General features: G+C 48.9%; 2 protein-coding genes across 6 annotated transcripts; one reads left to right on the top strand and one right to left on the bottom strand.

The window, feature by feature from the left end:
* Positions 1-540: 540 nt before the first annotated feature.
* Positions 541-11,363, bottom strand: sec23b (SEC23 homolog B, coat complex II component). The gene is made up of 19 exons (XM_076038203.1): positions 11,185-11,363; positions 9,458-9,685; positions 9,047-9,104; positions 8,822-8,908; positions 8,212-8,448; positions 7,985-8,067; positions 7,737-7,881; positions 6,606-6,764; positions 6,361-6,476; positions 6,147-6,270; positions 5,985-6,065; positions 5,809-5,898; positions 4,818-4,924; positions 4,264-4,417; positions 4,008-4,085; positions 3,757-3,918; positions 3,550-3,636; positions 2,634-2,855; positions 541-1,619 (listed from the first exon to the last, which is right to left on the bottom strand). The coding sequence occupies exons 2-19, from the start codon at positions 9,676-9,678 to the stop codon at positions 1,530-1,532; spliced, it is 2,301 nt and encodes a 766-aa protein (XP_075894318.1). The 5' UTR covers positions 9,679-9,685; positions 11,185-11,363; the 3' UTR covers positions 541-1,529.
* An 897-nt stretch (positions 11,364-12,260) lies between these two features.
* On the top strand, positions 12,261-34,998 carry ccdc85al (coiled-coil domain containing 85A, like). Of its 5 annotated transcripts, none has more exons than XM_076038219.1 (4): positions 12,261-13,076; positions 14,831-15,939; positions 31,390-31,447; positions 33,812-34,998. In XM_076038219.1, exons 1-3 carry the CDS (start codon positions 12,807-12,809, stop codon positions 31,415-31,417), a joined length of 1,407 nt encoding a protein of 468 aa, XP_075894334.1. In that variant the 5' UTR covers positions 12,261-12,806; the 3' UTR covers positions 31,418-31,447; positions 33,812-34,998. The 5 variants fall into 5 exon arrangements, with proteins under 5 accessions (XP_075894334.1, XP_075894345.1, XP_075894329.1 ...); XM_076038214.1 differs by having other exon boundaries at positions 12,262-13,076; positions 14,831-15,935; XM_076038230.1 differs by lacking the exon at positions 31,390-31,447.
* The last annotated feature ends 35,620 nt before the right edge of the window (positions 34,999-70,618 follow it).

Below are 70,618 nucleotides of genomic sequence, written 5' to 3' on the forward strand. Positions count from 1 at the left end.
GTCTGGCTGCTCTCAAATCAGCTTACAGTAGCACAGACAGTAGATGGTGTGTGAGCCCAGAGGGGGGGGGGGTTACGATTGCGTGCAGCAGCGCTGCGAGGGCTTTGTGTTTACAAAAGCAGCCGCCAGGATGAGAAACAAACAAAAGACAATTATGACAAGGGATGCACGGAGGAGGAGGAGGAGGAGGAGAAGAGTGTCACCTGCCTGGTGTGGGAGATGGCCTTCATGGTGCCTGGAAGACGAGGAGGAGGTGGAGGTGGGTGGTTGTGAAGATGATGTGGCCGAGGGAGGGAGGCTGTTCCCTTTTCAAGCTGCTCGTAAAACAGACGCCGGCGCCGTGCAAACTGAGCAACTGGCTGCCAAACTCTGCGACTTCTGCATGGAAAATCCAAAGCCGGAGGCGGAAGAATTCAACGAGAACACAACAAAACAGAAGACAACATAAAAAAATACACTGAAGGCCACATGGTGCTGGTGGAACTGCAGTGTGCACGGGAGTGTAGGCCTCTGATGAGGAAATAAGTCACTGACACAGACTCCGTTCTATCAGATATTTCTTTATATTTAACATTCATAATCCAGACAAGATGTAAGTCGAACATTTATAGAATCTTAAAAGGTTTATTTACAGTTGACGGTGAGGGCGGTCGAGAAGAAGCGGAGAGAAAAGAAAACAAACACGGCGGGCGAGATGAGACGCCCGCAGGGTGAGAGGCGCGAGTCCAACGCCGAGCCGCCAGGCCCCGTCGCCCAGCAGCCGAGGGGTCGCCCTCAGTTCAGCCGCAGCGACCGTCCTCCCTTCCTCACAGCGTTTAATCTTCATCACTGGAAGGGAATTTTCTTGGAAAACATTTGATGTGTAATCCACATAGGATTGTTTTTTTTTTTCTTCTTCTTCTTCTTCCTGTCACATTCTTTCTTCCTTTCCACGTTCAAATGAAGCGTGATTAACGGGCCTCCAGCCTCTCCGAGGGTTTTCATCATCAGGCCTCCTAAGGAAGAGCCGTTATCATTTCACTCACAGCCCGACGCCAGACGTGTCATTATTGCAGGCAGGAAAAAAAACAAACAAGTATTATTAGTATGAGAAGGTAAAAATATTGGGGAAAAAAATAAATTAGTCCTAATTATTATGTCCTGCATTGGAAACAGTGTCCCATATAAAAGGTTGATTATTATATTGCTCACGTCGGGACAGTCTGGTTGCAGAGTTCTTAAAGAAAAACCAATAACAGGGAAATGAAAAGAATCGCAGTCGTGACTCGTTTTCTGATCAGGAATGTGCTGGTGGTGCTGCTGCAAACCCCCAAAGTCCCCCCGCCCCACCCCTCTTCTTCTTCTTCTTCTTCTTCTTTTTGCAGCATGGAAATGTCATGTGTGAAGCCATTGAGCGGCCTGGTGGAGCCAAGCGCGCGCATGCAAGTGGACTTTGTGGGCACGACTCCTTCACGGGAAAACCAGATGGAAATGCTAATGGGACCTCCCGCTTGACGGCGGGGAACGCCGGGAACGCGCGTGGCCGGCGTCTACGCGGAGCTGGACACGGCCAGTTTCTTCAGGTGGTCCATGAAGACCTGCAGGCTGACGTCGTCGGTGAGGATGGGGGCCCCCGTCTCCTGGAACCACGACACAAACAGCAGCGGCTCAAAAACACGTCGGGGAGGCTGCAACATGCTGCTGCGCCAACTTAAAATGACTCAAATTACACTGCAAATTTGAATTGTGTACATGTGTATACATATATATTTATATATATTTTGATGTATTGACTTGTCATGGGGAAAACGGCATGGATGGCATCTCTCTTGATGCAGCTGGTCGCAGGTAGGGCCGTAAAATTCTGGTTACCTGCTCTGCACCTTCTTGCAAGAACATGCAACAGGCTAACAGGCTAGCAAGTCACTGCACGTTCCCGACACCAGGGGGCGCCAAAGGCGTTGTGAGAGGGCGAGCGAAGGCTGAAAAAGACTGAGCAGCCAAGCCAGAGAGTGGACCGGAGAAAGAGGGCAACTCAAATAATGTTGTGCTTTAACGAGCCAGCTGGGGGCGCTGCGTTAATGGGCAGGTTTTAGTCATCCCATTACAAGTCAATAAATCATTTAAAATAATAATAATAATAATAATTAAAAAAAAAAAAAGATGTAACGTTGCTTTTAAATCAGGCAACGTACAAGTTTTATGTAAATGTTTTGGCAGCAAAACTGAACAAAAGCAGCAAAATGCTGCAGTTATTGCAAAGCGTCTGAAAACAGTTTGGCCAAAGCCACGGCAAACTTCTTCAGACAAGACAGTATTACACAACACCAGACATTTCAATTTGCAGCGTTTGTCTGGCTGACTGCAGGTTTGGGTTTGGGTCTGGTTAATCCTTTCAATCATTCTCACTTAGAATCGGCGGCGAGCTTATCCAGGAAATGTGTTTGCAGACAGTTTGACTTTCAGTGCCTGGAAACAGCAGAACTCGTTTTCCTGTCTGCATCCACAGGCTTTAAAGATTTGATTTGGGCCCAGAAGGGAAATGAGAAATTTCTCCCTTGCCTCTAAACTTTAGGGCCGATTTTCTTTTGACTCAAACCAACCAAACTCCACAGGGGAGACATTTTGCTCGAGGATGTACAGCGGCACCGTACCTGTCCCCAGGCGTAGAGGTTGTTGTGCGTCTGCGACGGGTTGACCTTGGAGAGCAGGAAGCGGGCCTGCGAGCCGCCGTGCTCCGTGTCAACGTAGCGTGGCATGGGGAAGCGCGTCTGCAGGATCTCCTGGGCGTCGTCCAGAGGAGCCTGCAGCAGCTGCTTGAAGTTCTCGTACTCGGCCATTTCCTGGTAGCCCGCCTTCCGCCACTGAGCGATGGTCTGCAGAGGACAGGGACGGTGAGCGCCACCGACTGACTGGCAGGGATGCTGACTGTTAAATGGCTAAATCTTTATGGCAACATATGAGAGCAGGAGTGGGCAAACTATGGCCCGGGGGCCACATACGGCCCGTTAAGCTTTTTAATCCGGCCCGTCGAACTCAAAGAAATTATATGAATAAGTCATAAAATAGTTGTATTTCATCCATTTTTTCAGTGTTTTAAGAGTCATTTCAATATCAATATTTCTTCATTGTCAAAGCAAAGTTACAACAAAGTCATTGTTGTAACTTTGCTTTTGTTCATTTTCCATGTTTTCTACATATCCCATGATATATTCATTTCTCCTATGAGTTGGGTCACCAGAACACTCTATCCATCTGCTGCTGCTCTGGCCCCTCTGTCAAATTTTAGAACCCACTGTGGCCCCAACAGCCAACTAGTTTGCCCACCCCTGTATTAGAGCCTTTTGTTAGATTTTTCTGATCAGGACTTGGGAGTAATAATCAATATTCAATGGTCTCAGTTGATGGGACCAACACCTGGCAGAGGGGGTCTGGTGACTGGCCAGAGATGCACATTATTATCTTAATAATTATGGACTGAGCCCTCGCTTGTTCGGTTGTTAGCTCTGTATTTGGCAAAATATGGGACTTTAATAAAAGATTTGAAAGGGGGAAATGATGATGAGTCACCTCTCCGTGGTAGATCACCAGCTGGAAGAAGGTGTCCATCAGCAGAATGCGATCTGGCAGGATGCTGCTGCTGTCCAGCAGAACAGGCTGAAAACGTTCAAGTAAGAGAAAAACGTCAGAGGCAGGCGGGCAACACCAGGAGAGGCGCGAGGCTCTCGGCGCAGACGTCAGTGACGCTGACGGACAGATGGAGGGTGTGAGGCTGACCTCTGGTGGTCCGTGGAAGGAGTACGAGTAGAGGATGGGCTGGACCATGATGAGGGACTGGGTGAGGTCCTGCCGGACGAAGTGGTGCCTGTAATAGGACGACTCGTCGGGGCTGTTGTTGAACACCTGCAGGAAGGGCGACCTCCGCAGGTGGAACATGAACTGCAGGAGAGGAGAGGGGGAGGTCATCACCACGGCAGGGGAAAAACAAAAAGAAAAAAGCTTCCTCGTGCACGGTGACGTGCGCTCACCTGCGGGTAGAGAGACAGAGACTCCGACAGTCTGAAGGACGTGGGATCGTCTTTGTTGAACTGGCCGAACTTCTGGCACTGAAAGGACAAAACACAACACAGTCATGGAAAATATTTCTTCCGTTTTTTCCTCCCTCAGTTGCAACGTCACACAGGTGTGGGCCGTCGCTCTCACATTTCAAACTATTCCAAATATGCATTGTTCTACCCGCCACTGACATCGTGTGTGTGGGTGTGTTTGTTTAGTGTCACTCACCAGGCGGATTAGCTGCCGGTCCAGCCAGCGCATCACGTCCGGGCCCTCCTCCGACTCCGCCCTGAAGACCCCCAGTCGGGCCATGAGCACGGCGGCCGCCTCCTGGTCGAAGGACGACTCGATGTGCTGGATCTGGGTCTGTGCGTCAGCCCAGCTGAGGAGGAGGAGGAGGAGGAAGAGGAAGAGGAAGAGGAAGAGGAAGAGGCGATTTTCAGGTGAGCGCAGGCGTGGTGGCAATGACGCACGCAAGTCCTCAAAGGCGTTGGCACGACCTGGAGGAATGCAAATATGCTCTTCCACCCCCCCACCCCCCCTCCTCCCACTCTTCCACCCAATATTGATTCAAGTTTTTTCTTATTTTCTTGGAAAAAAGAAGCACGGTTCATTAAATGTGAGTGTGTCAGAGGAGGAGGTGGAGTGTTGACTCTTCTTGTTCTGCCCCAGTAAACAACCCCAGGGTTTAAACACCATCACTTTCCAGGATGAGCCAGCAAATGAAAGCGGATGCAGCAGCAGCCCTGCAGGCTGGAAGGGAAGACGTGAAGGATTCTTACTTCCTGGCGATGGTGGACACGCGTATCCTCCTCTGAGTGTTGGAGTGCTGGTACTGGGTCACAAACTGGATCACGCCCCGGCCGCCCTGGGGGATCGGGGCGTTGTGCTGCAGCGAAAAAACAAACAGAACAACACAACAGACTGTAAGAGGGCGGCTTCTCTTGCATCAGCTGTGTCATTGTGCGGGAGAACAAGCGTCGTTGTCTCCTGGCCGGGACGAAGAGCCTCGTCTTCCCACCCAACAAACAAAGAGTTCTTCACAACCAGCGACCCGCTTGTTCCATCTGATTACTGAACCTCCACCAGGCCACTGTGGGGCCTTGTCAAATCCCTTTTTATCCCCATCTGCAAGTCTGGAAGTTCTTTACTTAGTTTGTTTACACTTCACACTAGTTTTACCAGTAAAATTGAGTCTATGGTGGTTTTTGGTTTTTCCACCCGGGCTCACGAGGCCTCCGAGTGGTCTTTGCATGTGTCTCCATGTTTTCATGCAAAATCTTGTTGACGCATTTGAAATACAGAGCATCAGCTGACACACAGAAGTGGGTCAGACTCAACTTTTTATTTTGCACCGATTTCTTTATATGGATTTTTTTGCAGACTTTGCTGTTCTGTAAGTAGAACAAACGTGATTGTGAAATGCAGCTGGTCTCACATAGTGGCCAACAATGAAAAATGGAAACAACCAATGTCAGTGAAAGACCGTGGTTGCTTTGACTCATAACAAAAATAGGCTTTTTTTTAAGGTATTTATGGTATGAGTGAGCTGATGTATGAATGGATTTGTAAATGCGCCTATGATGCCTCTGCACTGACACTTTTAACCATGAACAAAGTTCCTTAGACAAATAAAATAAGTTTATTGAATTGACTGACAACTATGATAACTCAAACAGTCCACATTTTCATTGGCCAGTTGTGATACGGGGCCCTGCTGCACTGATAGTTCCATCACAGGCTTGAGGTTTGATGCTCCGTCAGTATATTTACCTGATTGACCACTTCGAAGTACAGGCCCAGGGTGGTGGAGGGGCTGAGGCTGCACACTTTCCACTGGCTGGTGCCACCGACGCCCATCTCCTGCACGACAACAAGAGACAATTGCACACTCTGTTAGGCTGCGGATCAAAGGCAGCAGGGCGGAGGGACGGCGGGCGAGGACTCACGTTCTCCGACACGCAGGGACCCTTGGAGTTGAGGGAGACGCAGGGCCCGACGGTGCCGCACACCTTCAGCTCTCTGGATGTCTGCAGAGAGCAGAGGACGCAAGTGTGAAATCGAGAAACATGCCGCCGAGCGCGTCGTCATCGCCGCCGCCGCGTGCTCACCTTCACTTCCAGGACGCCTCCGAAGGCCATGCGGAAGTCACCGTTGTAGTCTTTGCTGAAAACCCTCTGGAAGGTCTGCTTGAACAGGGAGGTGTTGAAGGAGTCGCCCATCACGATGTGACCCCTGTGGCCGCAACCAGTCAAAGTCCCTCGTCAGTTTGAGCAGCGCGAGAGCTTGCGGACGGCGAGCTGAGCGCCGAGCGCTGCAACGTACCCGGTCAGGTTGGACAAGCACTTCATCTCCAGCAGCCCCGTCTGGTCCAGGGCGCAGGCGTAGATGTCGATGTTGTGGCCGTTGGTGGCCGAGCGGTTGGCGAGGGCTTCGTAATACTGCGTGGCACAGACAAGTTGGGAATTATTGCATTGCACTTGCTTTAAAGTGACACTACGCAGTTTATTCTATCCTGTCAGAATCACTTTGAGCCGTTAACGTCGCTGAAAGCTCAGAGAGTTTCTTGCCTTGGTCGCCTTCTTCAGGTGACGGGCGTTGTCCTTCTGGATGTCGTGCCAGGAGCGGATGGGGGTCTTGAGCTCGTCGCCCACCACCATGCCGGGGCCCTGAGTGGGGGGGCCTCCGATGAAGAGCATGACACGGGCCCCTGTGTTGGGGAAAGTGCCCTGGAGAACAGGAAGAAAGAAGAACTGAGTGCCAGTGAGCAGAACCGAGTGATTGTTCAGCACCAGATGAGGAAGTTGCAATGCATTTAAATCCGGACGACAGTTGACGGAACTGAACCTGAACTTTATCATCTGAAAGTGATTGTTAATATGTTACTACTAATACACTCATTAGGATTTGATTGTTACAAACTTTGTTAGCGTGTTCAACACAATCACTGGTCAGTCACGACAAACTCAGCGGTTTGCAGACAATTTGACTTTAGTTACATTATTTCTCCTATTTTGAGATTCCTCCAGAGTTTAACCGACATTCCTGAAACACGCAGAAAATCAGTTGAACAGGTTGATTTCACAACAGTGTTGTTGTTTTTATAGTATAGTAACAGAGTCCGGTGAGTGGCTGTGTGTGTGCGTGTGTGTGTTGTCAGGGGGTCCGAACTGGCTGCCAACACCAACAACAAAGTCCACAGTCCAACGTGCCGAGGAAACACCGAGGCTGTAAAACTTTTGGAAGTCGACAGCGAGATCTCAGAGGTGGCGGCAGAATCTTTCCGTTTTCAGCCGTCTGATAGTAAATTCAACCGACTGGAAATAAAGTGAGGAGGATTCACACTTCCAGGCTTCATCAGCTGGAAGCGAAGCGGAGCAGCGGAACGATCCGTCCCTGCTGTTACGTAACCATGCGGACCGGCAGCGTGAGGAGGGAGGAATAACATTGGTGACACAGAAAGCAAACAAGGATGCAGCCTTTGAACCGCCAGCGTGCACACGTACAGTCTGTGCAGTTATCTGCCGCCGTGTACCTTCCTCCGCTGTTCCATGTGGCAGCGACGTCCCCACAGGGGCCAAAGTTCGGATTAAGAGTTGTGTTTCGGTAGAAATGTCTGGGATGTGTTTTTTCTGCAATAGCCGACCGACTGCCTTTGCATATTAGCGCTCAGATCGGACGCGAGCCGAGCGGTCCGTTACCTCCAGGAGGCCGACGGCCACGGTCAGGGCCACGCCGGTGGAGCGCAGCGGCCGCTTCCCCTGCGGCACGGGCCACGGGTCTCTCTGCAGCTCGCCCAGCAAGTCGGTCAGATTCATGTCCACCCTGTGCACGGGCTGCAGGAACCTGAACAAGACAAAAAACAGATCTTAGAAAACAGGACGTCTTTGTGTCTCCCAGCAGCCGGGAGGCAGCAGGCCGGCGCCGAGTGTGGACGTTCCGCCCTCACCTGCAGGACGGCGCTCCCTCCTGGGGGGCCGGCGGGCGGCCTTGTTGTCCCGCCGCCGCTGGCTTCGACAAACCCAGCATTTCCTTGAGCACACACAGAAGACAAACACGCGTAAAATTTTTTAAATTGACACGCTTATTTGACCTCGCAGGGAAAAAGGCGTAAATGCCTCTCTTGATATTTGCACAGGCTGCGATCCGTGGACACATCCGTGTCTTGGCGCCTACCTGGATCTGTTTGGACGAGAGGTCCTTGGTGCCCCTGAACACGTAGCTCTTGGCGATGCCCTCGCAGCTCAGCTCGTGCACCTGGACCATGCGGCCGAACGTGATGAGGCCCACCAGGGCGTTGGGCGGCAGCAGGCTGAGAGACATCTGCAGTGACTCCTTCAGGGCCTGCAGGTCCTCCTCTTCCAAACAGGTGTCCACCACATAGAGGAAGATCAGAGGAGTCGGCGGCCCGCGCTGCCAAGTGGCAGAAAAAGACGTTAGACTTTTGACACCAATTTAATTTTACAGATTTATTTCTGTAAAATAAAGCGCTGTGCTGTAGTGCTGCTGTTGCTCAACACGCTCCAGTTCAGTAGCAGTAGCAGCAGCAGCAGCAGCAGCAGCAGCAGCAGCAGCAGCAGCAGCAGCAGCAGCAGCAGCAGCAGCAGCAGCTCGGGTTACTTTTGAAAAACTTGTGTTTTATTTATGAAGCCGTACTTGTGGCCCTTGGACACAAAGGTGAACCTGAAATATTTTTCCAATCCACCAAATCCTCATGAAAGTCTTGCAGTAATTTTCCTTCCACTAAGTTCAAAGTGTATGTAAAGTATGCATGTGTTTTTTTTACCTGGACAATATATTCAATGGTAGAAAACTGTGGCATGAGTTCAGCCGGTTGGTTGACTTCTGATATGCCTGCGTAGGACGGAGGAAACTGCCGAGACAAGGAAAAAAATCCACATCAACCTTTGCACAGGAAGACAGCTGGTCCAAAGCGTGACGTGCAGGGCAATATTTGTCGGAGCAAACGCCCGCGCCAAAGTAAATTGCATGAGAGCCGGCGGATACTCACCGGATTTCTCTGAAAGCAGAAGTTGCAGGCCCATATCTTTGCTCTGAAATCCACCTGGCTGCAAGAGAAGCACCAGAAACAGTTTAGTTTTCAGATCCAAATTCCAGGACGGACACTGCCAGTCTGCTACCCTTATGAGCAACATGTTGTATATTTAAAACCTTTGCTGTGACCAAACTACATTAAAACCAGTCTAAAGGTGAAGCCCCCGATAGTCAAGTTTCATTTTAGGAGGGAAAAAAGAAAAAAGAAAACACATCACACATTGACAAGCATTTAAGTTTAGAGAAGGGTGAGGAAATGAAAAGGCGCATACACTGTTAATGCTAATGATCAACACAGATATGAAAAAAGATTCACAAACATTTTTCATTTTACATCTGTGTGAAAAAGTGGAACAACGCGACTCACCACAGTGGGTTGAGCACTGCCTTGCAGTTGGCCCGGCTGCACAGCACCGGCTCGTACTGAACCGGTGGCAGGTCGGGTCGCTCCTTCAGCGGCGTGAAGAGGCAGGAGACTGGGACCACCAGCCTGGTGGCCTCCAGCCGGCTGGACGGCCAGAGGTTCCAGCTGAACCGCACTCCGTCCCGGTCCTCGTTCTGCTGGATGAACTCCTGGTAGGTCGACATGGCGGCGCTTCAACAGAGAAGGAGCCCCACAGATCACAGTGAGTCCTTGTTAACTCCAAAGGAAGACGTCTTTGTCAAAGCTTCCCGGCGCTGGTCGCGGGCAAACTGCTCTTCACACAGGTGCTCTGTTCACTGCTGCGCTAAAATAAGACTAACTAATAGTCACGACTCTTAACTGCGTCAACAGAAAACAAGACCAACCAGTTTATTGTGAGGAACAGCGCAAGAGAATTTGCTGACGCACTTGAGGATCCACCTCTGGTGGAATCCAGTACATGAATGACACCTCTACAAGAGAAGAAGAATGCTGCCACGGCCACGTTGTTCCGTACTATTATCAGCGACAGCGTCACTGTAGATTAATGATGCAATAGCTACAGAGAGACTTCAGGAGGTAGGACTAAAAACACAACATGTGCAGTCAGCTCGGCAGATTATTTCTCTCTTCAAAAGATTTGAAATAATAACAAATAAGTCTGATTCCATTGATGTTACTGTGCATGTGCCACATGGCTGCCAGTCCCTGTGGTGACCTCATCATCTCCTAACCAGACCAGTCGATCTGCAGTTACTGCAGAAAATACAACTTCAGCCTAAAATGGAGTATTACATTTAAGCACGATAGCTTAATCAATCAATTAACTTAATCAATGATCAGATTAATGCCGAAACAAGTTGATCTCAAAGTACACACTTGTCTCTACTCTACATGGGGCAGAACAGTTAAAGTACAACAATCAATAGAAAACTCATTTCCCTACACTGCATCCTCTGAATTTAAAAATGGAAACTGCCTCTGACTAGTTAAGAATTGCAGTTAAAGCAATCATCAACGTGTCCACTCCATACTCACCCGTATTCAAACAAGATTTAAACGAATACCTTGTCATCAAAATATCACGCCTGTTGAGGTGAAATTACCCCCTCCCGTCTTTCTTGTAATTTGTTATTATCGTCATTTGCGGGACATTGTGGGTGAACCGAACACATCAACGACGAGGCGAGGACTCAAATGTTTGTTGGACGTGACCTTTGGCTGGCTGTATCTACAGATTGGGATCTGAGCCACAATGATCAAATAAATGTTTCCCTCGATTGCATAACGTCACATGTGCCCTCGTAACACACTCGACCATTATTTTTGACTCGTCTGTGCCAAGACGAGCTGTCAGCTACACGGATCAACACAGGTTTCACGCCACGTATCAGTAGAGACCGAATGAATTGAATCAACAGTCAGTGAGCTACGATGAACTTTCGAAAATTATTAAAACGGGGGGCCTTTATAACAACACAACGACAAGACTCGTTACAGAAATGAGGATGTGCGCAGAAATGTTAACAATGCTCATCACAGCAGGTTTTATCACTCAATGCTCCGGCTAGCGGAGCCGTAAGCTAGTAGCCTAGCTAAGGGGTCGTAGCATTTGACCACTTCCTTCCGTCACGTTGATGGAAGACCAACAGGATGGCCTACTCGGAGGCACAATTCGTCCCGGTTCTTACCTTTTTCTGTCGGGTTGGTGTTTAGGGTCTTGATGTAGTTGAGGCGCGTGTAGGAGTTAAAGCAAATTACAGCATTTGGCCTTGAAAAGCCGACGGAGGAATCGCAGAACGGAGACGGAAGACGGTCCTGCGGACCAGACCCAGGCAGCCGGCTTCTCTACTTTACTAGAATGACGTGTTACTCCAAGTTCACGCGTCTCCGATTGGCTCTCGGTTTGGTGACGTCACAAGGGACCACTCGGTGGGCGTGTCCTGGAAGCGAACGTACTTTCCGAAGTGTAGCGGGTCAAACGGTAGAGCGCATGGAAAAGGGGATCATGGGAAATGAAGTTCTCCTCCAACAGTCGGCGACTCGTGGCATTTTTTTCCACTGACATACAATTATTATTATTATTATTTTCTTTTGTTTTTGGAGCTATAATTTTATTTCCTTCTATATTTGTACTAATGGTGCTATTGCATTTCATGTATTTATATGTGCTTATCTATTTCAAACAGAAAGCAGGTCACTTCAGCACCACCCTGCAAGCATTTCCCCGCTTCATCAGAAATTCCATTTGGGAAAGGTCACAACTTGATGTGATGTTGCACATTTTTTCATGCTACGGTTATAGGGGCAACCCCCCCCCCACAAACTACAAATGAAAATATTCAGGACAACAGTACAGAAACAACAGGAAGTGTAGTGTAGTGTAGTGTAGTGTATTTGCATATTGTTGGTATTTTGGAATGGTTATTATTAGCATACATATTAGCAACAGGTTCATTAAAAAAAAACCAAAAAACAACAACAACAAAAAAATAAAAACACACGTATTTCCCAATCCATGTTTTTGCAATGGTTACACAAACTTGTTGCATAAGCTTCCCAACTTATTTGTGGCACAGAGGCTGAGATGCAACAAACGCCGGAACGATTTCCCTGCTATGACTGCCTTTGACCGGGAAGTGACGCTGTAACCAAACGTTCTTTTTTTGCGTAGCGACAATCCCTCCTCCCCCAAGGAGCGAGAGAGAGAGAGAGAGAGAGAGAGAGAGAGAGAGAGAGAGAGAGAGAGAGAGAGAGAGAGAGAGAGAGATGGTGAGGGAGGAGGTGTGGAGAGCTGCGAGCCTCCTTCCCTCCTGACGTCTCGCAGAGAGCTGAGCCCTCCGCAGGCGGCAGGTGTGTATGCGTGTGCGCGCGCGCCGACTTCCCGCCGATGCTCGGACCGACCACCTCTGGCTCCACGGCGCCGGGATTCTACAGCCGCAGTGCCGCCCTCACGCTTCCGTCTGCCGGGAGGATGCTGCAGGGGTAGCGGAGAGCCGCGGATCGCCTCTCCTCCGTCGCATCTCGCATCTGCCGGCACCGTCAGCTGTTGCTCTCGCCGAGAGTGGAGGAGCAACAGTGAGAGGGAAAAAGGTGCGGAGAAGAAGAAGAAGACGAAGAAGAAGAAGAAGAAGAAGGAGAAGAAGAAGGAGAAGAAGAAGAAAGGGCCAAACTATGCGAGCGACTTTCTGCCGGTGACCGTCTCCCACCGTCTCTCAGCGTTGACGAGCAGCGCGGATGCGAGCGGAGGTCGCCGGCGAGCCTCTCACACAGCAAGTCTCTGCGCTTCGTCGGTGCCGGGCGAGCCGTTCCGATGGAGAAGGCGACTCCTCCTCCTCCTCCGCCGCCCCAGCCCCAGCCCCAGCCCCAGGTGCAGCTCTCCATTGCCAAGAGCGAGAGTCCGGCGGAGGACATCTCCGGCCTGAGCGACGAGGAGCTGCTCAAGTGGACCAAGGAGGAGCTGGTGCGGCGGCTGCGGCGCTCCGAGGCCGACAAGATGAGCGTGATCCTGGACCACGGCAATCTCATCCGGGAGGTCAACCGCAGCCTCCAGCTGCATCTGAACGAGATCAGAGGGCTGAAGGTGAGGGGAGTGTGGGCGGAAAGGGGGTGACGGGGCGGCGGCGCGCATTCGATGAGGGATGAGATCATAGGTTTGGAGGAGCGCACCTGAGAGCGCGCGTGCACGGCGGCTGGGAGTGAGTGAGTGAGCGCTCCCTCGTTTTTTTTTTTTTTTTTTTAATTTTTATTTTATGATGGCCTCGGCAGACGCGGCATGAGAATAGACGGCGCCGGGGCGGAATTCCCTTGCAGGCCTTACTGAAAACCATGACGATGACGATGATGATGCGTGCACTTCTTGTGTGCACGTTGGACCAGCAAGCTTGTAGCATTCAAACGACCCAACTTGCGCTGAGGAGATTGAATTTGGGTTTCGAAGGTCCCATATAACAGCAGTTTTTCGATTTCTATTTATAGTCCAAGGATCCACATGAGCAACATGGTGCAATTCATTGAAAAAGGATTTTGCGGGAAAGTGGACAGGCCTCTGTTTGGCAGCAGCAACATAGAACACTGGGTTTGGTGTGTTTGTTGAACCCCTCAAATGTTGATCCCCATGTCAAATGCAAGGGGACAAAAACACAGCTAGTCTCAGACTAGTTGAGCGCACACCTGGCTGGAGGTGTGGCCACTAACCTGGGAGAGGTATCAGAGAGTGATTTGCACCCTTAATGACATCACAAAGGGCAGATCTCCAGCACTGCACCTTGAACTTTTCTGGAGAGTTCACACAAAGACTTGGATCTTTAAAATCAGCTAACATTGGCATCAAGGCAGGTACCAGTGCAGCGAGGCTGAATTCCATTCTGCTGGTGATGAGCAAGACATCTCTCTCTTTAAAAAAAAAAAAAAAATCAACTGCTCTTTTCTCGTGCCAGGATTAAAATCTGGCATCCAGATATCTCTCCCTCTCTCTCTGCCTTGGCCGAGCACACCTCATGTTCCTGTAAGCTGGGTGCTCATAAATCTGCGCGGGTCTGAATCGGTCCTTGCTTTCTAAGCACACATGGGGTAACCTTCAACCTGCTGCACTCTGTCCAACCTGCTCTGGAACACAAGCAGAGTTCCAACAGTGTTCCAGCTCATGCTGTAAGACTAAACCAGTTTTACCGTGTAGCATCAGCAGCGGCCTGTTCTCCAGGACTTTGTCACCTCCTCGCACAGGCTCCAGCTAGCTAATTACACAGGAAGGAGCCAGATGTTGGGATGGGGAGGAAGAGGGGGTGCGGAGGGGGTGGGGTGGGGAGGAGCAGCGAGCTCTTAGGGAGGTAATGGAACGGATGTTTTAAGTAAACGCTGCTGTGTGTAAAATGTCCGGTGTGTGTGTGTGTGTGTGTGTGTTACACTGCGGCCGCACCTCCGCCTTGTTCTTACTTTCTGTGTGTTACACACTGTGTGTGTGTGTGTGTGTGTGTGTGTGTGTGTGTGTGTGTGTGTGGCCTCTCCATCTCCAGCCGAGCGTTCTAATCCTGTATTCCACATTAAACGCTGCGCGGCAGTCGGCGCGGGGCTTTTATGGGAAAAGGTAGAGAGGATTAGGATTTCATCTCATTATATCGGCGCGCAGCATTGGAATGATATCTCAGAGGGCAGCGAATGAATGAGAACAATGGCTCCAACGATTTACTATGAAATGAAGCGGCGGAGAAGAGAGGCTCTTTTGTTCCTCCTCCTGAAAGCACTGCGTTGCATTCGTCCCCTCATTTATTTCACGCTTCAGGCCGCGCGCAGTTCAACTCAAGCCGCTCTTGTTTTGTTTCCTCCCTCCGATTCCAGGACGTCAATCAGAAGCTTCAGGAGGACAACCGCGAACTGCGTGACCTCTGCTGCTTCCTGGACGACGACCGGCAAAAGGGCAAGCGCGTGTCCCGCGAGTGGCAGCGCCTGGGACGCTACAGTGCCAGCATCATGCGCAAGGAGGTGAGCCTGTACCTGCAGAAGCTCAAGGAGCTGGAGCTGCGGCAGGAGGAGGTGATCCGGGAGAACGTGGAGCTGAAGGAGCTCTGCCTGCTGCTGGATGAGGAGAAGGGCGTGGCGGGCGGAGGAGGAGGCGGCGGCGGTGGCGGCGGCGGACCCGGAGGAGGCAACGTGGGCACGGTGGGCTGCCGCAACTCCATCGACAGCCAGAACAGCCTGCTGCTGGTGCCCGGCCACGGCCTGCTGATGAGGGACGTGGGCGACGGGAGCAGCACGTCCAGCGCCGGGAGCGCCGACAGCTCGGACCACCCCCACCACAAGCAGCAGCCCCACCTGGCGCCCGGGGTGAGCGGCGTGGAGAAGGGCAGCCCCGAGCTGGCCCACAAACCCCGCTGCAGCAGCATCAGCGGACTGGGGGGCATGCAGGCGGCGCGGGACCGGGAGGTACCCAGCCCCGAGCACCCGGCCGGGCGCCACCGCAGCACCAGCCTGGAGTATCCCTACACCCTGCCGCAGCTGTGCCGGCCCCGCTGCGGCTCCATATCGGTGCCGGACCACAGCCGCGTCATGAGGGGCCTCAGTCCGGAGAAGTACGGCAGGAACTTTGGGCCCCGCAGCCCGGAGAAGCAGCCCAAGCACCACAGCTCCGACCTGGTGCTGGGACAGAGGCAGCTCTACCTGGGAGGGGGCGACAGCGCGGAGCTCTACCAGAGGCACCACAGGGGCAGCATCAGCAGCGCCGGCTGCGGCAGCCCCGAGCCACGGCTGGCGCACCTGGGGGCCGGCGAGCACCACGAGAAGAAGGGCTGCGTGGTGAAAGGCGGGAGCCCCGAGACCCACCGGCACCAGTACAGCATGAGTCCCGAGCAGGGCAAGTTCGGGAGCCCCGCCAGGGAGGGACAGAGGAGGCTGGCCGGGGAGGAGCTGTCGCCACATCACCGCAGCATCTACAACGGGATGAACGGTAGGTGAGGTGCGTGCGTGTGCTGTGCGTGTGTGTATGCGTGTGTCAGCCATGTTCAACTCAAACTTTCGTTTCTGTCCGCTCGGAAAGTCTGGTGCTTTTGGGGAGGTGTGAAAAGAAGAAGCTAGCTAGCTAAAGTTTGCCTCCAGTGCAGGAAGTGGGCTACAACCCCTGTGTTGCATTTTGGGTAAACACCACCAAAACAAACGTGTGTGTTTGTTGCAAGTTGCTTAAGCAACAGATGGGCGCCATTTCTTGTTAAATTGAAAATCCTCACTACTTCTTGATGTGGCGCCATCACAGGCAAGGAGGGGAACAGGTCAGTGAAAAAGTTTGGTTCTTTGGACCTGTTCTGGTCCTGCGAACCAAACCTTGTTCTGGAACCAGCTGAGTGTTGCAACACTCGTCAAATTGAGTCCACCAGACTATCAAAGTCTGGTGGACTCAACTGTGACTCGGATGCTTCATTAGAATTCCAACACCGTCTGCAGTCGAGTGAAGGTAACACACAAAGCCTTTTTTAATGCACTTATTTTTTGATTTAGAAACTGCAGATACTCTTTCTTTGCTTTCTGACTGCTCAGATTTTTGTGTTTTTTTGTCCAGCACCATTGATTTTTCTTTTGGCTCTCTCATGAGACATGTGGGCAGACTCAGCGCCGGAGAAAGAAATAAAATAAAAATGCAGGGATATTTTTTCTTGTGCGCGTTTGTCCCGCGTCCAAGTTTGAAAGATCTTCATCTGGCAGAAGGGAGAGCGGCGCGAGTTAAGGGCGTCAGAGAGAAGGTCGAATATCAAAGTATCAGCTTGGCTGCTGTTAAAATACCCCATGGTGGCCGATAATGATTTGTAGGATCCGAGGGGGGGAGGAGAAAAAAAAAAGTGCTGAGTGGCTCCGAGCCGGCGGGAGCTAAAGGACAGAGTCGTCAAGGTGAAATATCTGCCTGACTTTGCGATATAGCGGCCGAAATTAAGGGGAAAAAAAGCAGTACGAGCGAAGGCAGCTAGCGGTTAGCGGAAGGATGTCGGTTACCTCGTCTCTCCGACGCTTGCGTGTTACCGAGCGTCGAGTCGCTCGTGTCTATTGATCCGTTTGGAATTGACATGTTTTGGTTGCGACAATCACGGAGCAAGGGCACAAACCTCACACTTGTGTGTCACACTCGCACACTTTTTTTTCCCCACCATGCGGAGGCCATTGAATAATCACATTTTCACCTCTTTGCTTTTCGTCTGTCACTGCGGCGCAGCAGATTACATGAATAATTATCCGTTCTGCCGCCAGTTCAGTGCGTGGCAGGATTGTTTTAATTCTTACGCCCCCTGCAGTCTGGTCAGCTGAATATCGTCCCGTAAACTTCAATTGTCCAAATGATTGGATCCCTCCCCACTGCTGGTCTCACCTCGACTTTAGCAGGAAATTACAATAATGAATCAGGTGAAGAGCTGCAGCGCAGCCACTGCAGCGTTGCAGTGAAACACCCTGTTTCCTTCCTGTTCCCCCCTCGACGGGTAGCACACTCACTACAAAGACGTGCACGCAATTTGTACGCCATTTGTATCACCGTTTTGCAGCTCGTCCGGAAACTTCAATCACAATGTAACTGGAGAGCAGTGGGAAGTTTGTGAGTGGCTACAAGCTGCGTCATTGTGTGGCGGAGGATTTCCTGGTAAATTTCTAGAAATGCTCCTCAGAAAAGGAATTTTTTTGGAAATATTCCAAATTGGAAACGCGCCAATGGGAATTTATGGGAATTATTGGGAATGTGTAAGCCTTCACTGCAGATGGGGTAGTTTGCACAAACTGCATCACATCCAAACATAAATATAAAATTTGTTTTTCATCAGCGGACGTCCGTTCACAGTAACACAGTCAAAAAACATTCCAATTGATTTTTTAACTGCTCATGTGATTGAAGAATGCAGCATGCATGGACGGGGGTGTGGCCTCAACGGTCCTGCAGTGAGCAGCCTGCTGTGCGTGCACTGACTCTGGTTGCTTTAACCCAGCTACTGCTCTCTGAACCCACCATTCGGTACATTTTATCTTTATATTCCAACCTTCCAACTTTGTTGAAAGGTTGGAATCCTGCAACCCACAGCGACGACCCAGTCAGCTGCTCCTTTGCCACCGAGTTGTGGAAGGTGTGTCGCTGCTGCTGCTGCTGCTGCTGCTGCTGCTACTGCTGCTGCTGCTGCTGCTGCTGCTGCTGCTGCTACTGCTGCTGCTGCTGCTGCTACTGCTACTGCTGCTGCTGCTGCCTGTCGACGGTCGTGTTCCTGGCAGGAAGCACTTCCTCCCCGAGGGACCGCTGACAAGGACGCTCACTTCCACTGTCACTACATTGTATTCACAGCCGGATCAGCACACGCAAGCAACACTCGGAAGAGGCCCAGGCACGAGAACAAGGGGATTTTTATTTATCTATTTTATTTTCCGCCGCTCCGTGGGTTGCGGATGTAAAATGATCTACGATGAAATGTTGGCGGACGGATTAAAATTTAGATTAAGTGGCGTGCACTAATATAAAGAAAAGAAAGGGAAGGGGTCGATTTGCGAGACAGAAGAAAAGAGAGCAGCTTTGTGTGTCAGCCGCCGGCCCTTCCGCACTGTCATGTCCTTTTTTGGATGAGGAGGGAATTTAATTCCTGTGACGATGTAGTACACTCCACTCACTTGGATTATCCTCTAAGCCCTTTGCACAGTATTATTTCATTTTTTCATTATTTTTTTTTACGTTTGTGTGTGCATGCATGCGTCTGTTTGTGTGTGAGTGATTTGAGTGTCCTGTCCAGGGCTGCCGGAGCTGCACAGTTTGCTTTTATTTATTTAATTTTAAATTCAGACAAATGAATGTCTCATGTTCGTGTGCCACTTGACAGCGCCGCATCAGCTCAGGCCCCTTTAAACTGCCAACCAAATCCCAAATGAAAGCAAAACAACACTGTGACCTCTGCAGCCCTTTTCTCTCTTTTTTTTAAAGTGCAATCTGCTTTTGCGTCTTTTGGTGAGCTTATCACACGTGTGAAGCAAAAGGAGTGGAATCCCTCCGGGGCGACGCTGCCGTTTGTTAGATTAGCAAAACAGCTCGGCCGTTTATTAGACAGGAAAGACGGCTGAATAAAGAAAACCTCATTTTATCTGAACTCCATCGAAATAATGGGATTTTGCAGCCAAAGGAGCTTTTAAATCGCACACATTAAACTCAATGCTATGCAGACAGCAAGAGGCTGAAAGGTGTCTGCAACAAGGCGTGTTGATCTTCACATCAGCAGCAGCTTCATTCAACAAGTGGGGTTGAGAAACACCCAGAAATATTCTCAATAATCCCCAAAGTTGAGAGAGCTAACAAACCTTTTTTTTTTTTTTGGAAAATTTGAGTTTTTTTTTCTTTTTTTCAGTTTTTGCCCTGTATTTGAATTTCTTAAAGTGATATTCTTCAGAATGCACATGAACAGGATTTATGGAAACTCAACTAATGACACCTTTCCCTGCCTGTGTCGGGCGCCCTTGTGCCTGTGACCCAGAACGCTGAATGATAACAATACATAGTTAATACAAGCTATATCAATACATAATTCCTGTGAGGCTGCACGCAGACCAAACCTGCTGCAGGGTTGCGAGCCAGTGCTAGTTTTTACTAAATCAGCGCAACAGAGGCCTGTGTGTGGGGTCGAGCTGTTGTGAAGTTTGTCCTCTTTGAACAAAATCAATGTTGTCATCACGCCTGCAGCCTAAACACAGCAGCCCCCTTCAAAATAAATGGGACAAACCAGCGTTTTAGTCTGATTGCAGCCTCGTAGCGGTGGATGATCGGCCATTAGGAGCGTCGTCTCCTGACCCAGACTGTGTGTGTGTGTGTGTGTGTGAGAGACACTGTTGGTTAAGCCTTCGGGATCTCCACGCTGCGGGGGCTCTCGATGAGAAAGAGAAGAGACTTAATCATGTTTTCTGCTTTAGCAATCACAAATTCTGCGCATTAGTGTAAGCTGCTCAGATGATCTGGAAAAAAGCACAGCTCTGTGTGTGTGTGTGTGTGTGTGTGTGTGTGTGTGTGTGCGTGAGTGTGTTTGTGAGTTTACCTCTGCCCTTCTGATACCAATATATGCCACTCGCACACGCACACACACACAACACGCGCGTGCACGGTGTGAAATTTATCACAGCAGCCGTTGATTTAGGCGAGAGCCGGATGTGAAGCTCCGGCCAGTAAAATTTAATTATGTTAAATCTGTAAGTGGATTTTTATTTTCTCTCGAAGTGAAAGATAAACCAAACTAACAAACGAGCGCACTCACTTTATTGCCAACAAGAGGGAGTCGTTTCAAACTACGTTGTTTCCATAACTGCAGATTTTTTTGTCCGTTGTGAGAGTGTGATAGTTTACGCCCTCCCAAATAATGCCAGATTCCAAAGCCATGTAGGCTGAAACAGCAAAAAATTGCACTTCACTACCACGTCCCCTTGCGTGACGTTCGACTGCTTTGTCGTTTTAGTGCCGTCTTTCCAAAACCTTCCTTGACTTTGTGTTTTCATTTTGACCACCATAGAGAAGATCCAAACTTAGCCCGTAGCGCCGTCATGGAGTTGTGCTTTGGATAACTTTCACTTCCGCTCCTTCCCCACGACTCGACGCCACCGCTATGGGCTGAGAAAGTACCGTCGGGAATAAGAGTTAGCGGGTTTCCACGAACGTTCAAAGGCGACTGTGTAGTCCTTTGTCAAATGCAAGACATTTACAAGACCTTCATTGACGACTTGATTAAAGATACAGTATATACCTCAATCTGTACCCAATATCGATCGGAGACCTCGTATCACTCCTCTCCCCACCACCAAGACATACCCTTGCCACCGGCACCACACTGCTAATATTAAATTTCCTCCTATCGTTCGTTAAAAGGTCTTTACTGAAGGCGTGTTGGGCCTTTAGCATTGGCATGTCCCACCCTGCTTTCCGTCCCCTGATTTCACAAGACAAATGGCGGTTACATCCTGACTCTCCATCTGCGCCCATGAAGCATTTGATCGCATTACCAAAGATCATCCCGCCGCCTCATTGATTTTCATTAATCCCCATAATTGCGCCATCACTTGGGGCCATCCAGCCGTCCTCCGGTGCCTGTTGTTCAGGGACGACACCCGCCTTCCTGCCTTCCTGCCCACACGTGCGCTCGACAGGATGTCATCGCCGAGGCTTTTGCCCACAGATCCTGTTCTCTGCCACTCCACTTTCACTCTCTCTGCCCTCCTTCCCTCCCTCCCTTCCCCCCTAATTGGCCGCCGGTCGGAGCGGGCAGCTGTCGGCTGGAAGAGGGAAGACTCTGATTACAAAGCCGTCTCTCTGGAGCGGGTCGGTGGATGCGCCGGTTGCCAGGCTGAGCCCGGCAAAGAGGCTTGAGGACGTATTTGAGTGGATTACCGACTTTTTCTTCCCCTCCTTCAATCTCTCTCTCTCTCTCTCTCTTTCCCGCTATCTGTCTTCCTCTCTGCGTCCCCTCCCCTATTCTTCTCCTCCTGAGTCGTCTGCCAAGGCGACGGATGGGAAGTAGCTCCCCCTCCTCTTCTTGTCCTCCTTGACAAATCGTGAAGTTTTTCGCAGCCCTGGAGAAACTCAAATGTTTGTCACAGCTGCCCAACATGAAAGGATTCCTCCCGACATGAGAGCATTAGGCTTCTCTAATTTAAATGGATTAGTATTATTACCAGATAGCTTCATCTGCAAGGCGACCATCCCAGACTTACCTCTCATGCCTTGGTTCTGGAGTGACAGGCTGCCCTGAGTTTAACTTGTTTCGAAGCCAAATCCCTGCGTTTCTCCTGCCGTCAAGTCGGGAAATGACCTCACACGCTGAGACAAAACACAGAACATCTGCTTCATAGTATTGTGAGGATCGATGCTCTAGTATCGATACTCAAGATGGGTTTGTTTTAAGATCAATTCTCTCCTGTATTGCCCATCCTAGCCAGTGTATGCAGACACACTGGCTCCCGTGGGCAAGGTATTGGTATTGGTATCGGTGATGTCACCTGGCTTCGCTGTGGGACGGGAAGGGAAATCAGTGGTATAGCACATCACTACTGCTTCATATCATAAGAGAAGAGTCGAGTAACTCATTTTTTTTTAAGTAAAATAAAGCGTTCAGGTTTCAGCTCCGTCTTGTCAATGTCCAATAGAAAACATTTTTATTTATCCTTCATCCTCCAGTGGATCCCATGATAAATCTGCCTCACAAACAAGCCTGCAGTGCAGTGAAGCGTGTCCAACGTTCAATAGAATTGCTGCAAAACTACCGTGAATCTGGAGGTTCTGCTTGAACGTATAGACAGAAGGATCGTCCAATCGCGAACGTTTGCCTCTTTCTTCAAACTGTTTTTATTGGCTCTTTATCAGATGAATACAAGAGGATTTAGGAAACATTGCACGAGATGTGCTAGGCAGGGTGCAGTAAGGGAAATGTTACTTGTAAAATCCTGCCCAATTGCGCCTGAGACTAATTACTCCAAAATGTTCCTTGCCTATGGACCGACAGAGCAGCCATTAACCGAGCTCTGCGTGATTAGCTTTTTTTTTTGTTTGTTTATCCATCTTGGTGCACATCGGCCTCATCTCTAAACGAGCTGCCTTCAGCCTCGTCTCCTTTGTCTTGTCCTCATCTTTGCAGACGAGACCTGAAATGTGTTTACCGTTTCTGTTTTCTGTTGGCCCCTGCTCCTCGTTATTCCTGCCAAAATTCCTCAAAAACAAGCCTAATGTCACGGTGGAAATGGAGTGTGAAATGTCCCCGGCGAGAGGACAAAAAATGTATTTATGGTGAGATAAATTATAAAGTAGTGGGAGAATAATTATGTACTGCGGATGCGGATTGCAAAAGTTTGAGCGCAGCCGGTCCTGCTCCCCGTGAAAACCATCAACCGATCTTCATTTTTTACGAGCGTGTCGGGCGGGGGGGGCGCGATCGCCAAACTTGCAGCATTCCCCGCGAGCCGGCGCTAAGTAGCTGCATGAGTTATGGCGGCAGGGCCGCTCGCCGTTCGTTGGCGTCACTCGGGCCTCAAACCCCAGAGGTATGTGACAAATGTTCCGCAGTAACCCCAGTCATCCGCTAGACACGCACACCCGGCGGAGCGGCGAGCGGGCTTTGTCCTCCTCTTCGGCCCGCCGAGCTGAGAGGGAATCCGCTTGCTGGGCCAAGTAATTAACTGGGAGCTGAGCGGCAGCAGCGCCGGAGGCCTGGGGGACCCTCCGTCAGACCCCCAAATCACCGGTGGTAACCACATTTAGAGCAGCGGCGCCGCCTTGGCCGTTGTGTGTGTCGTGACGCGCGGTGGTGGTCGGAGGGTGAGTTCGATCCCGTGTCGTTTCCTGAAACTGACTGGAGGTAAGTTTGCTTTTAGGCAAATGCAGGTTGGCTTCTTCCTCTTCTCTGCCTTTTGACTGTTTCCTTCAGGGGCGACCTCGGCCAATCATCTGCATTTATCTGACCCCTCCGATCCCCTGCATCCTTCTTCCCCTCACACCAACTAACTCCAGGTCCAACTTTCATGACATCCATAAATCTCCTCTCTGTTCCTCCTCCAGGCCTTCTGTTGCTCAGTATCCTTCGGCCTCGATCCCACTTCTACGCAAGGTTACAGCTTTTTTGAGCCATCCGAAAATAAACCTGCTCTCAGCAAACATTTCTCAAACTTTGGGAAATGTTAACTGTTCAATAAATTGTCATGCGGCATAGGAAGAAACAAAGCAAAGCATTTGGAAGAATTCCAAGACTACCGACTATAATTCCTAGTGATGCGCGGTATATATTGTGCGACACTAATATTTGCCGATATAATTTCCCTGCCCCCTCCATATGAATTATTTATGGAAAATAAGCTCATATGAAAAGGGGATGATTTCCGCAGACATTAGCATCCTGGTCTCTCTCTTGCTGTCTTTCAACTGCGCTAAGTTTGTTTGAAAAGCGCATATGCGACAAGTCACACAGTAAACTAGTGAGGCAAGTTTTAACACACCCGGGTGTGCATGTGCTGTGCACAGCGCGAACATCAGCCAACATGCCAAGGTGAACGAATGTCTAACACCGTCTTAGGGAACATGGATTATCGGTGAATGGATGTTGGAATGTTTGTATACAGTGCGTCAACTAGCAATCTTGGTTCCATGCATTTTCATTAGGTCGTAACAAGAGTCAGTTGTCATGGAGACTGATGAAGCCTCCAGCAGCAACGCCCTCCCTATATGTGAATTTCTGTATAAATAGAAAAAACCTGCCAAGGAAGCGAGAAACACTTTTCCCCCTTTACCTTTCAGTCACGACTCGTCTTTGTCGGCGCCCCCTGCCACTTCCGAGCCAAACTATAAATATTAATGCAGGTGACACCTGCGTCGGAGTGACAGGTGCGCCGCTGCTCAAACAGCCGGTGATTTGTATTGTGTGGCGCCTGAAAATCTGCCATCATCTGGTCATCGGCACAAACAGGCTCACCGAGCAAATGCGTTTATGAACTTAGACTTGAATTGTTTGGTTTTTTTGCACCCTGATGCCTGTGTGGTGCATTTCTATCACTGATCCAGTGGCAGCGGCCTAGTGCTGATCTACCGCTGCCTTGACGCTGATGCTTCTTAAACTTCCGCCATCTGTTAACGCCTGCGAGATAACACAGCCATGGCGGCCGCCGACATATTAGCCACCCTGGCGACGGAGCGCAGGATGCAGCTCTCCATTTCCTGCAGGATAAATTCATCCCCGCACACGCAACTGTGCATTATGTGCATTTGATGTGATGCATTTCCCATTACCACTGGAGGGAGAGAGGGAGGGAAGGTGGAAGGATGGATAGATGGATGATTGGCATTGCGCTCGTTACGTTGGTATCAATCTTCTCTCTCTGTTTTCCTCTCCGAGATTCCGGAGTCACTTTCATTAGCTCCTCTTCCCGCCACCGCCGCCCCAGACTGACTGGCTCATTTCCTGTGGAGTTACAGAGAGGGGGAAAAAATAGCGGGGGCTACATTTAATTAGCACTTTGATCTGGGTTTTTTGCAAGAGCTTTAGCTGCAGGTACGCTGTGTAATTGAGAGGATTTCTGGGGGTCAGTGTGAGTTGAGGTTGACTGTTTGTAATTTTTGCAGGCTAAAAGCAGGCTGATGAATTTCACGTCTTTTTCATCGTTGATTGTCACTCACTGTCACAGTACCTCATATCCCCCCATTTCACTTTGCTGTATAAAAATGATAAATCTCTTAATTCAATCTCGTTTTTTTAAAACATAAAAACACAACTTCTAGGTTTACACTAATAAAACAATCACTATAACTTTGCCCGACACCTGGCTGGCTCTGATGACAATGAAATCTAACATATCGATCGAGGCAAAGGCCAATGGAACGTGTTTACAACTGCTCTTGACTTTTCCAATGATCTAATACCAATCGGCTTCCTTCCTTGATGGGAGGAAGGGAAAGAAGACCAGGAAGAAAAGGAAAGGAAGATGATGTTAAGAGTTGTAAACGGTGGCTGCTGCTAAAGAGCTCAGCGTTGTGCCGCCACAGAGACGATTCATTCGGAACGGGTTTGAAACTTTCGGACTGACTTTAGCGAGGGTCACACTGAGCCCTGCTGCGCGCTAGCATCTATAGCCGAGCTGCAGCGTTCAGCCATGACGCGACAAAAACTGCAGAGGGAGTGTTTCCTGTCAAAAGCTGAGAGGAGTGCAGACATCACGTCCAAGAGAGTAAATCAGGCAGCAGGGACAACAGGAGCTGCCGAGGCTCGACGTGACGAAGAAGAAGAAGAAGAAGAAGAAGAAGAAGAAGAAGAAGAAGAAGAAGAAGAACCAAGGAGGCGGGAAGCAAAAGAAACACAGAGAAATTACCCACCGTTTGTCTCATCCCCGGCCATCTGAGCCACACACACGCAAAGACAAACACACACACACACACATACACACACACTACTGGCCCTACTACATTATTCACCAGCGCTGAGGATTGACGGCTGGTCGCATGTTAAAATAGGACAACAGCAGTTTATCTTGCAAATGTCTTCTTAAATATTTCATTCCACCTCTGAGAGCCGGAGCCGAGCGGCACGTCTCTGCGGTCCCGTGTAACACAGGCGGAGGGATGTTGCAGGGGCCTCGAAGAGGCGGGGGCGAACAATGAAAAAAGAAGAAAAAGAAAAAAAACAACAAAAACACAAAAGAGAAGAGAAGCGTGAAGGAGCGACGTCATGGCAGCCGGCGTTGCCGTGAATCTTTTTCCGACTAAACTCCGCTTGCGTGCAGCGGATTCCCGCCTCCCGGCGAATCAGATCTCGTCTCTCTTGGCTTGAATGCTTAAATGTCGACGTGCGCTGCCAGAGCCCCGGTTATTTCGGGTGATATTAAAACGTCTGCGCGTGCACGCTCGTGCACGTGTGCGCACGCTCGTGCAGGACACCGCTGCTCCGCTCCACCTTCACTGACCCTCCTTTTGGCCGCTCTCTCTGACACTGTAGATCGTTGCAGCTCTGCAAGTGAGTTGCACGGAAACGTGCGCTCTCGCAGACACACGCACGCACACACACACACACACACACACACACACACACACACACGCACATACACACACACACACACACACACACACACACACAGCACTCCAATTATCCGTCTCTACTTCACTGGCTTTCAGACTGGTCTCTCTCCTCGTCGTCCGGTCGACCCAGCTCTGACTCCTCTGATTCCTCCGACTCTACCGCAGCCGACCTGCAGCCGCCTTCACAGCGCCCCTCAACCCCCCCTCACCTCCCGTGCTCGTCAAAGAGAACTTGTCGTTAATTACAGCAGCGCCGGTGCTCTACCGTCCGGCCCTCTCGGTTCTCGGGGCAAAGGGAGCGGCGCGACAACAAAACTAATCAAAATGCCATTAGAGCAACACGGTGAGGCGGGAGGGGGGGAGGGGTGGGGAGGTGAGAGTGAGGGGGAGGGTGGGTGTGGCTTTGCAAGCCTCAAACTCAGCGTCGAGGTGGAGCAGAGACGGGTTCACGGCCTGTGAGGCGGAAGAGGTTTCTGCATCAGATTGACATCACAAAGGGCTGATTTCCACAACCGAGTGCCTGAGCGAGCGGCAGAAGAGTGTTTGTGTTGCGTTGGAAGGTCAAAGACACACCACAGTTGGAAAACACTGGTGGCAGTCATAGTATATTGCAAGCGATACAGGACCTTTAAATTCTTTTTGCTTGTGAGTTTTTGTTTTTTTGGGTTTCTTTTTTTACCGACCCTGGTGGACACAGGACGCTGCATGTTGTTTACACTGGGAATCTTCCTGAGTCAAACTGTGACTGACTGACTGACTGACTTACTGACTGGCTGACTAACTGACTAACTGGTAGACTGGCTGACTGGCTGACTGGCTGACTGACTGGTAGACTGACTTACTGACTGGCTGACTGACTGACTGACTGACTGGCTGACTGACTGACTAACTGGCTGACTAACTGGCTGACTGACTGACTGACTGGCTGACTGACTGACTAACTGGTTGACTGGCTGACTGGCTGGCTGACTGACTGACTGACTGGCTGACTGACTGACTAACTGGCTGACTGGCTGGCTGACTGACTGACTGGCTGACTGGCTGACTGACTGACTGGCTGACTGACTGACTAACTGGTAGACTGACTTACTGACTGGCTGACTGGCTGACTGACTGGCTGCCACAGTGAAGGTCACTGGTCCGCTGGGCCTCCCTGGACTTCCCTGCACGTCCAGCCTGAATAATTTACGTAGCAGTTTTTTTTCCCGGAGATCTGAGAGAACGGCCATGTGAAATCACCTCTCATTGATTCAGTGGTTGGCAGGACGATGAGGAGGAGGAGGAGGAGGAGAGGGGGATGATGGGAAGGCGGCTGGCCGATCAAAGAGGATGATGGCTCCGAGGAGACTCCGGCTTCACGTGTTTACCGACTCCCATCCCATTTCTGGCATTTTTCAGTTTTTACAGTTTTCATACATTCCATTTGGAGCCACTTTAAACTTTATTTTGCTACCCTTAAATCATTCAGCAAAATTTCTATCTTTAATGTTGTTTTTTTTTTTTTTTAAGCGGACCAGTGTTGAGTTGACTCCACCTCCCCTCCGTCACCGCCACGCCTCATCTAAGATGAATGGGTGGGCGATCGGGGAGGAGTGAGGCGGGACGGTTATTTATTCAGCCGAGGCTCCCCGGCCAATCTGCCGCTTCTCGTTCAGAGCAAATTTAGAGCCTTTAGCACCGGCGCTCCTGGCTGCACACAAGTGGAATTTAAGGCAGCTTACAGGCCTCCCGTCACTCGGCCAGTAATCACATTATCTATATACTCTTGCTGCCACCCGTCTGGATCTCCCCCCCGCTCCCCTCCCTCTCTCTCTCCTCCACGCATCTCGCACATCCCCTCAAATCCAATTTGGGTCTTAACACTCAACCCCGTAACCCAATCAACCAACACCCTCTGTATCTTTGTGTGTGTGTGTGCGTGTTGTGTGTGCTTTTTTTCCTTCACACTCTCTGTAACTCCCCTTCAAGAGGTCACAGACGCTGGCAAGTTACCAGACGGAGGCGGAGCTTCGTTACACATTCATTAGGTTCACCGTAACGGGATTCCCTGGCTTTCTGTGGCACAAGACACTGGTTCGTAATCCGGTGACCTGCCCCAGAGTGTGTGTGTGTGTGTGCGTGTGCGTGCGTGTGTGTGTGTGTGTGTGTGTGTGTGTGTGCGTGTGTGACTGCTGACCTTGAAACAGCAAATCCATTCAAGGCCAACTGTTTCCCTGCTTCAGACCCATCAGCTCATCAGGCCCCAGCAGCAGCAGGTGTCCATCCGCCACGCCTGACGTCAAAGTGAAAAATGTGTTGGAAATTGTCTGGGAATTTATTCAATTCTTAATGTTTTTTTTCCATGTGTCTTAAGCTGTAACATGCAAATGTACCCTGTTGGGATCAAATATAAAGTTAATCTCATCCACTCTCTTTAAACTGGATTTCCCAGCCCAGGCTGTAAAATCTGTCCTGCGTCTCCATGCTGTAGTTTTTCATACTGTACATATTTGATTGTATCCAGTGCTGCAATGCACACAGACGCCAGATGGACACTGAAACAAAAATAAATTAAATCAGTCCTGTTTTAAACATCTCTGGATGTCCCAGACAAGACAACATCTGTGCAATAAAATGGGCAATGACACACGTTGTCACATATGTTGACACATCTGCGCAACTGCAGCTCGTCGACTTCCTCCTACACACTGAGGAAGATTTACAGACGAGCGGCGACATTTCGAGAATCCTGAGAGTTCAGCCAGCGTGTGAAGAACCTACGACTCCCCTCCTCCAAGTGCATCAGACGCACGGCGGCGCCTCAGTTCTTAACCAGCCGACTGAACAGAGGAGCTTAAAGTGGCCTCGCAGGGACGGCGCTCGGCAGAGCTCAGGGACGCGACGCGCCGCAGTCGAGCTGCCTTTGCATCCAAATTGACAACACAAAGAGCGGCGTGACGATCAGATGAGGTGAAGAACATCACGTCTCAACTGCTGTGCCTCCTTCGTGCCTCCGCTCCCCATTTCCAGCGTCCAAAAAAATGTGTTTAGACTCTTAATTTAGGCAAAACCCCGGTGCAGCAGCGGCCGCCCAGATACGGAAGTTTGAGCTCTTTTCAAGTGGAGCAGCGAAACAGCAGCTTTTGTTTTGTGTTTGCACTCAGAACAGATGAAAAAACTGGGCTGGGCAGGAACTGTAATAATTAAATAATCACAAGTTGATGAAAGACACTGGAGGAACACTGACCACAAGTCCTGGACTCAGATCAAGGAAGATCACAGGTGGCTGTCAACACATTTATAGTCTGATGCTGCTTTTTTTTTTTCACTTTTGTTTTTTCAATTTACATGAGAGAACTTTAAAATGTTTCCCTACAATTCACTTTGAACATTGTATGGAAACTCAACCAGCATGCTAACTAACACAGGTCCTATTTGAAGGAGCATAAAAACGTCCTTCCTTGATTTTATTTCCTTCAACTGTCTCTGTGTTTTGAGGAACTCACTGTTGTTGAAATGATTCCCTTCCCTCCCTCTTTGAGGAGTTTTCATATCCGTGTTGTCTTAGTGGACCCCCCCCCCCCCACTCTCCCTCTCCCTCCCGGAGGTGGATAGTGGAATCTTTCACGGAGTTCCGTGGTCACAAGAGCAGTTATGAATTTTTAATGAGAGATGTAACCGCGCCAGGGAGAGGAAATGTGCTGAAAACATGATTAGAGGCTGACGGGAGTATAGAGCCACTGGTCGAGAGAGGCAGGGAGGAGGGGGGTGGGGGGGACCAGGCTGCCGAGCGAGAGTAAAGTATTTGTTTTAAAGGGCAAAGCAGCTGAGAAACAGAGACAGAGAAAGTTGGACGGCTGAAGGCATTTTTAAAATAAATTTAAAACAAATGGCAGGCAGACCAGATGTGCCCACAGATTCTGAGATGATGTGGACGGAGCGAATAGAGAATCCTGTTGGTTTAAAATCACTAAAAGGTCAGTGTCAAGATGCCTGACTGAAACACCTTTCACAGAAAGAAGGGGTTGATTTGATTTACATCGACCATTTGCCACTGGAGTTTGGAGGAAATGGGAAACTCAAAACAAACAACTTATTAAAGGTTGACTCTTATTTTCTTTTGTTGAGACAAATAAAGACGGAATTATGTTACCTGCTTACGTTTTTAGTCTAACTTATTAAAGGGATCATTCACTCAAGTTTTCACATTTATTTTGATGAGATTCTGGTGACCAATTCTTTTTTTTTTTTTCTTTTCTATTAATCCATGGAAGCAGTTTCATGGAGTATTACAAGAGTGGAGCATTCTAGCCTACAGACTTTCATGAAGCCAGGTACTCCAGCACAAATATGCAGCAGATGAAAAACACATGATGGGCTCATGTGGTCCACTTTGTCTCAACAAAGCAGCGCTAGTATCACGTCTTTAGCACTTTAGCACAAAAAAACGGGTTAATTCTTTTCTGCTGGTGACATTTCATCTCTGGTCTTTTAAATCATTGCGCACTTCCAAGAAAGAGGGCGAAAGACAAAGACTAGCTAGGCTAGTTGCTAATCTGAGCTAAATGCTTTGCTAACAGTCTTAATCCCTGCTCTAAATACAAAGCACATTGCTTCCTTTCACTTTCATGACACGGAAGCAGTTCAGCTCACTTGCCTTCTGCTCATCTCAACACAAAAATTTCTGATTTCCTCCACAATATTGACCTAATTAGTCATTTTTTCCCCCTTTTGTTTTCCTGGCAGCCTGAACGGATAGACGTCTGCTGTGAATCAGACTAAGTGCGATTCGCTTTCCTCCACATGCAGCTCATTCTAAATCCCTTCTCTTCCTCTCTCTCTCTCTCTCTCTCTCTCTCTCCCTCTCTCTCCTGCTGTCTCTCTGTCACAGCTCTGATATCCGCCGGCTGCTGCACTAACAACTGTAGAAATGTCAAGCTATGGGACAGGTAAGAACCCCCCCGCCCTCCCGCACCTTGTTTCATTTTTTTTTTCCTTCTGCAAGCCTCTTTTCTGTTAATTAGAGTCAGTCAAAGAAGGTCACTGGTATCCACCAGGGCCTATGATCCTGTAATTAGCTCCCATTATTCTATCTCAATACAAAATGCCCTTACTTCTAACAGAAGGCGCAAAGCCACATTTCTTTCACAGTTAATACAAAGCCTGCTTTTAATTTTTTCATTATGGAATTTAATATCATATCCCTGTAATCACACAGACAGCCGGGGTTGGCTAAACAGAGTTGATCTGAACTAGAATCTTACTTATTTATATTCCGAGCCTTTGATCAAAGAGTTCTGTTGTGCAAAAGGGAACGAAAAAGAACAACAAAGAAGGATAGGAAGCAACCGCAACCCTTGCTAATGCTAAAAAAAAAACTAGCACAGAAGCTTCAGTAGCAGCAATTTTACCAGAACTGGGTAGTGTTTTCACATTAAGAGAAAATGTCATCCAATGAAGCACTGCTGGTCATATTTTCACTTTACTCCTTATTTCTGACTTTGGTATGAGTTTAGTTAAACTACATTATTTTACTTTTTTTTTTTTTTTAACTCTTATTATTTGCTTCTACTCTTAACTCCAGCCTAAATCCTGACCTCTGACCCAAAGATGAAAAGTCCCTACAAAAAAAATCCCCCAAAAAACCTCCTATCCTCACCGCTCATGGACGCCTTCTAAGATTCTGTTGTGGCGCATTGTCATTGCCCAGGTCAACATAGCGTCTCTGGGCGAGCGCCGTCTTTGCATGCCTGGTTTATCCCGAGTGTAATCACAGGGGCGGCAGGGCTTACCGAGGTAGAGGTGACCGCTCCCCGCCCTCACGTCTTGCCTACATCTTCAATCAGGCCCCAGCGGGAGGACGAGATGGCCGCGTTAATATTTAATGGAGGCAGGACAAGATGCGTGACTACCCCGAGAGGACGAGTGCCGGTCAGGAAACAGGCGCTCGAAAATTCCCTGAATAGTCACCAATGTAGGTTAGACACGTTCTTGGCACTCTTCTTCACAGGACCTTTGTTCTACTCTTAGAAAAACACTGTCACTCTCTTCCCATTCAGGTGAGGAGTAAAAACTGGTGCATTTCAAGTCGGGGGATGATTTGCAAGCTGTGAGAAAAGTGTAAAGGGCATTCCAGGAATGCAGACTGAAGTAATTTCCCCCAAGATCTGAGCTGCGTTGCAGTAAAGTGACAAAAAAGAAAAAGAAAACTTTTTTCACCAAATTCTGCAGTCGTCGACACTTTCATTTGTCCTTCTGTCCATGCATTCACTCAGCTTCAAGAAAGCCAACCACTATTCTCGGTTGCCAGATTGTGAAAACCATCCCTCAGTCTTGGAGAATCAACACATGCATTCATTTGAATGTATTTGCTTGCCTCAATATTATTGCCTCTAGATGCGGCTAAACCGTACACACTGGTCGTTTAAGTGTAAATTCTGTCCTGATCTCGGAGTGAATGAAAACCGCTTCAGTATTCCGGCTCCGCCGCCTGCATCGCCACCGCCTGCATCCCCGCCGCTCAGACGTGCCTCCTTGTAATTCTCGCCTCTTTGCTCGCCTTCCCGCCAGTCAGAATGACTGCAGTCAATGGAGATTTAAGGGGGGATTTTGTTTGTAATGCTAATGGCCGAGCATCCGTCATCGTAAAAGTGAGTAATGTGCTGCGCGCCGCTCTGCGGAAAGCCAGCGGTAACGTTGCGAGCGGCAATTTGTCAAAAAATAATTGCGGGCCTGCTGTCCCTTTGGAAAGGAAGTTGCAACCCTGACTTCACTCAGCCTGACAGGGGCGGGGACGGGGACCGGTGTGGGGACGGGGGTCCGGAGGGCCCTCCACTCAGGAGTGTTTGTTTGTCCGGTCCCAGGAACGGCGTGAATAAATTCATCCTGACTGACGGCTGCATTCACGGCCTTCGATCAGCGTTTACAATCTGGTTCAAAGAGGACGAGTGTCTCTGAATTCCTTAAAAAAAAAGAAAAAAGAAAAACAAGAAACTGGCAACCGACCAACCGAGTTTCTGTCCAATTTTGACAGAATCAAACAATTCCGAAAATGGTTTTCCACACAAACTGCGTTGATCAATGTGAATACACTCAGAACTCCCGCAGTTGGAATCCAGGGAGGAGGTTTATTGAAGTACCTGCTCAGTGTTTGGTGGAAACAGCTGCTGGTCCTTAGATGACTTTGTCAAGATGCGGTGCTAAGCAAATAATTCCAAATTGAATTCACAGTTGAAAAAACAAAATTCTAATTTGCTTCAAACTGTTTGTCGGGTATTTGTGAGTGTCTTCTGACTTCTTGTGTCCCTGTGCAGCTTTGACGCCTCCTCCTGACCCCGACTGAACCATCGAGGCTCTTCAAAGAGGGAGGGAACAGCTGCTGCTGCTGCTGCGACGCCGCCCGCCCACATCTCCAGCTTTGATGGACACCCGAGCTCTGGGACGGCGTCCTCCACGCCAGCGGCGGCCTCGTCCGTGTGAACGCGTCCGCAGCAGCCGACCTCCACATCTTCATTCCTTCACGCTGAGAGTTTCAGGAGGGGCAGGAGGAGGGGAAGGGGGTGGGGCTGCTTTTTTTGGGCCCCAAACTTGTGAAGACTTGAAGACTTGCCATAGCAACAAAAAAAAAACTAGAAATAAATAGATAAATAAATGGGATGAGAGTGGAAGCTGCTCCCTGCCAACTGTGACACCCACCCAGGGCATCAGGAGGGATGCCGGAATTAGCCGTAGTTTTTTTTTATTTCATTTTTAATTTTTTTCCCCTGCAAAGCCGCCAACCTCTCTGTTTACGCAGGCGGACTGTCGGCGGAGGAGCACATCGAGTCAACCAACGTTTGTACCACCTGTCGGTCCTGAGTCCTTTTTTTCCAGCCCTCCTTCTCCTCCATCTTCCTCTTCCTCCTGCTTTGAAATGTGTAACCAGGCCGCTATAATCTACAGCTCCGCCTCCTGAATCTGCCACGCCGTCGCCGTCGTCGTCTCCCCCTCCTTGTTCAGCTCTCTAAGCTGAGTTAAAAAAAAAAAAAAACAAAAACAAAAAAACAAAACATCAACGTATACGTCTAAGATGTTCTAGCAAAGGAAATCAAATGATACAGAACAAGAAAAAAGAAACAACCTCTTCCTGTGTCTTAAACCGAGATGGTCATTAATAGCTGCTGACAGATGTTCTAGTTCTATAAGATGCAACGTTCAGGTGTCATTTTTTTTTCTCTTTCTTTTTTGTATTATCTTCTTTGCTCCCTTGAAGCGCCTATACCGAAGCTGGGGATGAGATTCTACGTTTTTTCTCCATGTTGTTTTTTACGAGTCCAAGTAAAATGTAGATTGTTGGATTAGTTTTCTATATATATATATCTATCTATATGAATATAATAATATGGCTATTATTTTTGACTTACTGGTATATTAGAACAATTATATGAAGATGCAAATGATATAGATATATATCTATATATATCTATGAAACAATAAACAGAATTCTTTATGTAAGAGCAAACCTGGCGTCCAGGAGTTTGTTTCAAATGACACCTTCAATCTGTCCAACTGTGATGAGCCATACATGATAAACTGCTGCAGAAACTATAGAAAAAGAAAAAAAAAAAAAGCACCACAACTACATCCTGTTTCTATGTCCAACAATAGGAGCAAACTAAAGGGAATTTCCTGTTATGTCACAGGAAGTGGGGAAAAGCCACATTCTCCTTTCCTCTGAAGCCATTAGGCGTCCCTCACATCCTGCCCGGCGGCCTCCGTCTGTGCCGTGAAGCACAATGCTGCGGATGTCCGACGCTATTGTGCCTGTGTGGCTTGTGTGGGAGGATTGTGTACGTGTTTATGCAACAAGTCGCTGCCAAAACATGTCAGCGTTGTCAACATCGTATTTGTGACTCCCCCCTCTGTATCATGACTCAGAGAATAATGGAACAAAACAGACATCAGCTAATTTTACGCAATAATTATGAACCCACTTCCAACTGTAAAATTCTTTTTTTTATGACGACAACAAGTGTCTTGGCTGTCAGTCATGCAGTCGATTTTACTGACTTGTGAGTCACGATTCCTCGCCTCCGTTGACTCTTTAGCTACTTCTGGCAAGCTCATTGCAAGGAAGAGACCTGACAACATGTCGCTATTGAGCAAAATTCTGTTCTAGCTGCATTTGTACAAATACGTCAAGGTTTACAGCTGTTTGAGGCCTATGGTTTCCTGTTTCACCTGAGCTCCGCAGTTCCACCCGCTGCTGGGAGATTGAGTTGTGAACAAACAGATCACTCAGTTGATCACAGTAGCCCGACCCCATTCCAAAACCTAACAAATCACTCCGTTGCAATGGGAGTCAGGGGACCTTGTTTGTAAGGGTGTCGTATGAACTCGAGCCAGTAAAAATAATTTCCGAACATATCAATGAACTCCTCAGAAGTGAGAAGAGCCCAACCCTTTTCCCACACAGTTCTGGAAATCAGCCTTTTGTGATGTCACAAAGGGCACGGGTCCACCAGGTTAGTGACCACGCCGCTAGCTGGGTCGTAGTTCGACTCTCAGAGAGCGCCTTGTTCTTGTCCCCTTCCAAACATGTGGAGGGTCCGTCAAAACATCAACACAAGTAAGCATTATTGCAGGAGGCAGTAAACAACAGGCTAATTATGCTGTTTTCAAGTTCCGTGTGGAGTCTGTTTTTGGCAATTAATGCGGCCACCGCTGTGGTCTGGGTTGAAAATGAAAGATGTGCACAAAGTGGGACCTTTGAAGTTTGTGGCAGTGAATCCTGGAGTCCAGACACACAGTGCAGTGCAGGTCTTTGGGAGGTAGCAGCCAAGCCTGACTGGCTTCACAATGTGTTTCTGGACATTAAGTGCACGGAGGTATTACAGCCAAACTTTGACAGCAAAATGTAGACAGGGTCACAGAGGTCGCGGATAAAACACGAGAGCTTTAAGCGAAAGAGCGAAAGGCCAGCAGGCGGCTGATCGAGTTAAGAGGAGGTTTCAAACTGAACGCCCGCTAAATTCCACCGGTCGCTGGATGGAATCTGTAGGATATTTGAAAAACACAGCATCACCCCTGGAGCGAGGCTGCGGCGCCGCACTCTACCGCTGTTTATTGACTTATTGACACTTTTGCAGAGCGATATTTTGAGCTGCGGCTGGACGGGTCATTGGTGAGAAATCATCAAACCGCACTGCAGATGTTTATCTACCCCGGCAAGAAAAAAAAGAGAAACTGTTAAAGGTTTGGAACCCTGTGGAAGCTTTTGCGGCAACCTGAGAAAAAGCAATAAGAGGTAGAAATGTGTAAGGTTGAGAAAGTTAGCAGAAGGTCGTCAAAGCTGGTTGCTTTTCTCTGGGTGCAAAATGAAAACAAGCGGAGGCTGATCTGGTTTGATGTGATTGCTCAGAGTGATTAGGCTTTACTTATTTGGCTCAGAAAAATCTCTCTAATGAGGACGCTGGTGGCGGCGGCTGCTGCTGCTGCTGCTGCTGCTGCTGCTGCTGTGCTGGTGTTTAAAGCGGCGCCGCTGATGTCACACACACACACACTGTCCTCCTAAGGGACGCCCCTGCTCCGCCCCGCTCCGCCCCGCCGGGACATCTCAGGAATCCGGCGGTTGATGGAGTCGACTTATCTGAGAATCTAAATCTGCAACTTAGGATCTGCGCTGGCAAGTCGATGATGAGCAAGCCGACAAACGACAACGCAGGATGATTTTTGCACAAACAGCTGCGTCGCTCAGACGTCAGGTCGACTCTGATCAATCTCGCCCGACCGTCTCGCTCGGCCTTCGGCGGACTGCAAGACAGATGATAGGAGATCGTTTTTCACATGGGTGCATCTCAATGGCATCCTTGCCTACTCGTGTGTGCACGTCTGGAAAAGGGGGTCGGTGCAAGATCAAGGGTGAGTTGTGGGGCCCACAGAACACGAGCAGTAGCACTTGGTGTATTAGCCAATCAGAACGAGCCGAGACACAGCAAGTACTGCATGACGCCATGACATCACGCTCAGAATGAACTATTTTCTGTAGATTTTCTGGCCTTTGCAATTATTTTTTTTCAGAAGGAACAAAAGTCTTAAAAATACACAATAGTTATGAATCAGTTATTGTTGGGAATCATGTCTGTTCTTTATTTTTATATCACAGTCTATGGGGGAAACCCCTGGTATTGTCTTGCAATACCACGGGTGGCCACTGGAAAAATTGGCAGGACGGTATCCAGTTCTTCCAATGCATCCACGCACCGTGCAGCCTGGCAGCGTGTGCGGCCGTTTACATGTGTCGTTAGCGCTCGTTCCTCACCGTTCAGCCTCGGCCCTGCAACACACACACACACACACACAAACATGTGCACATGCACGCACACACACACACACACACACACACACACACACACACACACACACACACACAAGGTTTGTGCACGTCGATGCGCTGAGCTGGACTGAGCCGAGCAGCCGCCGCTGATCTCCTCTGCTGCATTGCAGCACGTCCTGCCCATCCCGAGGTCGCCGCCGCCGCCGCCCTCCGCCGGGGCACTCTTCCAAGGTCGCAGCAGGTCAATCATACCCATCTGCATATCCAGGCCACGTGAAAGCTTGCAAACGGCCAAAATCCACAGCAGAAATCCGCCGGCGGTCGGCGCAGAGAGACGCCGGTGAGAGCCAGAGGGCGGCTGGTGGCTCAGACATGTAATCCACTCAGATGAGCTGTCAGTCGGCCGGTGGGGGGGGGGACCTATAAACACGGGATGAGCTATGGCAAACGCAACGCGTTCCGCATGCAAATGTGCGGCAATGAAGTGGGATACAGTAACATTTGGACTGGAGGGGGTCGGCGCGGTGGGTTTTTACTGTCAGTCTGTGCAGGACGAGGGTCTTTTAACACAGCCATCAAAAAGCATGTGCAGCTCGGGGTTTACGGGCAAAAATGTCCTTATTAAAATATCGCTGAGTGAGATGACGTGATTAGGATGGGACGTAAATACATTTATGATTTCGGAGGGGATTAAAAAACGAACGCAGCAGCCTGAAGCCCCGGGGCAGAGGTGGAGTCTCTCCAGAAGGACGAAGTTCGTTCAGTCGGACGCGTGGACTCAGTCTGCAGTCATGGAAACGGGCAATGCGCCGGCTCTCACAAACAAACGAGGACAACAGCGAGAGAACATTGTTGGGTCTTAAATCAGAAACCTAAATGTAGGCAAAGTAATAAAACGGCACGAAAATGGAAAAGCAACGTAACGCAATGTGACGAAACCCTGATACCAATCTGCAATTCCTCCAAAAGGTTCCACCTCAAGGCGCATCCACACAGTCCGACGCCCTCCCTCGACCCCACCTCACCCCCACTCAGGTCGCCGCTACATCCATGTCGGAACTGGGCGATAACGCCGTCGCGCCGCCACAAAAGGAGCTAATTAAGTCCTCTAATGACTTCACACACTGCGGATAATGGCCGGCAGAGATAACGGATCACTCATTAACACTCCAGCCATATCTTGGTCCTGACGGGGGGGAGGTGGTGGTGGTGGTGGTGGGACAAACTGTGGACACTCGGCCGCGCTGCCACTTGTCATATTTCAGCGGGAGCGGCTTGAAGTGAACGCTAACGCACTTAGCGGATCTGCCGACAGACACTTTGCCACTCTGGGGATAATTGTGCTCTTTGAATCTGCCGGGGGGCGACGAGTGTCGCACGATAAGGCAGACAAGTAATAGTCGTGTAAAGTCATCTCTTTTTTATATGGAATACATTTGCAGGAGCTGCTGCGTATGGACGCAAACTCCCACTGGCAGATGTTTTCTGAGCAAATACCTGCACACGTTCCGTCCGACAGCGTCAGCGATTTTCTGCAGGATGAATTGGCCAGCTGACCACTCGGAGCTGTTTACATGTTTTATGCTGCTGTAGCGCCAAGGTGTGTGTGTCTGTTAGTGTGTATCTGTGAGTGTGTGGGTGGAGGGGACAAGAAAACAAAGAAGAACAACAGCAGTGTAACTCAATATGTATTGTAATGTGGCCGTGTGTCATCACCAAAAACGCATCGACGGCACTTTAGGTTGGTAAGGTTTTAGCAAAGGCTACAAGAGTGTGCATGAAAACAGACAAAATGTGTGTGTGTGTGTGTGTGGGTATGAGAGAGGGAGAGAGAGAGAGAGAGAGAGAGAGAGAGAGGGAGAGAGAGAGAGATAAACTACTGCTTATATCCTCAATAAATGTATACTTTTCTATTTTCTATGCTACACAAATCTGCCATGCTGTACTATAAATATGCTATGCTTTATGGTACACAATGCTATATGGTGTGATACTATTTCATGCCACACTACACTTTACTGTGGCATACTTTACTATGTAATGGATATTCATATTGACTGTTTATTGCTATATGCAATATCATGCCATGTTTTGCTATGGTATATCAGAATACACTGCTACCATACTATACTGTGCTTTATACACTATACTTTACCAAACTTGGTGATGCCATGTCATAGTACAGCACACTGCATACTATTGAACACTACTCTATACTGTTCTGTGCAGTTCCATACAAAACCAGACTGGATTTACTTTTGGGTTTACGCTATACCACGCTATGTGGCATGTTAGACTGTCACAATGCGATACTATACTATTGCTCACGACGCGATACCAGATTATAGCATGCTAAGCTAAACTTTATCATATTTAATATCCTGCACAATACTTCACAGTGCTAAATAACCCTATGGCAGACTACATTAGAGCAGTTTTTAGTCTTAAACACAACACAACAGGGTCCTACATTATACTATGTTATACTCTTCCATGCCATACTATGTACTGACCTGTGCTGCACCTGACCTGACTCAACGAGACCACACCGAGTGTTATGGGCTTTGGCGGCTCCAACACTCGGCCGACTGACGGACGGATGAGCTTGATTGATGGTTGCGCGAGAGACCCGGCGCCAGAGAGCGCCCATTCTATTTGCGGTTGCAATCTGTGCGTAATTAGCATCTGATTTAGTAAAAGGGCCGGCTAATTGTGCAATCAGCGAGCGGCGCTGCCGTCTTGCTGGCGGGGGAGGAGGGAGGAGCTGGGGGCGGGGGTGGGGGAGGGGGGGGGCATTAAAGGGGCAGCTTACGGTGGTGTTTATGTGAGAGCGGCGTCTCTCCTTCTGATTTCCCTGGAGGCAGCTTTACGCTGTGAACGCACTTTTCTTATGTTAAAGAGATTTCAGCGTGGAAGAAAGATCATTCTTCTCCTTCCAATCCAGGGAAACAAATATATTTTCACGTTGAAAGAGTATCTGAGTATTTCTGTTGTACTTGTTTCCCTCTACTGGGTAGCGGGTTCTCTCCTTCACTCTTTTCCTCTGGTGTTCTTTTTCTTCTCAGTTTGTGTGTGTGTGTGTGTGTGTGTGTGTGTGTGTGTGTGTGTGTGTGTGTGTGTGTGCGTGCGTGAGGCCGGTACAGTGAGAAGTTGCCGCTAACACAACGCTAATGCGCTGTGACAGCAGAGCAGGCAGGCATAGGTAGGAATGGACTCAGAGACACGGAGCCCCGGCAACTGAGTCACTGAGACAGAGGCCAGAACAAGTGGGCGGAGCCTCGTGCCAATCGCCGCCGCGAAAGAAGCAGCTCGCACTCACACACACACCTTTAACCGCCCGCCCCTCTTTGTTTCTTGTTTTGCAGTTAGCCAGTGGGTCTTATGAACAAACGCTCCTAGCCCTGTTGCAGGTCCCTCAGTCGTTGCAGACATTTAATTTAAATAAATGACCTCATATTGTAGCCCAGCAGCGCTGCAGGCCAGCCTCGGTCTCAAGACCGCTTTTATGATCCTTCGTCCTTGTTGCTACAACACTCATGGGTCTTGGTCTTTGACTTAACGATCTCAAAGGGATTTGAACAACCAGACGAGCTGCTCCTGGTGCAGCATTACTATTATTACTATGCCCCCCCCGTCCCCCCTTCTTCAAATCCAACCAATAAGATGCATTTACTTTGTTAACCCCCAACCACTGCCAGTTCTCTGCTGTCTTCTCCCTTCAGGAGTCATGTGACCACTCTCATACCTCCCAATATGATACTTTTGTTCTACAATTCATGCAAGCAGTCATGTGAGTGTAGCACTTTCCTGCTCTTGGTGCCGTCTTGATCTCAGTTCAGGAGGTTTTGAATACATCACAACCACGTTCTTCAGTGTTGCTCTTTGCTTGTTTGTTCTGAGTCAAACATCGTCAGTATCAGTAAAGTTTCCTGCACAGACGCTGCTTCTCAAGACGACCCGACTGGGACAGATCAGGCAGAGGGAGGCTCAGCTGCTCTTTAAGCCGACGCAAAAAGTGTAATTGGGCGGCGCCGCTCGGAGGCTTACTATGTATCGCTGCGTGTCGTAAACAGCACCTGGTGCCGCTGCAGTGATGGGAGAGCTGAAGGAGGCGCGGCGCCTGTGTATCATTTTGACATTTTCACTTTAACAAAAAAGGTGATTTTCATACTCACTTCATTTGTCTCTGTCACAAATCGAATTAAAATGGGATTCACACTGAAATGTCGTCGCGCCCGCCTGTGCATTTCACAGTAATAAACACGTCTTCGAAGTCTTACTGATAGAAATCTCTCTCTAGAGCCGTCGTTCTCCGACTATTATTAATTCATCCAGTCATTTCCCATCACTAGCGAGGGAACTGTGGGCGAAGGCGGGGCTTCACTTCAAACCATCTGTACTCTACAACCAATATGGCGTCATTAGTTAACATCCTGAGAATCTCTGGGAATTGAACCCACAGCCCTCCTGCTGTGAGCGTTAAACACTGCAAAATAAAACAAATCCAATCCAATGAAACAATCTCTAAATCATTTTGAGAATTAGTCAGTGTATGACTTGTAAGTAACGGCATTCATCCTCCCAAAGGTCTCCGCAGCGTGCCGTCGTGCGGCGACAGCAAAGTTTAATGCGGCGATAAAAGGAAATATACCAATGAAATGCTAATAGGATGGCGGTTTTAGCACCTCTCCTCGCCGCCGTCACAGACCGGGGGGGGGGGGGGCGCTTCTGTGCATCCGGCAGATAAAAATTAGCATATTATTTTAGCTATGGGGCTTAAAATAAAGGACGGGACGACTCCTCGGGGACAGGTGTAATGGCTTCGTCCCCTCCTGTTCTTCATCCAGTCAGCCGGTTTTATGAGCGTCTCAACCCAAAAGAGACGTTCTGTCCTCGTGGCCAAAAACTCGTCCAGAGTCGAGCTGAGACGCGTCTTTGCACTGGAGTCACATCCTCAGCAGAGCGAACAGAGTCTAGTCGGCGCCGAGATATAAAGAATTTCTTGTTGGCGATCTGATAAAGAAAGGTGCTCGGGGGAGGAAGAGGAGGGAGGACGGGTCTGACTGCACGGGTATAAACACAAACACAGTTATCGGTTAATCGGCGCTCTCATCAACGGACTGTTTAGCGCCACGTGAAACGAGAAGGAGGAGGCGTAAATCCTGCGAGGACGCACTTATCTGTCGGATTGTCTCTTGGAGATGTGATACACCCGCCGGCCACTTCAGTAGGTGCAATGCTCAATGGCTCGCTAACTCAAATAGCCAAGTTGCACGGCAGCAACTCAGTGCGTGCAGACAAGCAGACGACTTGCTGAAGTACATAAGTGGAATCAGAGTGGGTAAGAAAAGGGATTGAAGCCACTGTGAATGTGGTGAGGGTGGTGGAAGTGGTGAAGGTAGTGAGGGTAGTGAGGGTGGTGAAGGTGGTGAGGGTGGTGAAGGTGGTGAGGGTGGTGAGGGTGGTGGAAGTGGTGAAGGTGGTGAGGGTGGTGGAAGTGGTGAAGGTGGTGAGGGTAGTGAAGGTGGTGAAGGTGGTGAGGGTGGTGAGGGTGGTGGACGTGGTGAAGGTGGTGAGGGGGGTGAAGGTGGTGAGGGTAGTGAAGGTGGTGAGGGTGGTGAGGGTGGTGGAAGTGGTGAAGGTGGTGAAGGTAGTGAATGTGGTGAAGGTAGTGAAGGTGGTGAGGGTGGTGAAGGTGGTGAGGGTGGTGAGGGTGGTGAAGGTAGGGAAGGTGGTGAGGGTGGTGAAGGTGGTGAAGGTGGTGAAGGTGGTGAGGGTGGTGAAGGTAGGGAAGGTGGTGAAGGTAGTGAAGGTGGTGAGGGTGGTGAAGGTGGTGAGGGTGGTGAGGGTGGTGGAAGTGGTGAAGGTGGTGAAGGTAGGGAAGGTGGTGAGGGGGGTGAAGGTGGTGAAGGTGGTGAGGGTGGTGAGGGTGGTGAAGGTGGTGAAGGTGGTGAGAGGGGTGAAGGTGGTGAAGGTGGTGAGGGGGGTGAAGGTGGTGAAGGTGGTGAAGGTGGTGAGGGGGGTGAAGGTGGTGAAGGTGGTGAGGGGGGTGAAGGTGGTGAAGGTGGTGAGGGTGGTGAAGGTGGTGAAGGTGGTGAGGGTAGTGAAGGTGGTGAGGGTGGTGAGGGTGGTGGAAGTGGTGAAGGTGGTGAAGGTAGTGAAGGTGGTGAGGGTGGTGAAGGTGGTGAGGGTGGTGAGGGTGGTGGAAGTGGTGAAGGTAGTGAAGGTAGTGAAGGTAGTGAAGGTGGTGAAGGTGGTGAGGGTGGTGAGGGTGGTGAAGGTAGGGAAGGTGGTGAGGGTGGTGAAGGTGGTGAAGGTGGTGAGGGTGGTGAAGGTGGTGAGGGTGGTGAAGGTGGTGAGGGTGGTGAGGGTGGTGGAAGTCGTGAAGGTGGTGAAGGTAGTGAAGGTGGTGAAGGTAGTGAAGGTGGTGAGGGTGGTGAAGGTGGTGAAGGTGGTGAGGGTGGTGAAGGTGGTGAAGGTGGTGAGGGTGGTGAAGGTGGTGAAGGTAGTGAAGGTGGTGAGGGTGGTGAAGGTGGTGAAGGTGGTGAAGGTGGTGAGAGGGGTGAAGGTGGTGAGGGTAGTGAAGGTGGTGAAGGTGGTGAGGGTGGTGAAGGTAGGGAAGGTGGTGAGGGGGGTGAAGGTGGTGAGGGTGGTGAAGGTGGTGAAGGTGGTGAGGGTGGTGAGGGTGGTGAAGGTGGTGAGGGTGGTGAAGGTAGTGAAGGTGGTGAAGGTGGTGAAGGTGGTGAAGGTGGTAAGGGGGGTGAAGGTGGTGAGGGTGGTGAGGGTGGTGAAGGTGGTGAGGGTGGTGAAGGTGGTGAAGGTGGTGAGGGTGGTGAGGGGGGTGAAGGTGGTGAGGGTGGTGAGGGTGGTGAAGGTGGTGAGGGTGGTGAAGGTGGTGAAGGTAGTGAAGGTGGTGAAGGTGGTAAGGGTGGTGAAGGTGGTGAAGGTAGTGAAGGTGGTGAAGGTGGTGAGGGTGGTGAAGGTGGTGAAGGTGGTGAGGGTGGTGAAGGTGGTGAAGGTGGTGAAGGTGGTGAGGGTGGTGAGGGGGGTGAAGGTGGTGAAGGTGGTGAGGGTGGTGAAGGTGGTGAAGGTGGTGAAGGTGGTGAGGGTGGTGGAAGTGGTGAAGGTGGTGAGGGTGGTGAAGGTGGTGAAGGTGGTGAGGGTGGTGAGGGTGGTGAAGGTGGTGAAGGTGGTGAGGGTGGTGAGGGTGGTGAGGGGGGTGAAGGTGGTGAGGGTGGTGAGGGGGGTGAAGGTGGTGAGGGTGGTGAAGGTGGTGAAGGGGGGTGAAGGGGGGTGAAGGTGGTGAGGGTGGTGAGGGGGGTGAAGGTGGTGAGGGTGGTGAGGGGGGTGAGGGGGGTGAAGGTGGTGAGGGTGGTGAGGGGGGTGAAGGTGGTGAGGGTGGTGAAGGTGGTGAAGGTGGTGAAGGTGGTGAGGGTGGTGAGGGTGGTGAAGGTGGTGAAGGTGGTGAGGGTGGTGAGGGGGGTGAAGGTGGTGAGGGTGGTGAAGGTGGTGAAGGGGGGTGAAGGGGGGTGAAGGTGGTGAGGGTGGTGAGGGGGGTGAAGGTGGTGAGGGTGGTGAAGGTGGTGAGGGTGGTGAGGGTGGTGAAGGTGGTAAGGGTGGTGAAGGTGGTGAAGGGGGGTGAAGGGGGGTGAAGGTGGTTACTTGCTGGTCTGGTTTTACAAACCGCTGCTGATTTACTGGGATTTTTAACATCACAACCACTACAGAGCTCCAGGGAAGAATGGTCCCAGAAAAAGAAAATATCCAGAGGGTGGCAGAGGAAAATAAAAAAGGGCTTCTTTGATGTCAGGGGTCAGAGGTCAAGACTAACTGTTTTGAGACCATTAGAAAGACAACAGAGAATCATAACCACACTAAAGTGTGCAGAACTGTGCGGAGCGAGCAACCCAGTTGAAGGGAAAAGCAGCCGTCGCGGGGAGTTGTCTCACGCCGTTTGTGCTCGGGCCAGTTCCATTCTATTGTTGTCCGGTCTGGTCGAGTCCGCGGACGTTGACGAGCCAGCGCTTGAAGGGAAACATCAGTGCATGCAAAGCAGCGCGCTTGTGGTGTGAAGCGGCGCATGACGTGCGAGGAGCTCTGGGACAAGAATCAGAGAGCCGGAGAGCGGCTGGAGCAGCCGCTCTGCTGCCCAGCAGGGCTCGGCCTCATTAGAATCAGCTGCAGTTTGGCTCTCAATGTGTGCTGTGTCTGTGTGTGTGTGTGTGTGCATGTGTGTGCGTGTGTTTACTTGCACTAGCTGAGAGGCCCGGTGGGCAGGAGCAGATGCTCCGTCCTCACACTCTCCCAGCGAGAGCGAGTCTCGTCTCCGCTTCGTCTCTCCCCTGTTCGTCAGCCGCTCACGTCACGGCAGAATCCGCACTTCGCTTCACGTCGGCCTTTCTTTCCCGCGGCAACATCGGCGTCAGTGCCGCCACTTTTACAGAGGAAGGGGAAAAAAAATTCTCTCTGATGCTCATCTTATAATTGGATGCGGAACAAAAAAAAAAAAAGTTAGTTTATTGCTTCTGCAAATGACGTTGTCCAATTTATTTCTACCTCCGGCAATTTAATTGGGCCTTTACCTTGAAGCATGTAGGTATGAATGAGTAATTGGTGATGTGTCAACAGACTCTCATGTGAACGTGACTGGGAGGTTAACAGCTTTGAACTAATCAGGCCTCCTGCCCTCGCCTGACTGGTGCCGACACGGTTCCACGCAAAGAAACCTGGAAATCAGCCATGAAAAAGCAGCTTCACAAACCTGAGATAAAATCATTTCTATGTTCCAATAGAAGAGGCGTGGAAACTGGCAGTGATGGACAAGCGCTACCAAGAAATATGAACAGAAACACTGAGAGAACATCACAATAAATACAACCAGAAGCAGAAATATTGCATTGTATGTCTGTTTAATGGCTTTTTTTTACCGTTAGTTGGTGATGGGAAGCTCGATTCTTTCGACCAACATAGGTCGACATGGTCAAGTCGCTCACCAAACAGAATCGAGTTTTTGATCAAACTGTGGTAACCACCACTTCTGTCCAAAGGGAGGGGGGGGTTAGAATCAACAAAACCTTAAAGATGCGTCATTTATATTGGTTACTGCCACCATGCGGTAAAGTCAAAATCCTAAAAGCAATACTTTAATGGAAGTTTGCTGCACGTACCAGGGCTTTCACTTGGCTCTCTGCCGCTCAAACATACGCACACACTATCACAAACACTCTGAGGCACTGCTGCACCGTGAAGCATTAAACAACAGCGTGAGTGAGTGACTGAGTGAGTGGGTGAGTGAGCGGGTGAGTGTGTGGTGTCTGGTGGGCTGCCCCGGCTCCGCCGTTATGTCAGCTGTCTCCTCCTCATCTGGGCTAACTCTCCTCCGCCGCCTCTTATCTTTCAGCGGGGGAGATTTTATCGCCTCGTCTGAGCGGCAGCGTCGACAGCGCTGAGGCTAAACGGCCTCCTTCTTCTTCTTCTTATCGCTCGCCTTCTTTTTTTCCCCCCTCCCCCTTACCAGGAGCCATTTGGCTCGGCATCGATTAAAGCCGCCGCTACCCTGACGGGTGACAGTGGCTGGAGGCGGGGGGTGGGTGGGTGTGGGGGATTGTGGGGGGGGGGCGAGGCTGAGGGGAGGCCAATGGGGCAATGCACTGCAACATTTCAAGAGACATACATCACGACGGTCGTCCGGCCTGATTAGAAATACACGCCGGCTTCAAAGCGGAGGAGGAGAAACGCCGACGTCATCAAATACGGGATGGGTCATCGGGCAGCTGTTGGAGAGCAGCGTGTCATCTTTAAGATTTAACGCCGGGCTAATGGTACCATATATCCTCAGACATACTGCCAACGTACCAACTGCGCTGAATATTCTTCCATTCTGGCATCAGCTTGATTTGGAAAACACCACTTTCTGCTGCTGGAGCTAAAAGGCAGTTTGTCTTGTGGACGTACAGGGGAGCCAAACTTCAATAGTTTTGTTCCATTTCGCGTGTCAGGGATTCTTTTCCAGTAAGCCAGCTAACGGCTGGACCTCCTCTCTGACTGCCGCTAACGCTGCCTTGCTAGCTCAACCTTTTCCTTTTCCAGGCAACAGGTTTTGTTTGCAGTGACTCATTAGATTGCAGCCAAGGCAACTGAGGAAGGGGTTTTGTTGTGGTCTCCCCTGGCGTTTCGCAGACGGAGATGGAAAAAAAAGAAATAAAAAGAGCCGCCCGTTCAGCTCGCTGCCGAGCTTTTGTCGATTACTTCTCATCTTCCTTTGTGTTTCTGTGTTTTTTCCCCCTACACCACTCGTTTCATCCCTGTCAGCCATCAGCAAAGACAGAAAGAAAGGAAGAAAAACGACGTACGTGCGCCGGCGCCTAATTGAGCCGTCTGCGCCCCGCGTCTCAACAAACCAGGAAGCAATTTGAGCGAGCGGCATTCCAGGGAGCCGAGGCGCAACCTTCAGCTGGTCAGATGTCAAGATCACATGACGCCGACGGAACGGCACGCCGAGGGCGCCGCGAGACAGGGCAGGGAGCGGCGCGTCCGAGGCCTTAAACCTTGAAAAATGTCAAGCATGAATCAATGCAAGTATCAGGAGGCGGGTGTGGAGGAGAGGGAAAAACACGCAATGATAGAGAGACAACACGGGTCTCCGGCGGAACTGCGGCGGAAATCTGAGAAAAATTCTTACGCGTTTCACCGTGAGTGGAAAGACGGAATGCCACATACAGACTAGCTGGTCACAGGGTTTACTGTACAGCAAAGGAGCAGAAATATTCAGAGCAGCAGCAGAGCCACCTGCTGGGGCGGTTCCTGATCCAAGTCCGGAGGGTCTGCGAAATAAAAAAAAGAAAAAAAAATACAGGCCAAGCTGCTCTTAAAACGGCCACCGGGGTGGCAGATTTATCACACCAGCTGCACTCCAGTAAAAAAAAAAAAAAAAAAGGAACCCATTTGCTCCCCTTCCTGCGTACATAAACTGCTGTCTTGTTCAGGTGGTGGCGGTGGTGGTGGCGGTGGGGGAGGGGCTTAAGATTGATCGCATTCTGCCTCTGCATCCATCCACCCCAGAGCACTTTTTTTTTTTTTTTTTTAACACCCAGAGACGCCGCAGCACTGTAACGAGGAAAAATTTATAGGCAGGTTTTTACTCCAGTGGTGCAGATGTCTGGACTTCAGGCGAAGCGGCTCCTAATCATATCCTGTCAGTCGTCGTCGGTCACACACACACCACACACACACACGCGCACACACACGCACACACACACGCAAGACTTGTGGGTAAAAGAAAAAAAAAGTTGTGGAGCTTTAAAATGCATCAAGCGACTCTTTCTGACGGTAACGGCGACCGACAGGAGGCCGTAAAAAGGAACACGCGGCGGCTCACGACACCGATCCCTCAGGTTCAGGGAAGCAGCTGTCCGCTCGCATCTGTGCAGCGACTCCCTTAGTGCGTGTGTGTGTGTGTGTGTGTGTGTGTGTGTGTGTGTGTGTGTGTGTGTATGTGTGTGTGTGTGTGTGTGTGACACAGCGTCAGGGTTTTTTTGTAAATGAGGCCCTTGTGGCGGTGTTTTGTTTTCATTTTCGGCCCTGATATTCACCTTTAGTTTGAGTCGCATCGCTTCACCTGGTGGACGCAGCCGTCCCCGCGGGGCGAGGCGCTCCAGCCGCAGCCACGTGACACTTCACCGCTTGTGGAATCTGGTATTTGAGTCACCTGAGTAGCTGAATCGCTCTCCGAGGGTGTGTGTGGAAATCCATAAGTGCTCACGAGCTCCGCCCAATCTCAGAGCAACTGAGCGAGTCGTTTATTTTTTACGACCAGGTCGGACTCAGTCAGCTGATCATTCCGTGGAGTCGGGCCAGGCCAGGCCAGGCCAGGCCAGGCTAGGCCAGGTGGTAGGGGTGTGGAGGGTGGGGTGCATTGTGGGGGATGTAGTTTATGATTACTGTGCTCTTCAAACCAACAGTGACCTTAATTTTAAGTCCATGGTGGACAACCTTTAAGCTCCGACAGGCCAAACTGGCTGTAGAAGGGCGTGGCATGGCTCTGACATGGAGCTGAGTTTAAGGATACACACGCGCATGCACACGACAACCCAAGACACACTTCCCTCTGTCCCCTCACCAGTCATCAAATCAATAAGCAGATTGGATGTGGGTTTGTCCCCTCCCTTGTTTGCTCCCCTGGGGGTTCCTGATGATTGGCTTGGCAAATGCAGTGTGTGTGTGTGTGTGTGCGGGTGTGAGAGAGGAAGTCTCACTGCAAGTGTTTCCTTAACCTTACAAAACAAAGCGGCAGCTCTGATGCTGCCTTCCCTTCCGAGCCTCCTCAACCCCCCGGAGCCAATTCAAGGTAAACAATTTTTTTTTCCCCGAGCCCATCTTGATGAATCGCTTCGTGAAGCTTCTGGCCTCACCCACAAGTTGGGGGAAGGGAAGCAGGGTAGGGGGTAGGGGGCGAGTCTAGTAAGCAACACAAATGGCCTCCAGCTGATGTACCCAATTAATCTGGCAGCTCAATGCCGTTCAGAATCGCTGTGCCGTCAACGGATCATTGGTCAACTTTAAGGACCCTGTGTCTCACAGTCATTTATCCATCTATCCATCTATCTATTTATCTATCTATATATAGTCAATCAAACTGTGTGGGTTCACTATGAGGTGGCAGACTTGAGTTGGGCTAGTTACTTAAATTAGCCTTGCTACTGATATATTAAATCCGTTCAAACAAAATATATTCAAAGAAATTTCAGAAAAAAACATTTCCTCACTATGACTCTGCACTTTATTTCCTTGTTAGTGGAGGCTGGCCAGGCTCGGCCCAGCCGGGCAGCGTCCTGTCGGGGGACAGCAGCAGTGGCAGCCCCCAAACTGTGGCCAGAATCTCTAATGAGAGGGCTGCAGGGATAATTGATTGCAATTTTAAGCATTCTAGCCATTATCCAGACCCTTTGAACACTTTGGTTAAATGAGAATTAAAGATTCAAAAGCAAAGCAGTTTATATCAATCAGGCTGGGGAGGTGGGAGGAAACACTGGGCATGGGTGGGGGAAGGGGGGGTTAGTGGCAACAGCAGGAGTGATCAGGCAAAATTGTATTTGAAATGATATTTTACTGTAAATACACACTACAACACTGTACTTACTACAAATAAGTAGCAGAACTTCTCACTGAAGAAGTAAATCTCATCATCTCGTCTGGTGATACAGTATGATCTAATTTGTGACGTTGCTTTCCTGCAACAGTTCTCTACCCAGGCCTAGTAGATCAATATACGATCAAAGATTCTGACTATAATCTGTTTTACAATGTCTCGTCCGCATGGGGGCAAAAACAATGTAATTTTTTTTTCTCGTTCTAAAGTTTTCCCATGACGTGGCATCATATTGAGAAATGTGTTTGTCCCACACAAAACCGCTGAAACCGCTGTAGTATAGACTCCAGGCCTGCAAGTGGCGCTGCAATGATGCCACAGAAATGCAGCAAAAACAGAAAAGAACGCATGCAGCATTATTGACTATATGAAAACATGGGCAGGGCTACCGGTTTTAAAAAAGAAAGGCCACGGCAGAAGTGCCAAAAACCTGCGTTCCATAGTTTGGCCAGCAGGGGCCGCCAAAGTTGGTTGCAGAAAGAATCTGCCCTCCAGTCATTCTTCACCTCTGGTACCACCCACACATCCAAATATTGAATATTTTGGTTCTCAAGACCGGAAATCACAAGTCAGTACAGGTATTAGAAAGCCAATGACTGACGCCACAATGACTCCGCCCATCTTTATGCACAGCCAATACGCAGAGCTCATGCCAAACTTTTGCACAAAATAAAATGCAAGGGTCGCTCTGTGATCCAGGTTAAAAAACGTTTGACATCACGAGAGCAACATTTCAACGCACTTGCCAATAAACCTCTCTCTTTTTTATTTATCACGTTAAATCAACTCAGCTGAAGTTTTCACAGAAAATTTTTCCCGCTGTTGCTGTTGTGCAGCCGGGCTGCAGGCACTCGATGTTTTCATCCTACGTATAAAATAGGACGACGTCCCGCTGACAGGCCTCCGGCAAAGAGCGGAGACGCTGAAATCAAACTGTCAACGCGGCGGGGGAGTCGAGGGGAGAGACGGGGGTGAGGAGGAGTAGGAGGAAGGGTGAGGAAGAGGGGGGTCTAAGGGGGAGGAGGGCCGAGGCACAGAGGATGCCACAACAATCAGCACCCTGCGGACAGAGTCGTGCAGTGTCACCCTGCGGGGGAGGCTGACGGCATCAGAGGAACCGTGTGGACGACCTGCTGACTCTCACCGGGGCCGGGGAAGAGGGGGAGGCTGCCTGACACACACACACACACACACACACACACACACACACACACACACACACACAAACTTATAAAACATTTATTCCGTTTTTTATTGCCTTCATTTACGGTTCTCGGTGAAGCCTGACCAGAATACTGACCTCAACCACAACATGCCTCACCCTAACCTCAGTTCAAGCCCCGCCTCTTTTCCTTACTGTCCAATGCACTGCACAGTTGAGCAAAGTACAGGTTCCCATCCCATACAGCTCCCCTCTCATGTCCAGGGCAAACCTCCACCAGCTCTCACTGCAGATCGGACATCCAGCCAAACAAAAATGGACTTAAGATCAGATACGTGCATCATCGAATCCTCACTGGCTTGACCTACATGGTATAAAACGCATACTGTATGTATATTATACGCAGGGGCACAACTAAGCCCCAATTCCACTGGGCAAAAAACGTGGTGTTGTCCCGCAACTAATCTGCATTTGGTGGCCTCTGGGTTTGGTGCGTGGAGACGGGACTCAATGCCGATCGCTTCCACGACGTCCCGCGTCCAAAACCATGGTGACATCCCGCTAATTTTAGTGGAACAGAGGCTCTATTGAAAACATGTTGTCACTGCACCGTCGCAGTAGATTCAAACACCATTGCGTGAAAGGCAACGGCAGCCTCCTTTGATAAGCGTGTGCTGTCTCATTACGGTTAGCTTGGATGCAATTTTTTTATTTTTTTTTAGCCAAACAAACAGTATTGCATGGGGACATTTTTTTTTAAAAACAGTAGCCTCAAAGATCCGTAAAGTGGACTTCAAGCACTTCAGAAAAAAAAAATCTCCAGATATTTTGTTAGAATTTCCACTGTTCAACTTCCTGTTTTAGCCTTTCAAGCATCCTTTGTTTCCACGGATAAGCCAGGCTTATCTTTCTTTTTTTGTTTTTTCTCTACACCCATGAAAAGAATCTCCAAACGGGTTTCTGAGCTAAAAGAAGCCTAAATTACTCTTGCGCCCCGGCTGAGCCCACTTTGATGGAAAAATTCCCTTTACGTAATCATCTTAACGTGATTAAGGGGCTGAGGGAGCCGTCCAAGAGGTGACTTTTCTCAACCTTTCATGGCTGTTTTCCCTACAGAGGAGACGTAAGAGGCTCTGCTATTGTCTCGCTCCAACATCAGGGCCAATGCCAGTCTGCCAGGAGTTGATATACTCTGATGACGTCTCGGTAACGCCCTCGCGGGGGAGGGGGACGGGAAGGGGAAGCGAAGTCCATAAACTGAGAGCATATTTCCCAGAGAAGCACGTGAAAGGAGCGGAGATGGCTTATCGTCCCCGCGAGGAAGATTTCAGCCGTTCAGCCGACGGACGTTCCACATGAAAGCGCAGCACTAAGACGTGTGACGGAGTCGAAATGCACCAGCGTGCACACAAACAACAACAACAACAACAACAACAACAACAACAACAACACCCCTGTCGTTGCATCGACAGCACGCCGGGCTCCCTTCCCGCGTGTGCACGTGCGTTTCCACCCAGGAGGTATCCCGTAGCAATGCGGGGCTGGCTAGTAACTGCTGCAGAGGCTATTTGACACCTCCTCCGTGGGGACGCGGCGCTCCTGCAGAAGCAGCATACTGAAAGAGGAGCCGAGGCTGCTCGGACCGCAAGCCTCTCGCTGCCGCTGCGTCCCGCTAGTTCTAGCAGGCTTCGCCCGACACTGAGACCTTTCGCAGCGACGCCAAGACGAAAATAAAGACGAAATAGACGCTGGGACTAATATGGGTTTTTATATTTATATGCATTATAGTAGAGCTGCAGCAATCCATCACTGTTGTACTTGATTAATCTATCCATTTTCTTGTCTTGTATTCGATTTGATACGAAACTAATATTAATATTTAAATATTAATATTAATATTTTTTGTAAGAAACAAAAATTTGTTTCAGGGACATTTCATTTTCAACAATTTATTTTTTTTTAGTAATTTGAGTAGATTAACAATTTCAGCTCTGCATTCTTGCATTTAGAAATAAATGTTTTTGTAAAGCCAAATTCAGAGGATCAAACAAGCAGTTCTAAACATAAACCAGCCAAATGTACTAACTGATCTGCCAAAAGAAAAACCAAAGAGTACATCATTTATGGGGAAGGCTGCGAAACAGTGAAGTGAAATTTAAAAAAAAAAGTAGCTGCTTCTTTTACAAGTCATCCCCAAAATGTCAATCCATGACTTCCCGGTGCTTTTATTTAACAGTATATACCAAGATTCTGTACACAAAAATTTTCAGCTGTGGTAAAGGATTTTTCTGACTGTAATAAAAATCAAAGTTAAGCCAGAGTGAGGTGACATACACGCTGCAGCAGTGCCCTCAAGACCAGTAAACAGACTTTGATGTGTCAACATCGGCGTCGAGAATTTATTTCGCTTTTCCTCTGCGCCCTTGTGTGTTTATTGTGACAGTGTGCTGGCAGGAAGAGAAACATTCCATAACCTGCAGAAAGAACAACCCTGGTGGGGCTCCATCAGCGAGCAGCGCTGAGTGGCTGAGCTGTGAACTACTTCTCCCCAATATTAAAAAATGTTCTATTTCAGTGAAGGATAATTTGACGGAATCCTACAGAGACAAATTATACCTGCAGTCTAATTATCACCGCGGACCAGTAAACAGACAATTAAAGACATAACATCAGCCCATTGGCTGCAGAGCTAAAATGCAGGAACAAGATGTTCAAAATGTTGTTTTTCCTCCTCAGAATGTGGTGACATCAGGACGGTGTTTTTAACTTCTATATTTAATTTATTAAAACAAAATACAAGAAAACATAAAAGAATATCTTGGTATATACTGTATAGTCGATAAATGCATTCAGTTTTATTGTGACACTGATGCTTATGCCTCCTATGCTGCAGTGGCTGAAACACTTGTGGGAAGAAGCAACACTCGCTGCGATGAGAAGTGGCTTGTTACGCACCACAGAAGAAGACCGCGGAAAGGTCAGCGGCGGAGGTTTATTGTTAGAATGGCACGTTCTTAAAGGCCCAGAGTGGAACACGAGATGGGATTCGACGCCGCGAGATGGAATCGAGAAGACACCGGCTTGTGTCTCTTCCTTTAAAGGAGAATTAAATGCGTGGTTGTGCTTTTGTTTGCCAATGATCAGCATTTATATTTACAAAAACAGCAGGTGGGACAGTCAGGAGGCGGCCAGATTGGGCGGAAAGATCAGGATTTCATGATCCTGATGCTTTCATGATTCAGACCCTAACCCTACACCCATCCTTAACCCTAACCCTACACCCATCCTTAACCCTAACCCCAACCCTAACCCAAGTAGCGCATCAGAAAACAGGAATTGGCGTACTTTGTTGCAGTCCTCTTTCTAACCACTAGGCAGTGGCAGTTTTTTCTTAAGCAGCCGATCTTTAACCACTTTTCATGGACAGGAATAATTCCTGACAGTCATTTATCCGCTATCCAACCCAAAACACCACTGTATGATCCAGTGGGAGATTGTTAGAGCAAAACAAAAACCTCACCTGCCTCCAGGTTTGGACGTTTCTGCTCAGAAAAGTGCAGCCCAAAGACGAAACGTGGACATCCAGTTTTATTTTTTGTTTTTTTTCCCTTTGAGCAAGAATAGCTACAACTAGAATTCAAGCAGGACTCTTTAGAGATTTTCAAATACTGTGCTGCTAAGCCCCACTCAAGCTGGTGGAGAGAAGACGAGGCTCAGGCAGGACTCTGCGCCTTGACTCCCTCATCAGAACCAAAAATAACCATCGGCCCAATCATAAAAACAACGGGGCGCGACAACACTGAGGAGAACGGACGTGGACGAGCTCTCCGCAGGACAGACGTCACTCTTTGTGTCACTCTGACTGAAATGCTGACGCGCACGCCTGTGTGTGTGTGTGTGTGTGAGGGGCTGCGAGCCAGGCGTCCACAGCCCCTCGTGTCAGCGGCCACCCACGCTGCAGTGCCGGGTCCTTAATGACCTGGCGGGGCTTCGTGCTGCTGATCCGACCGGCCGTCCTCCGGGGTGACACCCCGCTGTCTGACACTGATTTCCCTCACGTCCCGTTACGCAGCTGCCACCTCTGCCGAGCCCCCGGACCGCCACCCTCGGCCAATCGGCAGACAGACAGGCCCACTGCTGCACCTGCTGCACTTCCTGTCTGTCGCTGCTCCTCGCCCCCAAAAATATTTAGATGGCTGTCTGTTTGGAATAGAATAGAATGCCTTGATTAATCCCGCATTGGGGAGAGTTGCATCAACAACAACAGCAACAACATAGTGCAAAGAGAAGAAAAATGTATATTATTTTGAAATAATTCAAAATAAATAAAGTAAATATTTATTGAGTAAGAAAGGACAGAAATTAGCAATATAATATTGACAAATAATTTTTTTATTGCACCTTTATGAAATGTAAGTGGTTGACAAAATGTTTTGTCTTGTTTGAGTGCAGTTATACAGCCGGATGGCTGCAGGGAGGAGTGACTTGCGTTTCTTGTTTTTCCGTCTTTATTTTTATCATTATCATATTTTATTTTTCTTTGAGCTGCCGTTAATTGCTGCAGGCCTGTCGGCTCTCTTCTCCTCTTTGGTAAGGGGGTCTAAATCTGATCTAAATCACCACCTTCCACCCCTCACCCCTCCTTGCTCTGAGGGTAAGCGTCACAACCCTGCACCTGGCTGCAACCTCGGGGGAGCAGAACGCGGTGAAACCTTTCTAGCAGGAACACCCAGACAGGCACCGCTGAGAGCCACCGCTGGGCTCTCGGGGGGGAACGAGGGGATTACAGTCGCTGATGGGAGACACAAAGCCACTGGCGGACACAGATCCCCCATTATGTGGCGCCAGTGTAATTATTTCACGTAGGAAAGTGGTGCTCCAGCTTCATTTCATGCCGATAACGTTGGCTGCGACCGGGTCCCTCAGACGTCGACTTGGAAATCTGGCTCGTCCAACGTGACAACCTCCAATAGGAAACAATGTCCTCCATGAGTTCATGACCGACTAGCCTTTGCTAGAGAGGCTGGAGGTCACAGGGCAGCAGGAACCACTAAAAAAAAAAGACTGATGAAGACAATGGAAAGGAAGATGGCAGGAATTCTGGATTCTATTGCTTGGAGTTTTTCTGAACGTCGCCCAGATTAACGTCCAGCCAGAGGTTGGTGACTTGCGGCTATCCTCGCCTGCACCGGTAGGAAGCCTGGAGCTAAACTGGCAACAAAAGTGGTCAGAAGAGGGTTTAATTTGTCAAAGGAAAGTGACGATGCCCCCCCCCCCTCCAAAAAAAAAAAACCCAGACAGGAATGCCTTTAAATCAAGCTCTTCCTTCGCAAAACTTTTTACGGAATATATCAACACCCTTCCGCTTGCCAGATGGAGGTAAACAAACCGAGGGTGCCCCCCTGCTCCCCCACCCCCGCCGCTAAACAAACCTGCCTGCCAGCTACTGTAAATTGTAGCGAGCTGCTCGATACAAAAAGGCACCGTTCCAGAGCAAAACTTTACACCCTCACTCAGCAATAACAGCAGCCCACGCAGGTAGTAAGTCACTCTCCCAGGATGAGAAATCAATAGCAGACTGCAATCAGGCTTTGCTTTGGGATGGGAGGGTGGCAGGCAGAGGGTGTGGTGTGTGTCTGTGTGTGTGGAGGTGGGGGGTTGGGTGGAGGGGGGGTATTTAGGTAAAGTGGGTTGGTGACGCCTTCACCCAACCTGAGTCACTGCTCTGCCTTGACTTTCTTGTCTGCTGCTCTTGGCCTTGTGGATTCACACGCAGGAGCCGTGTTCGCTGGTTTTGCTTTCTCATATATTTTTTTCCCACCTCACTGCAGGGGAGTTCTATTTAGTTTGATGAAAGCACGGAGTGCGCAGGTGACGGGCAGACTTGTGTGTGTGTGTGTGTATGTGTGTGTGTGTGTGTGTGTTTGTGAACTTGCGCGAAGGAAAAGTGCTGCCAGAGGTGGGAGGCCGCTGGAGGGAACTTTCTCGGAGTCACGGCGTGGGCGGTGGCGGCCGGTTGGAGGAAGAGGGAGAGAGGTTGATGTGACACAGCCAGTGCGATTGAATAGACTCCAGATAATCTTAACATGGTCCTAATCTGAACCGAGGATGAACAGAGTTTTAAAATGCTGTTCCATCTCTGCAACTTTCACCTCAGGTTCCAACTCTGAAGTCAGGCTGGTCCATCTTGCAGACCTCCAGTAGAAGCATTGTAAATCAGTGTTCATTTTCTGAGCACCAGAGTCTTTCACAAGTCATAAAGAGAGAGGATGTCAATTAGCAATTAGCTATTAGCTGTTAGTGTGATGGCATCGGATGGCATTTTCACCTTACGAAGATCAGGCTACAAACATCAGCTTGAATCCTGAATGTATTTGCAAAGACTTTTTGCTAAGCATGGCCAAAACACAGGGCCATTGGAAGGCTAACAGGGCTAACAGCTAATCTTGCATCTAGAAACATCGCCTGTATTTCTCTCATCCATCTTGACACCCAGCCAGCAGAAAGCATTCCAAATGCTGTTTTTCTACCACCAATAAGCGTACTGCAGTGAATGTCATACATCAGGAAGTGTGAAAAGAAAAAAAGACTGAACGTCGACCAGGAAGACAAGAAGCTACCATGCTAGCTGACGCTGCATTAGCTGCAGTTTTATCAGAACTGGACGTCACATTAATTCGACTGTTGCACTACAAACGCAGGCAGTGGAGGTGAGATGCGTGAGAGATCATCTCATCACCATCTCGCCGTGCGATCCTCTCCGTTCCACCGGGTCAAAGTCAGCAGGCGACAGAATGTGACAAGTGAAGACGAGTCTTTCGAAGTCTTTCGCCGTGCCACCAACCACCGGCACCGTCGTGACTCATCCTGCCTCCCAGTGGAGCTGTGAAGGCTGTCACTCAAAGTCCCTCCAATCAATGTGGCTCAGGCCGCCACACTTGATTATCGCTCTAATGAGAGAACTCCCATTGATTTCCGCTGGTTTATTTCGCAGGTTTAAAGCTCCTTGTAGGAGAAAAACGGGGTCTGGACTTCAATTTTCCGCGTATCTGAGCTCTTAACGCTGAGTCATAATGAATCACTGTTGGAGGGAGTTGGTCTGGCAAACATCAGTGTGGGTGGTGTGGGTGTTGCCCAGCGATGATGCAGCTAAAATATCAACTTTGAAAAAAAAAAAATTAACAGCTCCGCAAAGGAAACTTTTGCCTGTCTGCCTTTGATGTTCCTCATGACTCTTCATGGTCATTATTACTATTATTATTTTATTATAGCTCTGCTGTTTAAACATGATGTGGCCAATATAATAACTTTATGTTTCTGCCAAAACAAAAAACAGATTCAAATTCAGCTCTGCTTTAAAGGGTTTTCAAACACAGAAACTCAGTGATGAGCTGCGTGCAGATTATTATTACAAGTTAACAGCATTACAGTCAGCTGATTCATCACGGCAAAACAGTTTGGAGGGCTCAGCTTGTTTACTGCCCACAGACCAGACACAGGAGTCTGGCAGCAGGGAAACGCTCAGTGCTGCTGCTGTGCTCTCAGCTGTATCACAGGTTCTTATAATATGTTATAATCGCATTTTGTGGCAAACATGTTGTTGTAAACAAACATTTTTTTTTTTTACTTTAACATGCCATCAGTGCATTTCGTAATGGCAATTTAACAAAGGATAATTGCAGGTCATTAGCGACATTGCTACTGCGTGTTTTTTGCGGCCGAGACGTTATTTATTTCCATCTCATGATTCCAGTCTGGCTCTGGTCCCGGGAGAACATCAAACTTCCTGCCAGCGCGGCGTTTGTCTCCGCCCCCCCACCCTTCGCCTCCACCGCCGACAGCCTGCAGGAGAGGCCCACAGATCACTTCCTGTCACCCAGGAGCACCCTCACGGAGCGGAGCCCCCCCCCAAACCCCGAGCTGTCTGCGACTGCCGCGTGTTTGTTTTGCTTAACGAGGCCTCTATTTATAATGCGCCACCGTCCCCACGCGTGCATGTCATCGCCGCTCGTCTGAGCAAAGTCACGTGCGCCCCTCTCTCTCCGCTTCTACACACCAGAACAGACCAACTGCGAGTTAAAGAGCTCCCGCTGCTCTCCGCCATCCGTCAGGGTCGTGATGGAGGGGCCGTGAATGTGTCTCCGTCACCCAGATTTATTGAAATGACGGAGGTGCACCTCCGGCCTAGTCTGGGCGCCGCCTCCGTTTCGGAGTGAGAGCCCTTGAGAGCCGAGGAGGAACGAAACGCGAAGTGCAGCGGCGAGGCGGGAAGAGTCGAGATGTATCGGGATGCGGCAGCTAGATGCGGATTTTATGGGTTTTATAACAATAATATCGTCAGATAATGGGCCAGCGTCGCCCGGGTTGACCACTTTAATTAATATTTCACGGCTCGCTCACGCACATTAAAAATCCATGAGTCACCTTTCTCCCCCTCCGCCCCTCCCCCACCCCCGTGACTGATACTTGACCTTATACACTGCCGCCATTTACATACGACCTCACGCTCGGCGACTCTCTCTCTGCGGATTGCCGACGTGCAGCGGCGAGGACGGCTCTCCCATCAGGAAGTCGCGCTGAGTCAGGATGTTTGTTTATCCTTCCCTCATATTGTGCGGCGTTATGGTTTGTGTTTGATCGACAGGAATGACGGAGACAGATGTAGGAGGGTGTCACAAATGGAGGATATCCTCGAAATGATAAGGGATGCACTGTAAAACTTAAAGGTCCAGTGTGCAATATTTGGCTTGATTTGTGATTTTCACATTGGTAAAAACTTAACATACTGCAAATAAATACATTAATAAAAGTGTATAATTGCAGTACAATAAAAGTCATTTAGTTTTCCTACTCTTATTTATATACAAGAATAGACAAAGACAAGGGTCTTGCTTCAAATTATTTGCCATCTTGCACTGCAATATTTTCAAGGAAGCCAGTGTCGACAATCCAGGCCGCCTGAGAGCACGTTTTGTAATTACAGTGGCTGCTCGCATTTTCAAATAAACCAACGAAGAAGAAGGTGGACGAGGTATCCAGGTTTGGGTGTGCAGGCCACCGTAGCTTATAGGCAAACTCAGGAGGGGGAGGGAAAGTGCAAGATGTTGCAATCTCCAAATATTACACTCTCAACCTCTAAATCCTGCAGCTCTGTTTAGAAAGGTTTTTATTTATCAGCCACAAATGTGACTGGGCCAATCAGCATCTCTTGAGAAGGAAGAGGCGGGGTTTAGGTGTATGCTACAAACAGCATAGGCTAAAATCCGGCCTGCGTCTGATTTTTTTTTTTTTTTACGTGATTTTCCCAAATTCTCCTTCATAATGTGCCCTTGCTGCAGCTGTGCAGTCTGTTTTCACGAATGACTTCCCTGATGTTTCTTTTATCGTCGCGCCTCAACCTCTTTACCAGTCCGTCACGGCATCCTGTACCTCACCTCTCCGCTGCGGTTTGTGTTTCTGGCGAGGGCTGCTGTCCTCGCGGTGACACGGCGAAGAGAATGACTCCAACATCCCACTCAGCCGCTTCCGACCAACCAGCCAACCAATCAGTCTGGGCAGCGTTCAGGGGCACACCCCCACCCATAGCCTGTCTGCTGCAATCAAGGTCCTGGTGCTGGACTCTGGCAACCTTGACCTCCCGTGTCCCTCCCACAACTTGCTGAAGACTCTCCCATCACATCCCATTACCTGAAGCAGCCCTCGGAGAAGAGAGGAGGAGAGGTGAGGAAGGGGGGAGGAGGGGTGAGGGTGGTGGTTGATGTTGGTCAACCAAAAGCGGTTTCAATCCTGAGCAAGGTCTGAGGGAATCAGTCAGTTTTTTTTTTTCTCTGAGAGCGGCGACGCAAAAGGCACAAAAAAAAAAAAACGTCTTTTATTTCTAAACTGTTACAAAAGGGAAAGCAAACTGTATTTTCAAAAACAGCAGTGGGATCCAAATTTAAATTTAGTTAAACAAACAAACCCAAAAACCTATATTTCTTTTTAATAATCAAGACCCCAAAGCTCTCTGGACTAGATCAGCCTGAGACTCAATGCCCTTATTGTTCTTCTCCTCTTCCTCAGCATGAACACTGGATGCACACACACTTGCACACGCACACACACACACCCTTCCTGACAGGGAGGGTCAGGCTTAATGAGAACATGTCTCAGCGAGTATCCCACAGCCAAACTTCCCGATGTGATTCTCATTAGTCCTGTGATGTCAAGTCGCAAGGATGTTGTTTGGATTACGTAAAAAATAAATTAAATAAGTGCAACATTTCAGCAGTGAACGGCCCATTTATTTATTCTTATTCTTTAGTTGTAAGATCTTCATGGATCAAAAAATGAATAAATACAGGAGTGAGTGAGTGAGTAAAGGAGAGGAGCTGTGCATCTTCTCAGCTGCTAATGATGTTTCTTTACGTATGCCGTACACGCTGCCAATTTGGTGCGAAGTGTACGATGCCTGCAGCAGTGAAGCCCAGCAGAAAAGGTTAAAACATCAAGAATCTTTTTTTATTTTTATTTTTAACAAGCATCGTAGCTGGTCACGAAGAATGAAACAGCTTGTGTTTACAAAGAAAAAGAAGAAGAAGAAAAGAAATGCCGTTCTCCGTCCGTCCGACCGCTCAGCCCAGCTCAGCCCAGCCCAGCTCGGACCGTATTGATTTTTTTGCAGCAGCGGGGCGAGAAAAGAGGGAAAAGCCCCGCAAAATAAATGACCAATGAAAAAGAATATGGTGCTGGAAACCAGAAGGGTGATTATGTACAAGAGAGATTGGCTGCACTGAGGTGGAGCCGCGGCTCGGCCAAAGGTCTGGTTCACTGAGAAATTAATCAACTGCTGCACCATCACCCGCAAAAAGAAAAAGAAAAACAACAACAAAAAAAACAAAACAAACAAACGTAAATTAACAGTTACAAATAAATAAAAAAAAATCTATAAAGAAAAAAAATCTTAAACAGTGAAGCCTTAAACGGTCCAATGAACAGGGTCATAGTATGAAGATTAAAAGGGGTAAAATCTGCAGATTTAAAGGTCCAGTGTGTGTGAGGTAGAGTGCCAACTATTGGTGAGAAGGTGTATTACTAAAAGATGTGAACATTAATCCCCATGCCCCACTTGATCTCACATCTTTGTCAAACCAGCCGTGATGTTGGGGGTGAAATCAGAGGAACCATGTGCAGGTTGTTGTTTTTTAAAAATATAGATAAAAGTTTTTACTGTTAGGAAATGAAAGCACAACTTTTATTTATTTTAGTGTATTTTCAATCTAATTTCTGTATCTTTTTAAATTCCACTTTCTACCAACAGATGCCCTCAAAATGTTACGCGCTGGTCCTTTAAACCACTTTGAAAACGCTCCTCTCTTCACAGCTTTCTGCTCCTATTTGTCTGCACTCTTTGTTTTCCAACCCGGAACGCTGTTCATCCCGCGACGCGCCGACCCGTCCCGCACTCGCGCCGGCTCGCTCTGACAGTGCGAGGCGGCGCCGGGCGCTCCACCAGCCAGCGCCACTGCTCCGACGCAAATTCGAGTGTCAGCTCGTCTTCTCCTCAACGGCGCCCTCGGCTCGGCCGAACAAACGAGTGGGAGGCTTGAGATGGGCCGATTGTTTTTGGCACGTCGTCGTTTGTGACTGGCTGGGCAACCTGAGGTTTGTGCGCACAAGAAAGGGGGTGGAATGAGGGGGTCACGTGCATGCAGTGGGTGGCGTGCGTGAAGGGGTTCTTCAGTCAGATGTTTAAGTCATGCAAGAAAAATATTTTTTTTTTGATTCAATAGTAGGAACTTAGGGGGACCCAGATGAGTCCCAGATGGCGGCCCATTCATTTCAATGAAGTTGCTCACCCAGCACATACCACGGGTCAATAGAGCAAGTGGAGTAGTGTCACTTTCCATCAGGCTGCTGTAAGTCACATCATCTTTAGTCAATCAGAAGGATCCTGGAGAACGTCACTAACAGACACGTCAGACACAGCCCATGGGATTTCTTTTATTGCAGTACCTCGAGTGGCCACTGGGAAAAATCGCCCCGTCGCGATATTGCCAGTCAGGTATCCAGTTCTTAGAATACATTTATGTATTCTAAGAACCTGTCCAACAGTCTATGTGAATTAACATCAATCACTTCTGTCTCTAGATTAAAATGGATGCTTATACTTAAGGCAATCAATAAATATAAATCTTTATTATTGATAAAAAAAAAACAAAACCGATGTCATCCTGTCATTTTGTAATTTTTTTTTTTATGAATTATGTTTTTAATCCATGCAGTACTTTGTCTACATTAGGTGTATTGATTCCAGTGATCTTTTGTTGTGGTATATTGTGATAACTTGCATTCATCTTTCCTTGGAAAGGGTTAGCATCATATCAGCTAAGTTTTCTGCTAACACCATTCTGGTTCCAATTCTCTACAATTTGTAATGCATGTACTGTTATGTAATGGTTAGTGAACCGGAAAACGAAACAAAAACAAAACCCTTACATGTAGTGACGCATTAAGCTGCTTATACCCACAATGTTTTCAGTTATGAACGGCTGCACATTGCAAATATTGGTAGCTTTTCAACATTTGTAACCTTTGATTGATTGTTTTAGGAGAACAAGGTTGTGCAATGACTCATCACTGTCCTTAACAGTCTTTGGATGGTGGGAGGAAGCAAGAGCACCTGGACAGAACCCATGGAACAGGGACTTGGGATTCAAACCCACAACCGCGGAACCTGTGGAAATGACTTGAGTTGGCAACAGCTGTGCATTTCTGTGAGGGGCAGGCAGCGCTGCGCTGGCAGGCTAACCGGGCCGTGTTGCCAGGAGGTAGTTCAGGTCTCTGTGAATAACATAAATTTCCATTTACACCGTCGCCAACTCCGGGATTGGGGTTGATGCAGAGTTCAGAGGCCTGAGCGAATGTGTTGGGTTAACGAGCCGAGACGAGTCAGTCACCGCTATACCCAGTCGCGCATATGTGTGTGTGCGTGTTTGAGTCGCACGTGTGCACGTGCCCGCAGCCCTGCAGGCTCACACCTGGCCTATTTGCATGTCGTCCTCAGGCCTGAACACAGACACTCACTGTGTTAACGATCCTGTGTTAGTCACATTTACATCATGTCGTCTCGCAGCGGTGGTGGTGGTGGAGGAGGAGGGGGGCGTAGTTAAAAACAAATTAGTCGCACAAATCAATTGTTTTCGCCGACGCATCCTCTTTAATAAAGACAATTTTCTCGACGCTTTTCACGCCGATTGGTTTTCGATTTGGACGCGTAAATTGGGTTTAATCCCCCCAGTGCGGCTGCTGCGGCGAGACAATTCCAACTTTATATTACTGCTCATATGAGAGAGACGGGGAGGTGCTCAACAAGTGGGAATAGAAAATGCTTCCTGGGGATTATATACTCAGGAAATCGATTTGTGCTATTTTTTTTGGGGGGGGGAAGGCAAATTAAAGCTGGCGGAAACTCGGACTCGTCTCTCCCGCCTCCCTCACTTCCTTCACTCGCCGGCGACATTTCCACACAGCGCCTTCCCTCCGCGGGTCCCTCGCAACACCCCGGTGCACCCCGTGTCATATCAAACCGTACATCACCTCATCAATTTTATCTCCCGCCGCCGCTGCGGCAGCCAGGTGATGAAGTTTAGACTCACTCATAATCGTATTATCGCTGCACTTGCCTGCGCTGGACCAAGGCCAAAACACATTACACAAATAAAACAAGGAGCGGAGCGAGAGGGGAGAGGGGTTGAGGGGCGGGGCTTCAGCTGCCGCCTCTCCTCTCCATCATCCGGTGGCGTCCCTCCAGATTGGGGGCGTGGGGAGGAAAAGGGAAGAGAGGGAGGGAGTCAGTCCTTGACATTTATGTGCAAATCCAGTGGGAGATAAATGAACATCACCGGCTCGAGAAACGTTGCAAAGTGTTCGGGTCGCAGCAGGAAGAGGGGAGAAAAAATTAGATTTGTAGCAGCAGCAGCAGCAGCAGAGAGGGAGAGAGAAAGTTGAGTGGGAAAAATGAGGCGGCTGCTGCATCTGTTATTATAGTGCGTGACATATGCGGCAAATATTGGATAATGGTGAACATTATGCAGGGTGGTGCTCCGCCTCTAAGCAGCAGTAAAACGATTCGTTTGTTGACACACACACACACACACACACACACACACACACACACACACACACACAATTTTTCTACCCGCTCTCTCTTTCTATCCTCCTGAAGACTTGAACTGACTATAGCTCTCTCCATCCAACCAGCCAAAACCTTCAAAAACCAAAACCTGTTGGTTTTTGAATTGAACATTTTTCTTCCCTTTCACCTCACGCAGACAGATAAATAATAATTGATCCAATAATGAAGCCCAGCACAGCAGAATAGAGAGAGAAAGGCCTGCAGAGCGACCTTTAAATGTTCTGCGCCGTTAAACCGGAACCTCCAACCCTCCCTCGGCCTGCTCTGCCATCTGACATTTTGTCCTGCATGAAGTTTTAAGGCGCAACATGTCATGCAGTCTTCATGCGATGAACACTATGAGCATAAATCTATGTGACATTATTGAAAAAATGCTGAATGCTGAATGACGTACACAAAGTCATTCGAAAAAAAAAAAAAATCATTTTCCATTTGCTGATACAAAGCTGGATGAAGGAGTGCTGTCAGGAAAAGAGCTCAGGCCTCCTGCTGCTGCTGCTGGGAATAAGTAGATTACATCACAGAGCGCTGCCTGTTCGTGACGTCACAATGCAACTACTCGCAGATTAGATGAACACGCGGTATCGAGCAGCACCCCAACACACACACACACACACGTACATACATACTGTGTCCCACATTTTCAAACATACGCACTGGATTAAACAGATAAAAATAGTGACATGAAAAACCTCAGTCCAGGGTTAAAAAAAAAAAGAAAAAAAAAGAAGCAATATTGGCTTTTGCCTTTTTTTTTTACGACCAAATCCCTAAGATGGATCAACGACTGGACGGATGCACTGCAGGGAAGCCAAAATGACGCTGAATATAATTTGCTACTGCAGGGTTGTCGCTCCGATTGTGCTAGCATGTGCTTGGCGCGCAGTGCCGATCATCATCATCATCATCATCATCACAGCGCTACACTAACAACAACACAGCATCACTCCCTAGAAAACACCACCAGCTACACACAGAGACTAGAGAGGGGCGGCGGCCTGCAGTGGACAGTTTGATGAATGTCATGTATTAATCTGGTACACAGTCTGTTGGAACGGGAAGGAAAAAAAAACCTTTAAGAGGCGGGAAGTTCCGGAGGCCTCAGTTCAGCCCAGACGATTGGCTGCAACACTTCTAAGCGATATCAGGGTAGCAGAGGCGCGATGTGCTACTATTACTCCTCACCCCTTTCTCTCCTCCGTTGTCTCCCCCACTTTGTATTCTCACCAGCAGTTTTTTTTTTCCCGATCTCAGGAGCATTTTTCATCCGTCCTCGTGGGCCCCCGCTCCGTTTCGCTCTCCGGCGCCTCTCAGATTGTTCCGAGCAATGGCCGATTCATACATCACCAAAAAAAGGGGGGAAGGAGGAAAAAAACTGCAAAGGAAGGAAGGAAAGAAGAGAGGCGAGACAACGGCTTTCCATCTCGCTGTCTCCCGAGAGGCCGCAGCGTGCAGGCAGGCAGGCAGGCGGGCAGGCAGGCAGGCAGGCAGGCAGGCAGGCGACCGTTCCGGACGTTCGGGTAACTCGACACTCCTGGGAGAGCTTCGGTGCTCGGCTCATCAAGACAAGAAAAGAAATCAAAAAAATCCTATTCTCAAAGTGATCCCATCTAAATGTTAAGCCTCTTTGTGTGAGTATTTTTTTATTGATTTTTTTTTCTCAAATACATTAGGACAAACAATGCAGTCAATAGGTCATTGCAAAGGTAAACTTGTGGCTTTTTTTTTTTTTTTTAACGACAAAGGAATTGTCTTGAACGAAAGACGGAATGTAAATGTGACACATGCAAATGTCTCTCTCTCTCGCACACACACACACACACACACACACACACACACACACACACACACACACACACACACACGAGGCCGGAGGACAGTTCTGCGCCGCTGCATGTGGGTTCTTAACCCGGCGCAGTGTGAATCACAGTGTGCAGCAGTCAGGTCGGTTAACCCTCCGCACACATGGGCTCAGACAGTCAGCGGCAGCGCCGCGGCTCCGCTCTATTTATAGCTCGCCGGATGTCCGCGGGGAGGTCGGGGAGCATCGTCGTCTAACTCCCAAGCTCGAATTATGGACGCAAAAACGCAACAACGCGGATTAGAGGGGAGGCTGAGAGGGGAGCAGCGCTGACTTTGCCATCAGGCTATTGGGAAACATGGGAAGCCTGATGGAAATGTTTGTAGCTGTGATATTAGCTGTATTCTGCCTGTTTTTCAGATTTGTTTAACCAGGACTCCAGAGGAGTAACCTCACAGTGAAAATGAAACAGATTTAGCCCTCTGTTTACAACCTCCTGCAAAAGTAAAACAGCAAAAATACTGCGGCCACATTTGACCTTCCACATGTTTGGAAGGTGACAAAAACACTGTTGTGGCAGCCGTGGTGAAACCAACACATAGATTGATGGTTGTTATAACACACAAACTAAGAAGGAGAAGCAGCAGTGGTATCACTGAGGTTCCATTTCCTGCACTGCATGTGCAAACACATCCATGAGCAAGTATGAGGTGCAAGGAAAAGACCATGCCTGCAAAGTTTTCTGATAGACAAGGGTGACTTCTTGCATTAAGAAAACAACCCTAACCGCCCTTTGTGACATCACAAAAAGCTGTTTTCCAGAGCTCAGTCAAGGGTCACATCAGCAACGTTAACAAAGAACTCCTGTAGAGCTTGAGCAGGCACAGTGGACCGAGGACGTTTCTCCTTGCCAGTGAGTTTACTGATAGTCTGGAGAAACATTATCATTGTTAAAAACCTCATAAATACATAATTAAGTTATGGCACCTTGAAATCGAGCCAAATCAGAAAGCTGTGCAGTTCTCCCCAAAAGTAAAACTGAAACTCTCTCCTTCAGCAGTGCCGCCCTGGAGTTCAATCAGCAGGTTTCTTTGTTTGTGTGTTGTTGTTTTTTAAAGAGCGACTGAAAAACCCCATCAGTGAGCGATGATTGGACGAACCCTCGGCCGCAGCAGAGAGTCAGCCGGGGTGACGGAGGCACTCACATTTACATGCAGCGAGGGTGGCGTCGGTGCGCTGAGTCACGCCGACGTGCCCTCGCAGAGGTGCTGCTCACTCTGTCCGTTTGGAAAATCACCCCTGCGGGGACGTGACCCCGGCTGCTGACAAAGACTCCGACCTTTGCATCATATTGTCTGCTAGCGCGTCACACGCTGCCCACGTGCGCTAACCGCTGAGGACACGCGGTCGGTATTTAGCAAGCAACTCGCTCGTACTCACAGTGAAATATGAGGTGGTAATAACTGCTGTGAATTTGGCTACAAAATGGTGTCGTATTGATTTAAAAGCAACAATGAAATAAGGTGAGCAAGTGAATAATAACAATCCATAAATACACACATGCAAAACATTTAATAGCTGACTAAGTTACCCTGAAAATAAAATTAATTTAAAAAAATTGTGATAAAAAGTAGCAGTGGTAAAAATCCAAACAGGGTGTTGTCATAGAGAAAGTTATCCTTGCCCATAGTGACATCACAAAGGGACAGTTTCTAAAAAGGCAGTATGCAATGCAGGCCTGTCTACTGCCGTCACTGAAGCCACCCAGATTAAATCTAGTATTTGTTTGCAAATAACATTTGCCTCAAAACAAACAACAATCTGAAGAATCAAATTAGTTGTTTGCCCCCCCGCCAATTTTCCAGCCTATTATTATAATAGTCGGGACGGAACAACTACTGATAAAAAAACAACGTGGAGCTTCTCAGGCAGAAACATTGGAAAACATGGCAGTGATGCAGGTCATTTATCATCATGTGATCGAGGGGAGTTTTAATCTGCCTGTTTAGAAACAATGCAGCAAAAAACACAAAAACAACTCAATAAAAATAAGGACTGTCTGTTTTATGGGTCAGTGGCTCTTGTTTGAAGCTTCTCAGCTGTAAAAAAAAAAAAAAAAAAAAGGAAAAAAAGGCAGCTGTGGAGCAGAAGAGATTTAAGCGCGTGTTCACTGACTGTGAGACACTGGCAATGAACAAATGGTCTGTGTAGAGAGCTGCTCTCTGCTCCCTGAAATGTAGACTGGATGGTTCTGACAGGAAAAAAAAAACACCAGTCCTCAGCTCTCCAATTTGCACGTCGCCCAGCAGGGCCGGGCTGGGCCACTAGAACAGTAGAGAACCACCTCGACGTGGGCGGAACCCACAGAGCAAGGTGGCCTCAAAGTCTCTTGAGGTCAAACGTTATCTCACAGCAAAGTCGTTTTGGTTTTCGCTGCTTCGGTCAAGACATTTTTACAGCCTGTGGCGTCCTGGAGCTTCCATCATCTCAGAGATCATCATTTTCTTTTATCCACCGCCA

Source organism: Nelusetta ayraudi, unplaced genomic scaffold (genome assembly GCF_046127955.1).
Source record: "Nelusetta ayraudi isolate G7.1 ecotype Tasmania unplaced genomic scaffold, CSIRO-AGI_Nayr_v1 ptg000004l, whole genome shotgun sequence".
NCBI classification, from domain to species: domain Eukaryota; kingdom Metazoa; phylum Chordata; class Actinopteri; order Tetraodontiformes; family Monacanthidae; genus Nelusetta; species Nelusetta ayraudi.

Bases quoted from the DNA above. Each gene is read 5' to 3' on its own strand.
- ccdc85al (XM_076038214.1), top strand. From the start codon at position 12,807: ATGGAGAAGGCGACTCCTCCTCCTCCTCCGCCGCCCCAGCCCCAGCCC. The intron at 13,077-14,830 runs GTGAGGGGAGTG...CTCCGATTCCAG, and splicing joins ACGAGATCAGAGGGCTGAAG to GACGTCAATCAGAAGCTTCA. The intron at 15,936-31,389 runs GTAGGTGAGGTG...TCTCTGTCACAG, and splicing joins CATCTACAACGGGATGAACG to CTCTGATATCCGCCGGCTGC.
- sec23b (XM_076038203.1), bottom strand. From the start codon at position 9,678: ATGTCGACCTACCAGGAGTTCATCCAGCAGAACGAGGACCGGGACGGA. The intron at 4,086-4,263 runs GTGAGTGACACT...TTGTCCTTTCAG, and splicing joins ACCGGCAGCTAATCCGCCTG to TGCCAGAAGTTCGGCCAGTT. The intron at 2,856-3,549 runs GTGACTCATCAT...TGTCCTCTGCAG, and splicing joins TGGTGATCTACCACGGAGAG to ACCATCGCTCAGTGGCGGAA.